The 72,089-nt window shown below is 40.0% G+C and overlaps 4 protein-coding genes and 2 pseudogenes across 4 annotated transcripts; all 6 read left to right on the forward strand.

Annotated features, from left to right (window-relative positions):
- Window positions 1–2,634: 2,634 nt before the first annotated feature.
- Window positions 2,635–3,570, forward strand: LOC122115462 (olfactory receptor 10-like). The gene has a single exon (XM_042688947.1). It carries the CDS (start codon window positions 2,635–2,637, stop codon window positions 3,568–3,570), a length of 936 nt encoding a protein of 311 aa, XP_042544881.1.
- Window positions 3,571–11,816: 8,246 nt separating this feature from the next.
- On the forward strand, window positions 11,817–12,749 carry LOC122115463 (olfactory receptor 2Y1-like). The gene has a single exon (XM_042688948.1). The coding sequence runs from the start codon at window positions 11,817–11,819 to the stop codon at window positions 12,747–12,749; it is 933 nt and encodes a 310-aa protein (XP_042544882.1).
- A 7,788-nt stretch (window positions 12,750–20,537) lies between these two features.
- On the forward strand, window positions 20,538–21,369 carry LOC122115488 (annotated as a pseudogene).
- Window positions 21,370–24,804: 3,435 nt separating this feature from the next.
- LOC122115467 (olfactory receptor 10-like) lies at window positions 24,805–25,740 on the forward strand. Its single transcript, XM_042688953.1, has one exon. The coding sequence runs from the start codon at window positions 24,805–24,807 to the stop codon at window positions 25,738–25,740; it is 936 nt and encodes a 311-aa protein (XP_042544887.1).
- Window positions 25,741–26,284: 544 nt separating this feature from the next.
- LOC122115388 lies at window positions 26,285–34,786 on the forward strand (annotated as a pseudogene).
- Window positions 34,787–43,852: 9,066 nt separating this feature from the next.
- LOC122115389 (olfactory receptor 10-like) lies at window positions 43,853–44,800 on the forward strand. Its single transcript, XM_042688830.1, has one exon. It carries the CDS (start codon window positions 43,853–43,855, stop codon window positions 44,798–44,800), a length of 948 nt encoding a protein of 315 aa, XP_042544764.1.
- Window positions 44,801–72,089: the final 27,289 nt, after the last annotated feature.

The raw sequence follows: 72,089 nt of genomic DNA on the forward strand, positions 1-72,089 counted from the left end.
GAGAGAGAGAATAAAAGCATATGAAAGGTCTATGGGGTAAAGCTTTGGGGCATGTAGTGGACAATGTTGGCTTCAAATGAGACACAGAATTTGGTCTGAATGGTGAAGGGCTGGTAGGACTGAAGTCAAAGTAGAGAAGTAGATGAAATCTCAAGTTGCAGAATTGTATGAGCATATAAGAAGGTATGTTCTGAAGACAATGAATAGATCAGTTTAGATTGGACAGAGTATGGGGAATAGAACTGAGGACTACAAGGCAGACCTTAGCCAGTTAGTTGATTATAATTGCCACATTGGGGCCCGGAGGTCTCCAAGGCTATAGTTGTTAAGCAATTCTTTGTTGGATGCTGTCAAGAAAGTATTGGCAATGTCCCCAGGGCAGAATCGATGCATTCAGTCTTAGTGTCAGAAGATGACTTGATAATACACCAGCTCACAGACTGAAGGTCTACAGGTAGTTTGGTAATACACCAACTCCCTTGTAGACTCAGTTGGTTCAAGTAAGCATGGGATAGTAATTGGGAAGATGATCCCATAGGCTATGAACCTCAATAAGCTCCTTGGTGAAGGAAGGAACAACATGGAACTAATATGTAACTAGGATTTTCCCAGGCCTGCACACTGATCCAAGAATTCTATTCCACACACAAAAATAGGTGCCATAGACACACCCATCTTGAACATCTCAGAAGCTGACAGTCCAAAATGAGTCTCCCATTACTTTTTGAAGCCGAAAGATTCCAGGATGATAAATGAAATTGTTTTCTTTCCTGGATATCTGGGTAAGTACTTATAAAGTGAGCTATTCGGCATTTACATTTGAAAATAAGAAATATCCCAATAGGCAATTAGCAATGAGTTTCCCTCTGTTGGTTGTTTTAGGATGTAGAAATGCTAAATTAATACAAAAGCGTATTTTATTATTGATAGGCTTCCTATTTAGCTCCCTCCATCCTATATTTGTCTAGCTCAGGTTTTAAAACTGAATTCAATTTTCCTTCTGAAATATTATCCTGTGGATTATAGTTTGTACTTATCAGTTTCCTGCTCATTGCTTTATCATACGGAAAGCCTTTCGGACTATGATGCTACCATTTTCCATATATCCATACTTCTATTTACCTGCCAATATATAAACATATCTATATGCTTTTATAAATAGTAGTGATAAACTATGAAACAGAAATTGCTAGAAAAAAATTCCTTGTGCCCCTAAGTGAGAAATGGTGTAGATATATTAATACTTTTCTGTAGTACAGAAAATAAATATTTCTTGGACATTTATGTCCATCAGGTAGAATGGAGTCCCCTTAATTCATCCCACCATGTCTGCTGTGAGCCTTTTATCCTCAGGTATGACCCTGGATATAATGATAAATAACAAAACAATTGGATGGCATGGGTACAGACAGACGAGGGTGAGAAGTTCATATAACATATGCATTGTCACTTCAATCTACCATTCAAAGTATTTAAACCCCATAAAAATTTATAAACTAAGTGTTTTTCATTTGTAATTAAGTAAAAAAAAGCAAAAGACTCAGAGAGGTAACTCTCTAGAACAGGTCAGCTGGTAAGTGGCAAGACCTGACAATGGACTTTATAAGCTCATGCATTCTACTAAGGTGGTCACCATGACTGGTGTGCTGGCTAGGTTACACGTTTTTGTCTTTAAATATTAATATTTTTCCACCTTTTCCACAGAGACATCGGTGTGGTGGAAAAATACCTTCCTGGAATTACAGATGCAGCACTGCAGCACTGAGGATAATCTTGAAGGACTGCAGAACTCATAAGAGGAGGGATAGGCTAATTTGGCAAAAATATTGAGCTTAAGCAAGCCTGTATTAATTGCTGATTTCTTGCTTTCTGCTGAACTTTCTCGTATCCTCTTCAGATTTGTACTATAAGAAAAGTCAGTGTTAAGGTAAATAACCTTTCGTGCATACCTGATGGGAGAGTCAAGTGTTTCACCCAACAGAATGTATTTAATATCTACTACATGTTGTGGATTAAAGTGATTTAGCACCTTTTATGTGCTTAACTTACTGTGCTCTGTAACTCAGAGGCTCGCAGCTTTCAGAGGAGCAACGACACATGAAGGACTTTTCAGTGTGACAAGAGCTGGAGATAAGGAAGTGCTCGTGGCAGGAAAGAGAACATTTCCTGCAAAATTTAGGAATGAATTTGTGAAACCTTTTCCCTCTATAGGAATAGATCTATACTCATCACTCCCTTGCAACCATGTTCACCAACCAAAAGGAAGCAGGTGAATATCCATGGATCAAGCGTGTGATTCTCAACAGGCTCAGTCATTCATCCTAATCTACTGAAATAGTCTGACTTGCAGAATAGGAAAAGGAGCAAAAGGGCACAACATAGCTGATGAGTGGTCCCTTGTACACACTAGATACTTCTCTTAATTTACTTTCACGCTTTTGAAGATCAAGCTAGGTCTCCATGCATTCTAGAGACTCATCATTGAATGGGACTCCAGCCCCACCATTTTTTTTTTAAAGTTCTATTTACAACATGAGATTCCTGTATCAGTAAAAAGAGCAAATAATGTTTTAATTCATATACAGCACAAGAGACACTGAGTTGACTCCTGCTAATTGTGAAGGTGGAAAGGCTATGGGAAGATTCAACACCAGCTGGGGAGAGGGCTTCGTTCTGGTGGGGTTCTCAGATTGGCCTCAGCTAGAGCTCCTCCTTTTTATCTTTATTTCAATTTCCTACTCCCTGACTCTCTTTGGCAACACCACCATCATTGCCCTCTCCCGGCTGGACCATCGGCTGCGCACGCCCATGTACTTCTTCCTCTCCCACCTCTCCTTCCTGGATCTCTGCTACACCACCAGCACTGTGCCCCAGCTTCTGGTGAATCTTTCCGGACTTGACCAGACCATCAGCTACGGAGGGTGTGTGGCCCAGCTCTTCGTATCTCTTGCCTTGGGCTCCACAGAGTGTGTGCTCCTGGTGGTGATGGCTTTTGACCGCTATGCTGCTGTGTGTCGTCCACTCCGCTACACAACCATTATGCACACTCTCCTTTGCCACATTTTGGCTATTGCTTCTTGGCTGGGAGGCCTGGTGAACTCTCTGATTCAGACAGGGCTGATGATGGCCATGCCTCTCTGTGGCCGTCATCTGAATCACTTCTTCTGTGAGATGCCTGTCCTCCTGAAGTTGGCTTGTGAGGACACGGGAGGAACAGAGGCCAAGATGTTTGTGGCCCGAGTTGTGATTTTGGTCTTTCCTGCAGTACTAATTCTAGGCTCCTACGTACATATTGGTAGGGCTGTGCTAAAGGTCAAGTCAATGGCTGGGCGTAGCAAGGCTTTTGGAACTTGTGGGTCTCACCTTGTGGTGGTTTCTTTGTTTTATGGCTCGGCCATCTACACATACCTCCAACCCAAGGACAGTTATTCTGAGAATGAAGGAAAGTTTGTGGCCCTTTTTTATACTATAATCACCCCCATGTTCAATCCTCTGATTTATACCCTGAGGAACCAGGATGTGAAGGGGGCTTTGTGGAAGTTACTACAGCGAGGAAGAAAATCAGTATAAGAGAGGAAGACAGTAAGTGTTTGATCATGGCTCTCACACCCTGAAACCCATCCCATTCTTTGAGAGCTAGAAAATAGCCCTCAGTTATCATTTGAGTTTTAATACGCTTTATTTTCTTGGAGGTGGGAGACTGAAAGAGGTCGCCTGAGATGCTTTATTTCCTCAATCTTCTATCTATGATCATTGTACAGGTAGTAGTTGGAGCTGATTTATATCACAGCTTTCCATGTTTTGGGCCCATGTGGAAATTAGTGATGGGTTCTAGGCATTTCAGAGAGTAAAGGGAAACGTAGTCAAATGTGACTATACTGTATACAAAGCTAATGAATCCACATGCTATGTCCCATAGAAGGCACTTCCCTTTAGTGCAGAGGGCTAGAGTTCACTGCTAGCTTACTAATAATTGTGATTCTCGCCATCTCATGCCATATCTCAGGGCCTGTTTCTGAGTTTTCTGAGAATTTATATCCTCTGTTCTTCAGGAGGTAATGTAAATACTGTAAATGCTGTAGATATGATGTATATTGATCTATTTGGAAAAAAAGACAAAGTAATCAGTGTACTACTAGGTAACAGAGGCATCAGTCTCCCTGGCTGCGGCATGGGTATCAGATCTGCTCAGTGTTACAGAGATGATATTTTCATATAAGAGAAAACAGAACAGAGATTGCATGTGCATAAAAACAAGATGCCATGAAGGGGTAATATTTGAAGAAAGAATAAAAAAGAATAAGATGTGAGAGACAGGAAAAGAGAGAGAGAGAGGGAGAGACCTTGCGGTGGAGAGTTGTGATAAATTCAAGTGGCATTAAATCAACTGTGGTGATAGTTGCTTCTTTACATTCAATCTATGTCTTTTTACATTATTTAAATAATCATGCCACATAAAACTAACCATCCTTGTACAATTTTATTTTTGCATGGTTTATGTTAAATGAATCATCTTGTAGTAATGAGTATTATTGATATAATTTTTAGAGACATTTTCTTAATCATTACAATATAGCTGAGAATTACTTTTGCTGCACTTATTATTTTTTTTGTAGGTTGTGGAGCTTGAATACTTGGCCTGGGTACTGTCCCTGAGCTCCTCAGCTCAAGGTTAGCGCTCTACCACTTGAGCCACAGTGCCACTTCCAGTTTTTCTGCTTATGTGGTGCTGAGGAATTGAACCCAGGGCCTCATGCATGCAAGGCAAGCACTCTACCACTGAGCCACCTACCCATCCCTTTTTACTTATTATTGATGGAACCAAGTTTCAGTGTGTTTAAGAAGCCTGTCCATATGTAGATAGTAAATGTATGAGAAAGCTGAGATATTTCCATAACCCTAAATGTAACACTACCAGAATATCTTCTCCCAGTAGTGAATTCTTAATAGAGGATGAGAGTTCAGAAAGAAAATCAGTTGTAAATCAAATCAATTGTGTGCTTAATATATTTTACAATTCTTCTTTGGTTTATTTTATTCAGGAGTGGATTCTTAATAGAGGAAGAGAGTTCAGAAAGAAAAGCAGTAAATCAAATCAACTGTGTGCCTAATATATTTTTACAATTTTTCTTTGGTTTATTTATCACTATTCTATACTCTTCTGAGGTATAGAAAAATATAGTGAACACTTTTTAATCACTGGGCATTTCCTTCTTTGGGCAAAGCTAATTCATGTCATAATAATAGTTTCTATTTCTTGAATATTTACTATAGCTTCAAAATCATGCATAAGAATAGGATACTATCAAACCTATATGGATACTGTCCATATGACCCCCATTAGATAATTTTGTGTATATGGCTTATTTCAATTTGCATAAAATGGAAGTGCAGGATTTGGCTCTGGCCTGTCACATTCCAATCCCTAGTACTCTAAATAGCACCTGAAAGTATGTATTTTTATATTTCTTTTAACTTTAGGAAATACCCAGAGTCTGCCCTGAACAAATGCTTTTTCCCTTGTATTATTTATTTATTTATGTCATTGTAGGGCTTGAACTCAGGGCCTAGCCTCTCTGTGCTCAAAGCTAGCCCTTTACCACTTGAGCAACAGCGCCACTTCTGATTTTTGAGTGGTTAACTAGAGGTAAGAGTCTCACCAGGATTTTTCTGCCTGGGCTGGCTTCAAACTGCGATCCTCAGATCTCAGCCTCCTGAGTTGCTAGGATTACAGGTTTGAGCGACCAGTGCCAGGCTTCTCTTGTATCTTTTTTATCATATCCTTTAATCAGACAAATAGGTCATTGGTACAATTGGAAACACAGCAATTGCTTTTGAAATTTACGTTTTGTGGGAAGAAGATGCTGTGTGTGTGTGTATGTATGTGTGTGTGTATGTGTTGTGTATGTGTGTGTGTGTGTTTGTGTGAATACACACCCCTGGAGTCTCCTTGGGCATTCCCATTCACACCAGTAGCTAATTAATCAGCATTGATCATTGATCTCCTCAGCCATTCCAGAGCCAACCAAACCTTCCAGTTTCCTTTAGTTGCCATCTGAGAGGGAAGGCCTGAGGTGACTTTCTTTTGTGGAGAAGATCAAGAGTTATGTGGCACATATCCCTTTTATCTTCTAGATCCAAATAAATGAAGTAAAGGAACACTTTCTGCTATTGTTGGATAAAATGCATAGGCCATCTGATCTGATGTGCAGTGTAAATATTTCCTTATGGACACTGTGCGGGTAATCTATCCTTTGCTGCAATCAGGAGGTGAGGGAGGGATATTGAAGTCACCTACTATTGCTTTATTATAATCTCTTTCCTTTCAGATCCATTAATATTTGGTGCTGAAATAAGAGATATACTGCAAGGAAAAATAGGAATCTGTTCATCCCTCCCCAAAGAATCTTCATGGCTTGCCGTATGTATAAAAAGGCAGGCTAAAGGACCCATTTGAAATAACATTTCCTCAAATAATTTCAACTTTAAATAATCTATATTCCAATTAGAATTTTTTTTCTGGTCCTGCAGCTTGAACTCTGTACCTCAATACTGTCCCTGAGCTTCTTTTGATCAAGGCAAGCACTCTACCACTTGAGCCACAGTCTGGCTTTTTGGGGTAGTTTATTGGAGATAAGAGTCTCACAGACTTTCCTGCTTGGATTGGCTTTGAACCACAATCCTCAAATCTCAGCCTCCTCAGTAGCTAGGATTACAGGCATGAGCCACAGGTGCCTGGCTACCAATTAGGAACATTTTGAGATAGCATATCCTCAACCCAATGTTACATTATATTCGATGTTTATTTGGTGAGATATTTCAATAAATGGTACATAACATGCAATGATCTAATCTAGACAACTGATCCATCCATCACCTCAAAAATCTATCATTTCTTTAGGTTGTGAACACTCAAAATTCTCTTTACTAGCGATTTGGAAGTATTCAATTGAACGTTTTCAACCATCTAAACTAATTGTGCTATAAAAAAATCAAAACTCATTCCTCTTCTCTTTTTGATCCCCTGTATCATTAACCATCTACTATATTCCCTCCCATATATTTTCCTTGTTAAAATTCAAATGGTAATGGAATAGATTGGTATTAACTTCCCACATACAATAATACATAATATATTTTATAATTAAGTAAAAAATGACTTTAATGATTTTAGAGATGAAGTATCTGCAGTGTACACAACCAAATTCCTACAAATCTTTTAGAAAAATACCAATAAAATGAAAACAAATACACAAGTAGATAATTCAGGAAGAAAATGAATGTGTTTAGTGACTAAACCGTTTGCTGTGCAGAAACTTTTTAGCTTGATACAATCCAATTTGTCAATTCTTTCCCCTATTTTCTGGGTCTTTGGAGTTCTGTTCAGAATGCTCCTGCCTATTCCAGTAGGTTCTAATGTTTTCCCTATTCTTCCCCATAGTAGTTTTAAGGTTTCAGGTCTTATATCCATTTTGAATTGATATTAGAACAAGATGAGAGACAGGTTCAGTCTTTTGAATATGGATTAAAAAAATGAAGATGGTAAGTTTTTTGCTCTGTGGGATCTTTCTTCATAGCATAACTATACAAACTCAGAGAATCACACACTACATGTTTACATTGTATCTATATATGTTACATTGCCATAAGGTTGATTTTTAAAATGCAGACTGTGGCCTCAATATGATATGTGGAAGATGAAATTTAAAGTTTCTTGTGATTCCAAAGATAAGAAAAAATACAGATACATGAAAGCTTACACAAATCTTAATTGGTATGGTTAGAAGGATGAGTTCATGAAGGTGTGGACAAGTTTAAAATTGTAAGTAACTGTGGGGGGTAGTGAGGGCACTTTACAAAGACTTCAAAGAAGCAGCACGGCCATGATTAGAAGCTGGTACAGAGAAGGCCTATGAACCCAGGTAAGGCCTTCAAAAAGTTGCTTCCTCGGTTTCTAGGCTTTCCCTCCAATGTGCCTCTTAGTGTTGCACATTCCAATGCCCAGTATATAGGGAGATAAAGTGCAAAAGGAGGAGAGGGATGGTTGGGTGAAACTGTAAACTCCGTTAAATGTGATTCAGCACTGAAGGAAGATATTTAGGGTGTAATGAATATGTAGGCTTCAAGTAAGACATGTAATTTTGTCTGACTGATGAAGGGCTCAGATGATGGTGTGAAATAGGGAAGTAGGAGAAACCCCAAGCTGTAGAGGTGTATTGCCAAGTAAGGAGGTCTGTTCTGAGGACACTGAAGAGATCACTACTGTTTGGGAAGAGCATGGGGAATAGAGAGAGGAGAGGATTTCAAGTAGATGTTGGAGAGCCCAGAAGTTTATTATAATTGCCATATTAGTACTGGGAAGTCTCCAAGGTCATACTTGGTAAACAATTCTCCTTCTACTGCTTAAGGGAAGCCTTTCCAAAGCTCCCAGGGTAGAATTGGTGTACGTAATATTAGGGTCAGGAAATAGTTTGATAATTGCAACTCAGCCTGATACATCAGCTTCTTTCTGATCTCAGATGGTTAGGGATACAGGGGTTCTATGAGGATGCTCCTCTCATGGAGGGTTGAGGTGCAGCCTTCTCTGCTGTTAAAGCAGTGGAACAATATGCCCTCCTGACCTCTCAAGGACAGAGACCCCTGATCTTAGCCTTGACAAATCACAACTGAAGAGAATCCCTAAATGCCACCAGTCTGCAATAGGCTTCATGTCGACCTTGAAGCCAGTAGAATCAAGAAGTAAAACCATCAGTTTTTCTTTCTTTGAACTCCAGGTGAGTGCCACCTGGGTGAGCCACAGTTAAATTCCAGGACACAAGAAATATTCTGCTTGGTGATTAGTCCTAGACTCCGTTGTAGGGGCCCCCAGTTTGAGGACAGAGAAATACATGTCAAGTTCACCCAAAATCTTGTTTTGTCATCCAATAAGAATTTTTTTATTCTCTATTTTCTATTCACTCTCTACCTGCTTGAACACACCATGCCAAAAATCATTCATGCCTGCACACCTTCCTCCCCAATTGCAAACACTTAAGAAAATACATGTTTTTTTTGTTTTTTGTTTTTTGGGTCCGGTCATGGGGCCTGAACTCTGGGCCTGGGCGCTGTCCCTCAGCTCTTCAGCTCAAGGCTAGCGCTCTACCACTTGAGCCACAGCACCATTTCCGGCTTTTTTCGTTTTGCTTATGTGGTGCTGAGGAATCGAACCCAGGGCCTCAGGCATGCAAGGCAAGCGCTCTACCACTGAGCCACCTTTCCAGCCCCAAGAAAATACGTTTGTTTTTTTTTTTAAATGAAAACCATGATGGTTGACTTAAAATCATTAAGCCCATTTTAAATCTCAAATTCTATGATGCTCTGCTCTAAAATGACAATAAACAATAGATATCACAGCCAAGAGGCACAGAATGAAAGCATGGGCATTGCTGTAGAAATGAAAGGTAGGTTCATTTTCAACATAGTGTCTTCTACATCTCATTGTTACAATGGTAAGCCTGTATCCTTATTTCAGCATTTTGTTATTTTCCTTCAATGAGATGTACAAGACACTATGTTGAAAACAAACTTCACAACTTGGGGGTGGGGAGGGATTGGGGAGCTGGAAGGGAAGGGATGGTAGGGGATAAACAAAAGAGATAACAATGCTCAGTAGGAAATGTATTAATTACCTTACTCATGTAACTGTAACCCCTTTGCACACTATTTTTACAATTTTTACAAAAAGAAATAAAAGGTAGGGATTTTCTTTTCCTCTTGTTTTATTTTTGAGTAGTAGATATCAGATGAGAAGTTATATCACACAGAGACAACATTCTGTATGCAGTTACATGTGAAACAGTTCATTAATGCAGCCTTTGAATGTCAACTAAGCTAATTGCAAGCAATATTGGAATTTTGGTCTTCTGCTAGTAAGTTTAGGTGGGTTTTTACTGGGTATTTTATAGTCTTGTAGATCACTCTAAAGACTTATGGGATATTGTGTGGTTTCTCCTGTGAAAGGAATCAGGCTCACATTGGAGTGTGACTGAGCCTGCAAAAGAGCACATGGTGGTGATTAGTAGAAGACACTTTGGTGTCTACTTAGTTCCAATAGGGAGACTGGTCTCCCAAGTTCTAATAAGAGGGACACACATTTAGGCATGATGGGAAGAAGTAAAAACATTCAAACAAGATTATGTGGTAGAACAATGAAGGTGACTCCAGAAAGAATTTGTGTATACTCCTTCCTTTGCTTAAATACCTTTGCATGGATTAAATTCTGTGGCTTGAATGTGGTTGTATGGTAGCCTGATGATACAGTAAATTAGCCGATTGAGCTGATGTCATACTACATGCTGTTGTTCAAATTTGAAGATGATTTATTATCAAGAAATGTAATCCAGGCACCCAGTGGCTCATGCCTGTTATCCCAGCTACTTAGAAGGCTAAGATTTTGAAGATTCTGAGAAGCCCTTTCTCAATGAAGAGCTAGACATGGTGGCACATGCCCGTTATTCTACCTGCCAGGAAGCTTAATATAAGTGGACTGCACATAGGTACACTCTTTGATTCCAACTGAAAAATAACTAGCAAAAGTCAATACTGGAGGTGTGGCTCAGTACTACCAAAAAAGATGTTATAATAAACTATAATATGATATACTATTGTTACATTATATTACTATATAGTAACTCCTTATATAACTATGATATAAACTATTATTTTAAAGAGTATCATAAAGATTACACATATATGCAAAACAGATTAGAACAACACACACTGATCTTTGTAATGCAGAAAATCAAGGCAAAAGTCAAAATAATTAGGAGTGGGGATTACCTTTTAAAATGTAGTTAAGATTATTAAAGCAAAGGTGATCGGGACTGAGTGGAATAATTTAATAATCTAATAAAAATCTTTCATTTAATACAGAAACATCTTTGCAATATGTCAAAAGGCCATCTTAGAACTTTTCCTGTCCTTTTTCTTATACGTATATGTTTATTGTTAGGCTTTTAAGGTAGATGTTAATTTTAGAATAATAATCATAGTAACCATTTATTCTTTGCTCTACACATGCATAGCCTCTTGATTATTAAAATCCTTCACCACAATGATGCATTTGTTGTAGCTGATGAACCTACATGGAGATATCATTTTCATGTGCTTTTGGGGTCATATGTAGAAAAATACATCTTTGCCAAGATCAATGTAAAAATCAATTGAATAATACCCACTAGTCACTTTATAGTTCCAGGTGTTACAAGCAAAACATTAACTTTTGAGTTGACATTTGTGTATAGCGTGAGATAAGGGTACTTTTGATCCTTCTGTATGTGGATATCTAGGTCCTCAAGATGAATAATGAATGTCAAATTCAGAAAGGAAGAAGTAGAATTATTTCTATTTATAAATTAAATGATTACGCACTCATACATACACATACAGAGAGAGATGATTCTAAAGATTGGAAGGCAAAAATTGAAAAACATGAATTTATATGAAAAGCTATGCATTTATAAATTATAATTGTTTATTCATTATAAATCTGTAAACGATAAATTAATTCAGTGCAGTTGCAAGATATAAAAATCACATAAAACACTTGAAACAATAATCAAATACCAGGGGAAGACCGTTATCACTCCTAATTCAGAGTTCAGAATACTAGAGAAGAACAAAATTAAATATAAAAGACTCAACAGAATAGAATGACAAAATACGAACTAGAGCCCATCCTCATGGAGTACTTAGGAAACAATACAAATAAGGTTCTAATTCTCATTCTTCATAGGAGGCATTGAATTGCTTTCTGTTATTTGTGCAGGTAAAAGGCTATGGGAAGAAATAACACTACTTTGGATGATGGCTTTATTTTGGTGGGCTTCTCAGACTGGCCTCAACTGCAACTTCTCTTGTTTATCTTCATTTCCACTTTCTATTCCTTAACTCTCTTTGGTAACACCAGCATCATCATCCTCTCCCGAGTAGACCTTCGGCTGCGCACACCCATGTACTTCTTCCTGTCCCACCTCTCCTTCCTGGATCTCTGCTACACCACCAGCACTGTGCCCCAGCTTCTCATCAACCTTCATGGACTGGACAGGACCATCAGCTATGGAGGGTGTGTGGCCCAGCTCTTCATTGTTCTCACGCTGGGTGGAACTGAGTGTGTGCTCCTGGTGGTGATGGCCTTCGACCGCTATGCCGCTGTGTGTCGTCCACTTCACTACATGACCATTATGAGCCCCCGGCTCTGCCAGGTGTTGGCTATTGCTTCCTGGGTAGGAGGGCTTGTAAACTCTCTGATTCAGACAGGCCTCATGGCCATGCCTCTTTGTGGGCATCGACTGAATCACTTCTTCTGTGAAATGCCTGTGCTCTTGAAATTAGCTTGTGGGGACACAGGAGAAATAGAAGCCAAGATGTTTGTGGCTCGAGCCTTAATCTTGGTGTTTCCTGCAGCTCTGATTCTAGGCTCCTATGCAAACATTGCTAGGGCAGTGCTGAAGGTCCAGTCAATGGCTGGGCGTAGAAAGGCTTTTGGAACCTGTGGGTCCCACCTCCTGGTAGTTTCTCTCTTTTTTGGCTCAGCCATCTACACCTACCTCCAGCCCATCCACAAGTATTCTGAGAATGAGGGAAAGTTTGTTGCCCTTTTTTATACTATAATCACCCCTATGCTCAATCCTCTGATTTATACCTTGAGGAACAAGGATGTGAAGGAGGCTCTGTGGAAGGTGCTGGGGATTGGTAGAGACTCAGAGTAGGAGGCCAAAGAAGGGCCAGTACAATGTTGTTGTTGTTGTTGTTATTCTGCTCATACCCTGAAATACATCCTGCTCCTTGATGGTCCTAGAAAACAACCCTCAATAGACCTCTGGGCTGTGATGCCTTTACTTTTTGCAAAAATAAAGTTAGGAATCTCTTGAGATGCTTTGTATTTTACTGTCCAAGATCTTTGTACAGTTAATTTCCATCACAATGTTACAGAAGAAAGCACTTAGGAAGAGGGGAAGGCCGCGTATCTGGTCACATTTGGAATGTAGTGATGGGACCTAAGTGTTTCTGGGTCTGAAATTAATTTATCTCCCATCAATGAACTCCCGTATGGAGATAAAGTACAGGAAGTGACCTCACTGTGAGCTTTCTAATTAATTGTGATGCTGGCCACATCCCTTCACCTCTCAGGGTCTGTTTCTAAGTTCTCTGACTAGTGTTACACTTTATCCTTCCAGTTGGTGCCTTCACTGAGTGCAAAAATAAGATCACAGTCAGCGGCACTTCATGGCACAGGTGGTTTTACATATTTTGTTGTTTGCCTACTTTACAAAAGGTAAATCATTAGGGTAGCACTGGGTAAAGGAGGCAGCAAACTCTCACCAGCTACAACAAAGGTCTTGAACATGCTGCTTGGCGTCATGGAGAATACAAGAAAAAAAATGGAAAAGACATGGGGCTGGGCCTGTAGCTCAGGGGTAGGATTCTTGCCTAGCATACACTAAGGCTCTTGGTTCAATCCCCAGCACTGAAAAAAAACTAAGAATGGAAATAGAATGAAGGAGTAAGGTATGAAAGAAGAAAAAAACCACAAATGAGACAGTTAAGAGAGAAAAGTTCCTGCAGTGAAAAGTCATGGAAAATTCCAAGTGAGGAGATGGTGGACTATTCAAATTCTGCCACTATCATTTCTCTTCATTCATTATAGTCTCCTAACAAAGTGCACATGTCCCTGAAAATAAGCTTTTGCAGTTTTAGTAAGTTTCATTTTGAGCAACTCATCTTTAATAGTGATTAGATGAGTAATCATTATATAATCTTGCATTTTTTTTTTTTTTTTTGCCAGTCATGGTGCCTGAACTCTGGGCCTGGGCACTGTCCCTTAGCTCTTCAACTCAAGGCTAGTGCTCTACCATTTGAGCCACAGCACCACTTCCAGCTTTTTCTGCTTATGTGGTGCTGAGGAATCGAACCCAGGGCCTCATGCTTGCAAGGCAAGCACTCTACCACTGAGACACCTTCCCAGCCCCTAATCTTGCATTATTTTATGTAAACAATTTCCATGAGCCTTACAATATAACTGGAAGAGTTTTGTTATAGTCCCTGCTTGTTCGCTATTGAAGTATGTTTTAGTGCATTTGAGTTCACATAGCAAATACAGAATGAAGCTGAGATGCTTCGTGCAACCCTAAAGCCAACCCTTACTTCTGTTTCACATTTGCCAGGTCCCTTTGTCTGAGAATGCATTCTGTGGGAATACATATCCCTTGGATCCCTTTCAACTTCTCATTCATGGTAGTGGCTAATTGGCCAGCTGAGATCATGAGTTCTCTTAGCCACTCCGTTGCCAGTGAGCGATCCCAGCTTTCCTTAGCTGTATCTGACTTATTCAGACAACTATAGAAGGTTGGTCCAATACACATTAATCAATAAAGCTAATTCAGAATAAAGGTAAACAGAATTAAGGATGGAATCACATAATAATCTCAAAAAAAGCATTTGACAGAATTCAACATCCTTTTGTAACAAAAGCTCTGAAGAAATTATAAATAGAACATATCTCAACATAATGAAGGCTACCTATGACAAACGAATAGCCAAAATGCTATTAAACAGGGAAAAACTGAAACCATTGCCTTTGCAGGGAAGAATGAGGCAAGATTGGTCCACTCTCATCACTCATCCAATACAACACTTGAATTCCTAGCCAGAGAAATAGAGTGAGAGAAAGAAATAAAAGGGAATAAAATAGGATGATACGATCTGATACCGAAAACACCCTAAATACTCTACCAACCTCTTAGATCTAATAAATACATTCACAAAATTGCACTATAAAAATCAACAAAAAGAAATATAGAAAATACTTTTTTGTAATCCAACAGACTAAGAAAGATCATCAGGAAATAATCCCATTCACAATTCAAAAGTTTAAAAGTACCTAAAAATAACCTTACTTACACAAGTGAAAGACCTCTACAATGAAACCGATAAAACACCGAAGAAACATTTTGAAGAAGGCACCAGAAGATGGGAAGACCTTCCATGTTTTTAAATCGACCAACCATTGTGAACATAGCTACGCGACAGATAGCAATCTAGAGTCAGTGTGATTCCTATTAAAAACCTAATGTCATTCTTTACAAAAAAGAAAATTAATCATAAAATTCATGTGAAAGCATAAAAATCCAAATAACCAGAGCAATCCTGTGCAAAAATAACAATACAGAAGTACTACAATACCTGACTTTAAATTATACTCCAGAGCTATACTAACGAATAGAACCCAGAAATAAACCCACACAAGCATAGTCATCTGATTTTAGACAAAAGTGACAAAAAACATGCTTTTGAGAAAAGACAGTTTCTTTAATAAAGATTCTTGGAATACTGGATAGTCACATATCCAGGTCTGAAAGACCCCGTACAAAAAACTATTCAAAATGAAGCAAAGATTTTAACGTTAAGACCTAAAACTTTGAAACAACTAAGGAAAACATAGGGTAGACCCTAGAGGGTTTACAAAATTGTGAACAGGACTCTAGTAGTTCATAGAATAAGAACAAAACTTGATAAATAGGGTGGCATCAAATAGAAACAACTGCACAGCAAAGGAAGCAATGAGGAGACAGCCTACAGAATGATTTAAAAAAGTCTTTGCAAGCTATTCCTCTGACTAATCTCTAAAAATACACAAAGACTTCAAAAAGAAGTCTGATGTGTTGGTTTATACCTATGATTCTAATTACTCAGAGGCTGAGATTCGGGGGAGATTACTATTTTAGGCCAGCCTGGGGGAACATAAAAGTTTACAAGACTCTACTTCAACGGAAAAGGCTAAGCATGCTGGCGCATGCCTGTAATTCAAGCCACAACAGAGGCTCGGGTAGGAGGATCACAGGCTAAGGCCAGCTACGGACAGAGAAGGAGTGTTCTGAGGACACTGAAAAGATCTTTGGTTGGGAAGAGAATGGAGAGTAGTGAGACGTGAGGACTGCCAGGCAGATCTTGCAGGGCATGTCAGGTGATTAAAATTTCCACACTGGGGCCCAGAGGTCTCCAAGGCCACCCTTGGTAAACAACTCTCTTTCCATGGCTTTAGGGAGGCCTTATCGATGCCCACTGGGCAGAGCTGGTGTATTTAGCCACAGTGTTAGGACAGGTTTAGCTGATGCAGTAGCTCAGCCTCAGGGTCAGGAGGTGGCCTGATGATCTCCTATCTTCTTCCTCATCTCAGGTGGTTAGGGACAGAGAGGTTCTGTGAGGAGGACGTTCCTCTCATGGAGGTTTTGTGGCTCGGCCATCTCTGGTGCTGAGGGGGACAGTGCACTGTGATGGCGTCTCGAGCACCTTGTGAGCTCTTCCCACTGCAGGGGAAATCACAACTAAGAAGTCTTTCATCTAGACCTCACTAATGGCACCGGTCTCCAGTGGGCCTCCTTTCCCTCAAAGCCAATAGGTTTGAGGGAGGTGAGAGTGGCGATTTTCTGTCCTTGAATTCCAGGTAAGTGGTGACTAGGTGGGACACTCTGACTTGACGGTTGCAATCAAGAGAACAAGAAACAGTCCCCTGTGGAAATAGTACTGCGTTCTGCTGTGTGTGAGGGTCTAGTTTGAGGGCAGAGCAAATATACTTTGGTACTGATAATGACTTTGTTCTCTATCAACTATCCATCTACCCTCTGCCTACTCTACACACAGCAGATCAAAAATTACTCTCTTTAAGACATGTAAACCCCCATAAGCGTTGACTTAAACCATGTTGATGATTTTCAAAATCATTCCAAAACTCAAATCCTATGATGCCAAGGCTGTGAAATGCAAAATTTAATTGCAGACAACAGAGGCAGAAAACAGAATACACGCATGCTCAAGGTTATTGAGATGAATCAAGAAAATTTGCTTAGAAGAGTCACAAACACTAGGGTCACAGACAAAACAAGCAACTTAATTCTATAAACTGTAAATGAAGCCGACTACTAATTTGGATTTTGTTTTGTCTTCTGCTAGAAAACTGGGGTGGGTTTATGTTGGGTGTTTGAAAGAAGAGGCTTGTAGATCATAAAGACTTTACAATCTAGCTGATATTGTGGAATGAATGGGGTCTAAATCACAGAGTGGTAAAAGAGTAGGTATTGATAGTGTGAATAGAAGAATACTTTGCTATCTAGTTAGGTCATTAATGAGATTAATCTCCCATACTGCCGGAGTGCTATACCTGCAGGCATAATGGCAAGACGTGAAGCTAGATTCAACTTGAGAATTCATGTTTGAACAATAAGCACAATTAGAAGAGACTTTGTGATATCTCTTCCTTTGCCAAACAGAAGATAAGGTTGTCTGGATTAAATGTGGTTCTACTGCAATCTGATAATATCATTAAATTAGAATGAAAGATGTTAGTGTTATAGGTCATTTAAGAGACTTCTAATCAAGAAATGTATTATTTATAAAGATTATTTATAGACACAAACACAGAGTTGAACATAGAGAATCACTAATCTTTGCATTGAAGAAACCAATGCACAATTATTACAGCCTTAGGAGATACCAGGGGCATAAAGGAGTAATCATTAAGTGTCTAAAACATCATCTTAGAGAAGTAAGGAGGATCAGGGCAGGGTGGGATGAGTAGAAACATTTAACACAATCTTTCACCTACTACAGGAACATTTTTACAGTATCCTGAAAGGTCAGTGTGTGAATTAATAGGAATCATTGGTGTTATGCAAAAAGTGTCTTCTATTTCAGACTGTCTATTTTTAGATCCTCCTATTCTTATTTTCAAGCTTTCTTCTTATGGAGCTACAATTCTCCCCCTTGTAAATGTCACTAGTTGGTCTGTGTATGTATGGCTTTCAGAGACCAACAAAGACAATTCATCCCTGCTTCCATAGGAGATATTTTTAAACATGGACATAAACTATCACAGCTGTCTTTAATTATGTTCTAGCTGAATTAGAAACACTGGTTTCTCACTCAGGATGCTTATAGATGCTGCATTGATTTTATAGTCATTTGGTTCTATATATTTAGTCAATTTTCTAACCAGAAGCTACAGCCAGGAACATGTATAGAATACTAAAAGTATAATCCTGTGCAAGCAGGTCAATTTACTGATCAGATTTTAGCCATGAGACATTAAACTTCTCTGAACTATATAAAGGCTGGATCAAAGACTCCAACATAGTTATCTACATATAGTGAAAATATGGAGCTGAGGGATGGAGTGGGAAAAGACTAGATGGAAAAGAAATGAAGCAGGGGATTCATAAACCAAGTTTGCATTTTGGCATCCTATATAGGGAATGGCTGTATCAGGGAGACACTGGGAGAAAATGATTTTTAGGTTCCATTAATAGATTCCAAAGGTCAAGGTTCTTTTATCATTTTTGCCTAACCTGGTGTATTTTGTTAAATTCAGTGCTCAACTAGACACTGTTGACTTGTGTTTAGATTTTATTCAGTATGCCTTTAGGACATCTATGCCTTCTAGTTTCTTGGTAACTGGCTCTGAAGTCTACAAGTTTGGTCTATTTCCTTCTATATGATTTCGAATGAGGTTTGGAAACTGCGTCCCATTTTCCCCACTCAGAGTCATCTTTTCTTAGGCACTTTGGTCATGGTTGCTTCTTGTTTCATTAAATTCAAATTCTTCTTTTTTTTTTTTTGTCAGTCATGGGCCTTGAACTCTGGGCCTGGGTGCTGTCCCTCAGTTCTTCAGCTCAAGGCTGGCGCTCTACCACTTGAGCCACAGCACCGGTTTTCTGAGTGGTTTATTGGAGATAAAAGTCTCACAGACTTTTCCTGCCCAGGTTGGCTTTGCACTGTGATTCTCAGAGTAGCTAGGATTACAGGTGTGAGCCACCGGTGCCTGGCTATCGAATTCAAATTCTTATGGATTGTTTTAACATATATCACCTAATCATGAGTTGAAGTTTTTGCTCAATTACATGATAGTGCTTCTTCTGGTGCTATGATACAAGTTAGTGATGAAATACAGAGCAGGGATACTAAATAGACATTGTGCCACCAACTGAGAAACACCACGGATTTGTCTGTTCTCTCCTCTTGCTCAGGAAACATGCATCTCTGGGATATTTATGCACACCAGGAATGGCACCAATGTGGGGGAGCATATACAACAAATGTTGTATATACTCACAATGGAATATTACTCGCTGATTAGAAAGAATGATAGTGTACCATTTGTAAGGAAATGGAAAGAGCTGGAAAGAATTATATTAAGTGAGGCAAGCCAGTCCCAGAGAAACAAAGGTTGCATGGTTTCTTTCATTAGTGATAGCCAGAATATGCCTCTAAGTCAATAAGTAAACATGCTGGGTGGCATGTAAGCAGTCCTAATTGAATTATAATTGGTGCTATGGAGAGCTCAAATAGTACATTTATTTAGGAAGATTAAGTCAAAGCCCAACAAAATGAGCACCAGGAACTTGCAGGGAGGGAAGGACAAAGGGAGAGCAGTAGACCATGAAGGTGGTGGGGGAGGAGAATACAGTCAAGAATTCATTGTTTATATCACAAAATGAGAAATGTAAAGGAAATGGTGGGTGGAAGGGGAACGAGATCACTGAAGGGGTGACAGAAATCAAGATATACAGTATTCATATACTATTTCATTAAATGACACCTCCCCTGTACAACTACTTAAAAGGTTTTTTAAAAAGAGCTTAGGAAAAGAATGTCCAAAGTAGAAAAAGAAACAACTCTTCCTGGGAGGGAAAATAAGGGATGGATTTACCAATTGGAGAACTAGAAGAAAATATAGAGCATTATAATTTGTTAAAATAAATATATTTATCACATTTTTTTCTGAAGATGGATCTTCACTACTATGAGTTTGGTGACATCTGACAGCTGATCATGAGCAAGACTTTCAGGACTGGGGCACCATCTATATGCACTCAAGGAAGTAAATGAGTACCCAGAGGTCAAAGTTGAGATCACATTTCATTTAGTCCTGGGTCCTAATTTACTAATTGGACCATCAAAAAGAACAAAAGAAAGCAATACAGAATACCAAATGCTGTACTTTATACTTTAATTTTTGTTGTTAATGGTTGTGGTTGTGGGGCCTGAACTCTGGGCCTGGGTGCTGTCTTTCAGCTCTTCAGCTCAAGGAGAGCGCTCTACCACTTGAGCCCCAGCGCCACTTCCAGTTTTCTGGTGGTTTACTAGAGATAAGAGTTTCACGGCCTTTCCTGCCCGGGCTGGCTTTGAACTGTGATCCTCAGATCTCAGCCTCCTGAGTAGCTAGGATGACAGGCGTGAGCCACCGGCGGCCGGCTGATTTTTTTTTAAGTTTCCACATCTGTTCGAGTGCTCATATAAATACTGGAAGGAAGGCATCACTTTGGCTCTACCTTCAGTGAAGAGAACATCAGAACCACACGAGTGAGTCATCTAGCTAAAATAAAGAGAAAGGCAGCAGGTCTAGGTGTTAAGGAAAGGTTCCATCACTGCTAATCCAATGAGCAAAATAAAGAACAAAAGGGGGTAATTGAATTGTCCTCTGCTTTTCGTACAGGTGAAAGACGATGGGAAGATGCAACATCACTTTGGGACAGAGCTTAATTTTGGTGGGCTTCTCGGACTGGCCTCGTTCTTTCCCGACTAGACCCTCGACTGCGCACGCCCATGTACTTCTTCCTCTCCCAACTCGCCTTCCTGGATCTCTGCTTCACCACCAGCATTGTGCCCCAGCTTCTGGTGAATCTTTCTGGACTTGACCGGACCATCAGCTATGGATGGTGTGTGGCCCAGCTCTCCATTGGCCTCACGCTGGGTGGAACTGAGTGTGTGCTCCTGGTGGTGATGGCCTTCGACCGCTATGCCGCTGTGTGCCATCCACTCCACTACATGACCATTATGCATCCCCGTCTCCTGGGTGGGAGGCCTGGTGAACTCTCTGGTTCAGACAGGTCTTCTGATGGTCATGCCTCTCTGTAGCCATTGTCCAAATCACTTCTTCTGTGAGATGCCTGTTTTCATGAGTTGGCTTGTGAGGATACAAGAGGAACAGAGTCATATATGTTCATTGCTGGTGCTGTAATCTTGGTCTTTTCTGTATCACTGATTCTAGGTTCCTATGCACACATTGCCAGGGCTGTGCTGAAGGTCAAGTCAATGGCTGGACGCAGGAAGGCTTTTGGTACTTGTGGATCTCACCTCCTAGTGGTTTGTCTGTTTTATGGCTCAGCCATCTACACATACCTCCAACCCAAGGGCAGTTATTCCGAGACTGAGGGGAAGTTTGTGGCTCTTCTTTATACCATAATCACCCCCATGCTCAACCCTTTGATTTATACTCTGAGGAACAAGGATGTGAAAGGGGCTCTGTGGATGGTATTAGGAAGAAAGTTGAGTTAGGTGCTGAAATACGAGAACATCTCTGAAAGAAAAATAGGATTCTGTAAACTGATTAAGTATAATGATAAAAAGAGAAGATTGCAAAATGTTAAGAAAAGCAAGTCGAAATTCTGGCTTTTCCTTTGAGATACTTATATCATATTTTGTAATTTGTAGTGAACACATATAATTGTATTTATTGTAAAGGAGAGTGAGGTTCTGTGAATTCTTAGGTGTGCTTTTTTTTTTTTATAAATCTAAAGACCAAATAATACCAGAAAAAAAACAATCAAAGATTTATTACATTTGAATATACATTGAGATCTTTACAAAAGAGTGAATTCCATATGAAAATAGCATGGCAATGTGTTTTTCTACTTTTTATGGAAAGAACAATACATTTGCAAGGAAATGGTAGGACAAATAGATCTATGGCCTAGGATAGTAAATTAAAGGGATATCAAAACAGACATAAAAGCTAGCGTGGTAGTCTTCCTAAAGACAGAATTTGTTCTGTGTGGATATCTGACAGGATGAGGATCAACGTAGGGAAAGGTAAGGAATTACACACAGTAAACTCGCTAGAGCAAGTAAGAAGGTATGTTCATGGAATACCAAGTACATCACTTTGGTTAACACAGCCTAAAGGGAATAGCAAATAGAGGAATGGAAAGCTGATTTTGGAGAGCCAATCAGTAATTTATAATTGCCACATGATGGCTCTCTGGGGTCTCTAAGGACATACTTGGTAAACAACTATCCTTACATTGCTTTAGGGAAGAATTATCAATGCCCATATGCAAAACTGGTGTGCTCAGTCTTAGGGTCAGGAGGTGTTTTAATGATGCAGCAGCTCAGACTTAGGGACAGGTAGAGAGAGGTCTGATAATAAACTAGCTGATGATAAGTTGATCAGGGCAAGCTACAGAAGAAGATCCATGAGGAGGATGTTCCCACCTCCAACAGTATGAGCTTCAGACATCTCTGCAGGTAATGCCACATGCTATCATAACTTCTCACGGACAGAGCAAGACCTCAATCGAATATAAAGGTGTCTTCTGCAGACATCTATAAATATCACCGGTCTCCTATTGGCCTCCTATTTCCTTTAAAGCAACTAGAATTGGCAGAGTTAAAAGAGGCAGTTTTCTTTCTTTGAATTCCAGGTGAGTACTGACTGAGTCACTCTGGCTCCGCAGTTAAGGTCTAGACAAGAAATATTCTGGCATGAAATTTCCATTGGGGTCCCTTGTATTGAGGCCCCAGTGAGTAACGGTGAGTTCATACAAAACACGTTTATCACAGACTCCAACTCTATATCATTTCTCCACCCGCTCTCTACTCCACACACCACACCTCAAAAAACATCTCTCTCCAAGTTCATAAACGTAGGAAAACAAGTCATTCGGATGTAAACCAGGAAAGCTGACTTAAAATCATTTTGAAGCTCCTTCCAAACTCAAATCCTATGATGCCAAGACCACAATAAACAAAGTAAACTGTAGGCATCAGAGCTAGGAGACACAGAAGAGGGGCATGGCCAGAGCTGTGGAAATATATCAATAAACTTTTTTTTTTTGAGGAATACACGATAGAAGGGAACCCAGAAGGAGATGTTATGTGTGACCAGTCAGTGAAAACAAGCTATTTGTATTCATAAACTCATTTACTCATAAAAAAAAACCAAGCTGTTAATTTGAATGTCAGCCAAGCTGACTAAAATCAGTCTCTGATCATTTGCTCTTGTACTGGAGAATGTGCTCAGTCATTAAATAGAAGAGGTTGCAGATCACCCCCAAATATTTGTGGGATCTGACTGAAGTGAAGGTGGTGAGTCTGAGTGAGTCTGTAGAAGAGCAAGTGGTGATGGAGACAGGTAGAAGGATGCTTTGGTACCTAATTAAGTTCAACAGGTAGATTAATCTCCTTAGCAGTAATAAAGGAGCTATACCTGTATGTATAACTGGAGGAAATGAAACTCGATTCAACTTGAGAATATACAAAGGAACAATGGTATATGGAAGGAAGCTGTGTATCCTCTTCTTATGCCCAGCTAGACTATTAAATTCTATTATTAGAATATGGCTACACTGTAGACTGACAATACCATTAAATCAGGGGATATAGCACAGGATATAGCACTACATGCTGTTGGAAAAATAGTAAAACATGATTTCTGATCAACAAGTATATATTTATGAAGATGATGCATCCACACCTAGACAGAAGAATGGTTTTAAAAAACTATAATCAATAATCTTTATAATGTAGAAAACTAAATAAACCAAATATGTAAATGTCAAAATACTGTCTGTACCAAGCAACAAGGTGGCGGCTGTTTATTGTGTGTGCTCCTTAGTCAGCCTTCCTTGCTTGCCACCATGCACTAGACCAATGCCTAAGCCAGTGTGACCACGGTCAAAGCCTACCTGAGTTATAAGAACTAGGAATGTATGGGATCTACCTATACGTGCTTCCTGTGGACAGTACGCCATAATTGCTCCTTAAGAATGGAAGTGTTTCCCTTGGAGGTTTGCTATGATTTAGACCCTTGCTGGGAAGAATGAAGAAAAGCTGTGTGAGCTATTGTAAAGGTGTCATAAGCACAGCAGCGTGTTGCTGACGAAGGGTGCAGAGCAAGGGACACAAGGGAGCTGTACGGAAGTGTCTGCACTGAACTCTGCTGTACTGAGCTGTAGTGAAGTGGTCGCTCACATCCCTTCCGGGTCAGGTTTAAAGCCAATGTTCAGCTGGGCCTGGGTGGTTCTGGGGATCAAACGATTAGCACTCGTACCCTGGGGACATTAGAAGGCCGGACACTTCGCAACACTAGGCACTCACCATTTGTCACACAGATGTTTAATTCCTGCATAGTGTCATAATGACACTTTTTCTTGCAGGGCTAGAAAAAAAATAAAAACTTCAACCAAGAGGCTACCGGGTCTTAAGACTCTGTCTTTGTAGAACATTCATCAAGTGCAAAATCTATTGGATTGTTTTCTACCATAAATCTCATAATGTATTTTGGTTGTGATAATTAGGGGCTGCAATCAGATGGGTGAAAGCTTCCTTTGTGTAGAACCAAGTTGATCCACTACAATATTTTGCTTCCCTACCCAAAAACTGTATTTTGGGAAATCAGTTTCCACATTATAACCCTGGTGTTTTAGTCTCATTAGTGTGAGGAGGGCAGTACATTATCTCTACTTTCAAACAAGGGAGCATATACATCCAAAGAACTGAGTGGCCTGTATAATATCATGAAACAAATAGACAGAAGGTCTTCAAGCAGGGTTCAGTCATAAGCTATACTACTCTCAATCTAGTAAGCTCATCATCAGAGAAGTAAAACATACCGCTAAGGGGTAATTAGGAGATAAAACAATGTAAGATTTGTAAATCTCATCCTCCATAGGAGGTATTGAATTGTCTTGTTACTCCTGCAGGTGAAAGGTCATGGGAAGACTCAACACCAGTTTAGATAATGGCTTCATTTTGGTGGCCTTCTCAGATTGGCCTCAACTGGAATTTCTCTTTTTTGTCTTCATTTCCATTTTTTACTCCCTAACTCTCTTTGGCAACACCACCATCATCATTCTCTCTCGAGCAGACCTTCGGCTGCGCACGCCCATGTACTTCTTCCTCTCCCACCTCTCCTTTCTGGATCTCTGCTACACCACCAGCACTGTGCCCCAGCTGCTGGTGAATCTTTCTGGACTTGACAAGACCATCAGCTATGGACGGTGTATAGCCCAGCTTATCATATTTCTCTCCTTGGGTGGAACTGAGTGCATGCTGCTGGTGGTGATGGCCTTTGACCGCTACGCTGCTGTGTGCCGTCCGCTCCACTACGCGACCATCATGCACCCTGTCCTCTGCCAGACACTGGCTGCTGTTTCCTGGGTGGGAGGCATCGTGAACTCTCTGATTCAGACCAGCCTCATGATGGCCATGCCTCTCTGTGGCCATCGCCTGAATCACTTTATCTGCGAGCTGCCTGTTCTCCTGAAGCTGGCTTGTGAGGACACAGGAGGAACAGAGGCCAAGATGTTTGTGGCTCGAGTCATAATGATTGCCATGCCTGCAGCCTTAATTCTAGGCTCCTATGCACACATTGCCCGGGCAATGGTGAAGGTCAAGTCAACAGCTGGACGGAAAAAGGCTTTTGGGACTTGTGGGTCCCATCTTGTGGTGGTGTCTCTTTTTTATGGTTCAGCCATGTACATATACTTACAACCCAAGGAGAGTTACTCTGAGAGTGAGGGGAAGTTTGTTGCCCTTTTTTATACTATAATTACTCCCATGCTCAATCCTCTGATTTACACTCTGAGAAACAAGGATGTGAAGGGGACTCTGTGGAAGGTGCTAAGGAGAGGCAAAGCTGTGGGGTAGGAGGAGGAAGGAAGATCAGTAAATTTTCTGTCCTGGCTCTTATCCTGGAGTCCATCCTATTCTGCAGCTCTGTGAGTCACTTGAAGACAACCCTTGATAGACCTCAGGATTTTGATGCCTTCCTCTTTTGACAACTGGATGTGAAGATCTCTAAAAATGCTTTCTAGTTCAGTGTTTATTGTTCAGGACAAAGTCAGATCTGACTTAGACTACAACTCGTGAAGAAGTGATGTATTTAAGGAGAAAGAATAAATGAGAGTAACACAAGTGAAAAATGAGACAGAGAAATCCCTGCAGGGAAAAGGCTTGGGAAACCCAAGTAACACCAAGCCAAACTGGGGAGATGGTTGAGTCTCCACACTCCACCATCATCATTTGTTTTTGGAGGGTCTGTGTTCACAGACTCATGCTTGCTAGGCAAGCGCTCTACCATTTGAGCCAAGCCTACAGCCCTTTTCGCTTTAGGTTATTTCTTAAGTACGATCTTGCTTTTATCCAGAGCTAACCAAAATGTTCCTGATTTCATCTTCCCATAACTTGGATAATGGATAATGCACCAACACATGGAGGACAGTTTCAGACACAGGATCTCACTAACGTTTTTGCCCAGGCTGATGTCAAACCATCTTTCCCATCTCTCATCCTATATAGCTGGGATTACAGGTAAGTACCACCAAATCTGGTCCACTGTCACTTCTTTCCATGTACATGAATGATGGCTTCAAATAGAAGCAGAATCAATATGACCCAGCAATCCTTATAATACTATAATCCTATTACACTCAAAGGAAATATAATCAGTGCGTAAAGAGACAGTAGCATTTGAGTGTTTCTAACAGCCTTTCCACCTATATAAGATCAAAAAACTAACCTAAATGTCCATCAGTAAGTGAATAAAGATGTTTATAGTGTGTCACTATTAGATACAATCTTTTGTACATGACTGGTTAGATCTAGTTGGCCTAAATAATTATTTAAACATAATATACCCTCATGTCTACTCCGTGTGGATGACCTGTCACTTGCTGAAAATGGCATACTGAATTGCCCACAGTTACTGTAGCATAATGTATCTCATTAATATTTTATGTATTTATTTAGGTGCTTATTAATATTTTGTGAATCTACTGAGGTGCTGATATAAGAGATTATACGCACAGAAAACACAGGCCTCTGTCTTATACTAACAGGTCAAACTTATACAAGGCATAAAAGGAACATTATAAAACTTTCAAAAGCACAGACCAGAGTTTTACAGTGTTATCTTGAAGACACATTGTCACATTTTATAATTTGTAATTGTACATATCACAAAAGATAGAGAAATTCTCGACACCAAGCCTTAGAGCTCTGTGTGAACCCTTTGGTGGAGTCTATTAACCTAATTAACATATGGTAGAGGTAAGAGAAAAGCATCCAAGTTTTATTATATACTTGGGGACTTTATAAGACTTCCAGAGAAAATCTACAAGGAAAGATTTTTTTTTCTAATTTTTAGATAAAGGAAAATAAACTTCTAAAAACTGACAGGGCAAAGGGCCTTCTGCATTAGCAAATTAAATTCTGGAATACCAAAAAGGAAAATACAAGGAAGGTTTAAATCTAGTGCAAGGTAAGAGTTTCACAGGTTTCTCATGCTGCTGTTAACTGGGAATGTGAGGGAAAACTGCGCCAGGTGGCACAGTACAGACCAGGGAGCACCAGGGGCTAGAGCTGGCAACACTGACTGGAAAGAAATTTCCCAGTGACTTAGAGGGAGAGGGAGAGTCCTACAGGACATGCTCTTGCTTGTATCTTAATAAAAACCCTTGTTCAAACTTCGTCCTGCATGATGACTTCCATGGGACTTTTTAAATGATTACAATTCATGTGCACCATTTGATCACGCTAGTGTTCTAAAAAGCTATGTGTGTGATCTTTATGTATAAATTGCACTATAATACAATAGATTTTTAAAGGAAAGGATTATGAGTTCAAGACAATATTTTCTTACCTTCTGAGTCCCAAGGTAAGAAAAATGATGGATAATACACTGAATCTCATAGGAGAATAAATAGGGCCAGTTAGAGGAATTAACAGAGGTGGGCAAGAGTCAGAAATTGTAAGTGATTCTTTTTTTTTGGGGGGGGGGCCTGAACTCTGGGCCTGGGCACTGTCCCTCAGCTCTTCAGCTCAAGGCTAGCGCTCTACCACTTGAACCACAGAGCCACATCTGGCTTTTTTTCTTTTTGCTTATGTGGTGCTGGGGAATTGAACCCAGGGCCTCATGCGTGCAAAGTAAGAGCTCTACCACTGAGCCACCTTCCCAGCCCCATAAGTGATTCTTTTGGAGATAGTGATTTCTCCTTTTCAAAGGCTTTAAAAGGGTATGGTTTACCTATAAACCAGGTAAGGGCCTCTGTTGCTTTCACTGTGGATCATAGTGAGTTGGAGGGCAAAGAAAGAGAAAACAATAGAGAGGGTTATTTGGATCAAAGCAAAGTATATGCATGTCTGAAACAGTGGGACAAGACATCTTGATACAATTAATACACACCAAAAATGGATGGCAGGAAAATAAAACAGTCTCTGAAGGGTGGTGGTACCAGAGGGAAAAGAGAAGGCTAACAGAGGGTGAATGTGGATGAATATGGTTGAAGTTGCTTATCTGCATGTTTGAAAAATAGCATTAGAAGGGGCTGGGAAGGTGGCTCAGTGGTAGAGCGCTTGCTTTGCATGCCTGAGGCCCTGGGTTCGATTCCTCAGCACCACATAGGCAAAAAGAAAAAAAGCCAGAAGTGGCGCTGTGGCTCAAGTGGTAGAGCGCTAGCCTTGAGCTGAAGAGCTGAGGGACAGCACCCAGGCCCAGGGTTCAGGTCCCATGACCGGACCCCAAAAAAAAAATTTTAAAAAAAGAAAAATAGCATTAGAAAATGGCATGTGAGAAGAGTCTGGCATTTGTCAATAAAGGAGTTAAGTGTTACTAACCTCCAAAGCCTCAGATAATTAAAGAAAAAAGTAAACTTTCAGAAAGGTGCTTACAACAAAGCACTATTCGTAGCAGGACTATTAACAGTATTTTACAGTGACCTAAAAATGTTTAACTATTGTCCCAGGGCCCCAGGACAGGTGGGTCCCTGCCACTGTTTCATATTTACCTTCTCTGCTTTTATTATAGATATTCTGTTTATTTTTCCTTAAAGTTATAAGAATCCACATATACACAGATAGAAATCCATCACAAATCTCTCATAGCAAATTATTCCAAATAGCCAGAGGATAAAACAATCCAAAGGTCCATCAATAAAGAGATGGATAGAGAAAACATGACATAGCCACAAAATACGAGTTACCTGATATGAAAAAGAAAGATGTGCTGAAACATGTTATTACATGGATGAACCCTGAAAAGAAGTATGCTAAGGAAAGCAGCATACACACAAAAGATCACAGGTGAAAGAGCCTCTTAATCCCAGCGAGAATGCATCAGTTCTTATCTGAAGCAAGTGAGCAGACATCACAAAAGGGCATCAGATATGTTTTAGAAAATAACAATATTCTAAAATGATTGAAATGCACTTCCGCAAATACCAAAAAAAATTACATTGTGTATTTTAATATATTGTTCGATGTGGGACTTCTATCTCAATTAAAGCAGTAGACAATGATAACTCCAACTGAAGTTATTCTAGGTTTAATTGGGTTAATGGATGCCAGACTTCCAACAAGTGTATCTGGGTATCATGAGTGCTACATGCAGTGTGACTATCAGTTTTTCCCTCCGTGGAACAATTCATCTAAGAGGACTTTCCTCGTCCTCTTGTAAAGTGACAGTCCTTCATGATCACACGTAAGATCATCTTCCCTAATAATTATATCATTAATGTAACTAATAGTATCAATTATATGTAAGTCAATCTGAATAAAGTAACAGGGTTTTAAATACTTGTAATGTTTCCCATAATCATTTTAAGATGAAAGGATATAATCTAGTACTTACAATTTTAAATGTAATAATTTCAGGCAACATCTGTCTATCCCTTAGAATGGAGAGTCCTTTGGGGTCATAGGTTACATTTTCCAGAGTTTTACAAAGAGGAAACATTGGATAAATGATTATATTTAAATAAAGCTACTGACTGTCTACTAACACTAAATGCCTCACATGCATTATATTATTAATCCACAAACATTGTAATGGATACAGCATGGTAATATCACCTATTAATGGGGAAACTGAGGTTCAAGCACGTCATGAATGCCTTCAAAATTCCATCTGTTCTATGGCATAGCGACTTTTTAACATAACCCTATAATTCCCAAACTGGACACATATTGAAGAGCCTGAGGCCTGAGTGACTCCATCTTGAGCTAGCAGTCATCTTCTGAAGTATGAGTTATACAGCTGACCATGAGCCCGGCCTGGGAATGAACAGAAGAAGCAATTCTCTGGTGACTAGAAACATAAACAATCCTTGAGGAAACAGCAGGCAGGCAGGTGCTGGAGGCCATGGTGACCCCCCCCCACCCCTGCAGTCAGGCCACAGGTGGTGTTTAAGAAAGGAACCCTACAGTTTAGCGAGTATCTCCTTGAGACTCCCTATGGTACAAGCCAACCAGTTTAAAGTACATCAGCCTCTGATCTAACCAACAACCTGTTTCTGCTTTGTAGTGCGCCAATCATACTATAGAATTGTATTGTGATTTTCCCGCGATGTGTAATAATTTGTTGTAAGATGCTATGATGTATACAAAGTCCCTGCCTTCCCTAAAAAGTGTATAAAAAGTACTATAACCCTGGGCTCGGGGCCTCTTAGCATCACAGGTTACCGAGTGCACGGAGGACCAAGCTCGAGCTTGCAATAAAGGCTGCTTTGCTTTTACATTGGTGACGATCTCTGGTGGTTTTTTGGGTAAGGATTTCAGAATTCAGCTTTACAATATGATTTTAAATTTTGACATATTTTTAACTTGTTTTGGACAGGGTCTTGGCTTGTAGTCCAGTATAACCTCAGCTCCATAATCCTCAAGCTTAAGCCTCACAAGTGCTATGATTACTGGGGTGTGTCACCAAGCCAAGATAAAATCCTTTAATCCAATCAAAATCTCGTCTCATCAATTGCTTCTTACTTCAGTGATTTTTTTTTCAGTGTAAGTGCAGTTTCAGCATAAGCTGCTCAGTGGTTGATTTGTGAGGGTCTTGTCAATGGACTTGAGAGAATGTGCTTTTCTATCATGGCCATTCAAAAAAAAAATCTTTTTCACCCAGTTAAACTGGATGTGTAAACTTTGCCTTTATAGTTCTTGCCCAAAGTTATTCATACTAATCATAGGAAAGGATTCTGTTGATCCTTTTTTGTTTGTTTTTTGCCTACTTTTAAATCATGTTTATATTTTATCTCAACAACTATCAACCTTTAGATGGATGGGGTGGCCTATAATCAAGCATAATCTTAGCATTCAGAAGAATGAGACAGAAGAACCTTGAATTTAAGGCCAGCGCACAGGAAGACCTTGTCTAAAAAAGGAAAATAAAACAAAAAAGTAAATAAATAACTTTAACAGTTATATAAAAGAATATTTTATGTCTGTCCTAATTCCAGTTTATCAAATATCGTTTTCTCTCCTTTTTCAAAATATCAATTTATCAGTTTTGTTCCTTGTGTGGGGGGGGGAGGGGGGTGGTCATGGGGCTTGTACTCTGGGCCTGGGCGCTGTCCCTCAGCATTTCAGCTCAAGGCTAGTGCTCTACCACTTGAGTCACAGCACCACTTCTGGTTTTCTGAGTGGTTTACTGGAGATAAGAGCCTCCTGAACTTTCCTGCCTTGGCTGGTTTTGAATCTCAATCCTTAGATCTCAGACTCCTGAGTAGCTATGATTACAGGTGTGAGCCACTGGGCACACGGCAATTTTGTTCCTTTTTATAAAAACTTTTAAGTAGCTGATAAACATTTCCAATATAACTTGAAAATTAATCCTCCACTTATGATTAAGGAAATAAAAAATTCCCTTAGTGTCATTTTTACACTCATCAAACTATAAGTGTAGAATCCATTTCAGCTGTAATTATTATGGATGGTAACCTGTTAGACTGGTTAAGACTAAGAATACAAAACTTTTATTTATCATCTATCCTTAATTCTTCTGGTGGTCTTTCTTTACCAGAATCCAAGTTGAATAACATTTTCCTTCTTTCCAAAGAACTTCTGTTAACATCTCTTGAAACATTTCTACAAATTATATCAACTTTAACATATCTTATAAAATCTTGGCTTGTCCTTCATTTCTTCCTTGTCTTGATTTTCATTCTTAGAGACTTTAATATAAATGTTAGTTGAATGTTATTCAGGGGCTTCCCGTTGAGTCTACACCCACAAACATGCATAGACGCTTACATTATCCATGTTTCCCACTTTCCATTTCTTATAACTGATGGTCAAACACTGAGAAATCATTTTTACTGAGTCTATAGTTTAAATCAGGGTTTGTTCTTATTGGTGCACATACTTTTGGGAACATTTAGAAAAAGTCTCTGCAAAGACCAAGTTTAGCTCTAGTTGTTTTGTTACCACGTACTATGAATAATCAATTTTGAATTGATATTTGTACATTTCCATCCAAAACAAGTGGATTTCTGGTATTTGAAAAACAAAGGATTTAGAGGCAACTATTTTAGGAAGAAAGAAGTAGAACTACCCCTGTTTGCAGATGACCTGACCATTCAACAGAATCCCCCAAAGAAACAAACTAACAACAACTAAAAACTGATAGAAAGGAAGGATCAGAAAAGTTGTGTGGTACAAATTTCATATAAAAATGAATTTCCCTTCAACATATAATCAATGTCAAAACAAAAACTGAAAAAAATCCCTTCCAAATATTAACCAAAATACACCTGAGTATATTTTTCTGAGGAGGTAGAGGATACATGTATATGGACACACAAACACACACACATATTGAAACCCATAAAAATCTTATAATTCTATTAACTGTTCTACAACAGCAAAATCAGCCATCAAAGAAAAGCAATTCTTATTCCCATGCATATTGCTTAGTTTATTAAACAGTGTTCTGGATAATCTGCATGATTTCTAAACACAAATCATTTTTTACAGATTTTTATGCAAAGTTAAATGTTTCACTGAACAAAATTTATTTAATATCCATGAGTCATGAAAGTACTGTTCCCTTTGCAATTTCTGTATACCAAGGAGCTAATATTTCTTGGTATAAACAATAATAAACAAGTGTATAAGCAATAATATAAGCAATACTAATAAAGCTAGACACTATAAGCAATAAGCAATAATAATAAAGCAAGAAACTAATATTCCTTTTTAATTCCTTCCATAGATTATTTCTATGTAATAATGATTTCTGCATAATTGTTTTTATAATCTCTGTGTTTCAACCACTGAGGAGCCTGAAGCTCTGAGAGGGACAGAGACATATTTAAAAGTTTTGCAGTGAGTGTTAAAAGAGATTAGAAGCTGGATAGAGAGGGTTGAGCCAGAGAAAAGAGAATGACTCTTCCTGAGGAGATGATAAAGAATGGTTTCACCAGCTAGACAAAAACTTGGAGAGTATTTGTCAGAGTAGGATTCATCATAAGGAACATATTTGTGGAGTTTTTTCTCAGTATAGATCCGCCCACTTATCAGTACTACTTGACACATAGCAGACCAGAGCTTCCTGAATTGGTACAGTCACTATATCTGCAAAAGGAAGTAGGTGAGCAATAGGGGTAAAATTTGTGGCATGGACATGGTTAATCCTGGACTCTAATCTCCTGAAACACTCTGCCTCATAGACTAAGAATAGGACCAAGACAGAACAACATTGAATGGTGAAGCGTCACTGTACTTTACGGATTTTATTTGTGAATGTGATCTCTCATTCATCATTACTTTTGTACCATGAGGAAGAACGTACCATATCTCTCCCCTTTCAGACAAGGAATCATCACACTCAGATGAGTGGTCAATGTCCAAACATGTGGCAGGACAAGGGCTCAAAGTTCAAATAGCTCCTGATCCATTGACCACTAGAGAGACAAGCAGGATTAATAACAGAAGATTCAAGAAAACTGAGCAGCAGAAGAAATCAGGAATAAGACCAGTGACTACAGAGCATTTAGGAAGGAATATGAAATAACATTGAAATTCACATTCTTTATAGGAGACATTGAATCATCTTCTGCTATTTGTGCAGGTGGAAGGCTGTGGGAAGATTCAACCCTAGTTTGGTTGATAACTCCATTTTGGGGGGATTTTCAGGTTGGCCTTAACTGGAACTTGCCTTTTTTACCTTCATTTCAATATTCCACTCTCGAACTCTATTGGGCAACACTGCCACCATCATTCTCTACGGGCTGGACCACTGACTGCACACACCTATGCACTACTACTTCCTTTCTCAACTCCTTCCTGGACCTCTGCTTCAACATGAGCACTGTGCCCGAGTTTCAGGTCAATCTTCATGGAATTGACAGGCCCATCCACATTGGAAGGTATGTGGCGCGATTTATTATCTCTCACTTCCTGGGCTCAACTGAGCGTGTGCTCTTGGCAGTGATGGCCTTTGACCTCTATGCTGCTGTGTGTCATCCGCTCAATCACATGACCATTATGCACCTACGTCTCTGCCAGGCATTGGCTACTGCTTCCTGGGTGGGAGGGTTTGTGAATCCTCTGCTCTGACTTGCCTCACAATGGTCATGTCAAGTCATCATTGCTGCATTTCCTTCAGCTCTAACTCTGTGGTCCTACACACACACATTGCCAGAGCAGTGTCAATGGCCAGAAAATGGAAGGCTTTCAGAACTTGTGGGTCACATCTCATGGTGGCTTCTCTTTTTTACAGTGCAGCTTTATACTTCCAACCAAGGGGCAGGTATTCTGAGAATAAAGAATGTTCATTACCCTTCTTTATACTATCACCTCCATGCTCAGTCCTCTGATTTATACCCAGAGGAACAAGGATATGAAGAGTAACAGAGAATCAAGGAAAAAAGGGAAAATCCTCAGGAAGTTGAAAGTGGGGTTCTCTAGAGATGCTTTTTAGTTCAATGTCTGTGATCACTCTACAGGAGGCACTACACGCTGACTTATAGTAGAACTTGTGAGAAGAATTTCCTTGAGAACAGAGTTGCTCTGGTTAATACGTGTCAAGTGTTCCCATAGGGAACTCTTCATTAATTTTAACAACACTAAATAGAGATCTATGATTCAGAATGGAGTACCGCAGAGATTACTTTGAATGCAGAGGATGTGTTCACCGATGATCTTCTACTTAATTGTTTCAAGTATTCTGGCAATTGTTACCTTTCATTTCTTCTAGTGAGATACTGTTACTTGGAGCAAATTAGATCATGGCCAGAGGTACCATGACATGATCTCATATCATTTACCTACTTATAAAACAGCAAGCAAGACCATTTAGCAGAGTCCCATGGGAACACTCTTCTTTATGCAAAACTAATGTATGCGGCAACAATACTTCCTGTTTCTTGAATATGCTCTATAAATCAAAAACAATATTGAACTCCATTGTCACAATATAGATATATTCCCTCTGCCTCTGATCAAAACTGAATGTCAAGTAATTTTCCCTATGATGTGATCCTACTTACCTAGGCATTGAGTAGATGGTCAGGATTTGAATCTGCCTATAATAATCCAAAATACTATGTAACTACTATGTGAAATTCTGTATTTTTCTATTTTGGGGGCAGCAACCAATAATCGGCCTGAAACAAGTAATTTTTCACTTTTACCTTTCCATGTCAGGTGATATATATATATATATATATATATATATATATATATATATATATATATATATATATATATACACACACACACACACACACACAATTATCTACCACAGGCCTTCGGTCTCCTTAGGCCTTCATAACTATGGAAGTGACTAAGTGATCAGCAGAGAGGATTGGAACCCTTAGCCATTAAGTGCCAGTGATTCCAGTGTCCCTTAGTTGCCATCTGAAAAAGTAAGAAATGACTTCCCTGTAGGCGCAGAACATGAACACTCGGCATCTATCTCCTTGTTTGTTTGTTTTTTTCCACAAAAGACTTGTGGATATTTTATTGTATTCTTAATACCTACATTTTTCTTGCTATTAGACAATGTATCTCCTTGTTTTTTATAGCTCAATTAACTGTCATCTGAGGCCATTAAATTTATCCTTAGTATTCTAACTCTTCAAAAGGCAATTTCAAGCTTAAAAAAAACTACGTAAGACTAAAAAACACTGAGCTTGATCTGTTGATTTAAAAGGAGACTTAGGGGAAAAAAAGAGACTAAAAAAATAGGATCCCTAAAACAAAAAAAAAGGGTATTTTAATAAGGACATATTTCCTAAGTGAGGAAAAGTTTTGACTATTTGTGTTAAAAATTTTCCTCATCTTTGCAATTTGTTTTAATAATAAAGCCCTTAATATTTTTCCAGTTGTTGATTTGATAAACCTATCTTTAGAATCTTAAATTTTTAATAATTTTCAATATTGCAATATGAGTTAAATTTAACAACTGAAACAGCTAATGTAGCAGAATAGCTACACTGTAACAGTTAAACTACTTCACAACTATGAAAATATGCTTGATTTTTAAAATACAACCACAACTACAGCCATCTGATTTTTGGCAAAGGTGCTTTACCACCTTCTCTAACCGACATTAGAGACATAACAGGCTATCCACATTGGAAGACTGAAACTAGACTACTATCCCTCACACTGTACAAAAATTACTTTGAGAATGGATTAAAGATCTTGATGTTAGTCCTGAAACTTTGAAACCACTAGAGGAAAATGCAGGCAAATCCCTTGAAAAACATAGGCACAGGGAATTCTTTTCTAAATAAAACCCAAATTGCTCAGAAAATAAGAAGAAAAATTTAAATGAGATTGTAAAAAATCTAAAAGCTTCTAGACAGCAAAATAACTACTGGAATCAAAACAAAACCCACAACATGGGTTTTTTTCCAATCTTTTCCAGTTACTCATTATATCAAGAATTAATAGACAAAATATATAAAGAGCTCTAAATACTAAACATAAAAAGAACAAACCAATAAATTAATGGGCAAATGATGGAACAAACATCAAAAGATAAAGTATAAATAACTAACAAATATATGAAGAAAAGTTCACCATTTTTACCATCTTTTTTTTTTTTTTGGGGGGGGGTCCAGTCATAGGGCCTGGGTGCTGTCCTTCAGCTCAAGGCTAGCGCTCTACCACTTGAGCCACAGCACCACTTCCGGCTTTTTTCTTTTTGCTTATGTGGTGCTGAGGAATTGAGCCCAGGGCCTCAGGCATGCAAGGCAGGCGCTCTACCACTGAGCCACCTTCCCAGCCCCAAGTTCACCATTTTTAGCCAGAAAGGAAATGCAAATCAACACACATCTTGTCCTAGTTAGGATGGCTGACAAAAAACAAAACAAAACAAAAACAAGCTGGATGCTGGTGGCTCACGCCTATCATCTCAGGAGGCTGAGATCTGAGGATCACAATTCAAAGCCAGTCAGAGCAGAAAAGTCTCCAAGAGATTCTTATCTCCAACTAACTCAAAAACTGTGAGTGATTCTGTGGCTCAAAGTGGAAGAGCACTAGCCCTAAGCAAAAGAGTTCAGGGACAGCTCCTAGGCTCTGAGTTCACACTCCACAACCAGAGAAAGGGGAGGGGAGGGGAGGGGAAGGGAGGGAAAGGGGAAGGGAAGGGAAGGGAAGGGAAGGGAAAGGGAAAGGGGAAAGGGAAGGGAAGGGGAAAGGGAAGGGGAAAGGAAAGAAAGGAGGGAGGAAGGGAGGGAGGGAGAGAAGAAAGAGAGACAAAAAAAAAAGTCAGGCACCAGTAGCTCACACCTGTAATCCTACCTACTCAGGTGTCTGAGTTCTGAGGATTGAGGTTCAAAGCCAGCCTGAGCAGTAAAGTCTAAGACTCTTATCTCCAATTAACCACCAGAAAACTGGAAGTGGTGCTGTGGCTCAAGTGGTAGAGCACTAGCCTTGAGCTGAAGAGCTCAGGGACGGCACCCAGGCCCAGAGTTGAAGCCCTATGACAAAGGAAGGGAAAGGAAGGGAAGGGAAGGGAAGGGAAGAAGGGAAGGGAAGGGAAGGGAGAAGGGAAGGGAAGGGGAAAGGGAAGGGAAGGGAAGGGAAGGGAGAAGGGAAGGGAAGGGGAAAGGGAAGGGAAGGGAAGGGAAGGGAGAAGGGAAGGGAAGGGAAGGGAAGGGAGAAGGGAAGGGAAGGGGAAAGGGAAGGGAAGGGAAGGGAGAAGGGAAGGGAAGAAGGGAAGGGGAAGGGAAGGGGAAAGGGAGGGGAAAGGGAGGGGGAAGGGAAGGGGGAAGGGAAGGGAAGAAAGGAAGGGGAAGGGAAGGGAGGGGGAAGGGAGGGGGAAAGGAAGGGAAGGGAAGGGAAAGGAAGAAGGGAAGGGAAGGGAAGAAGGGAAGGGAAGGGAAGGGAAGGGAAGAGAGGCAACAAAAAAAGAAACCCAGCAATCCTGACAGGAATTTGGGGATAGGTGTTCCTTGTGTGGTAGGAATGTAACTAGGTGATACCAACACTGAAGCAAGATATCAGTATGGAGGTTCCTTAAAATCTAAAACAAAACTACCATCTGATCCTGCCATATCATTCCTGGGTATAAATCCAGAGTCAACATACAATAAGTCAACATACAATTGAGATATCTATTCAGCCATGTTTATAACAGCACCATTCAAAATAACCAAAATATGTTATCAGCTTATGTGCACATCAATGGATAAAGAAAATGTGATATATATGTACAATGGAGTATTATTCAGTTGAAAAGAAAATGAAGTTATGCTTTCATAAAAAAGAAACTGAAAATTACAATATTAAGTGAAATAAGACAGACAAATATTGCATGTAATCTCTCATATTCAAAACTCTAGTCCCTGGAAATGAATGACATTGCTGGGCACCAGTGACTCATGCCTGTAATCCTAGCTACTCAGGAGGCTAAAACCTGAGGATCGCAGTTCAGATCTGGCTCTGTTGTCTGGCTTTTTGTGTCAGTTATTTTGTCACAGCAACACAGAAGTAATGGACACAACCACACTGCGATTTCTCCATGAAAACCTTCCTTGAAGCTAGAAAACATGTGAGTTTCTGTGGGCTTTTTTCATATTTTGGATTACTGGTCCATACTATGCTAATCACCATCCTACAGATATGTCTACTTCCAATAGTGGCCGGAACATAATAAACACTAGTGAATACATTTGCTGGAACATTGTTCAATACTTGCTCTGGAAAACTAATTATGGAGATGACTGGTTACTTGGAGCTGAAATTGAAACCTGGTAGCACCTCACATTGGCAGACATGTAGCAGGTTGGGAAGATCTGTGCTGGCCATGTGGGTACATCACTGGATAGGCAGCACCAAGAACACGTCATGGCAGGTCCCTCACAGGTTGACCAAACACAAGCTGTGGAAAGTCTCAGCAGGTGCCTCCCACAGGACACTCTTGTGTCATGAAAACAGTGGTTCAAATTTCATCTGGGATAAGGGAAAAGTCACTGACATTGAGTTCAGAGGGACAGTGGGAGAAATCGGTTTGCTTTAATGATTGTAATTTGCATCATTTGATCATTGTCCTCTTGATCATTTTCATTCAAGTGCTGAAAATAAAAGTACAGACATTACTTAATGACTAGGATGCCTTCTGAGAAATGTGTCATTACATAACTCTGTCATTGCCCAAAGACGGTAGAGTGTAGACACACAAATCTAGATTGGTGTAGAGCCAATAAGATGAAGGTCAAAGTAGGGAGGTTTGAGGAATCCCAGGCTTCAGAGTGTCATGGTCAGCCAGAAGTTATATAAAGAGATCACATCAGTGTGGACAGTGCGTGGGGAAGATGGTAGAAAGATATCTATTGATTATAATTGCCATATTGAGGCCCAGAGGACCCCAGAGCTAGGATGCAGTAAACAACAATCTACTGCTTTTAAAAGGCATCACTAAAGCACTTAGGGTATAATTGGTGTGCTCAGTTTTAAGGACAGGAGATGGTCTGATGATACATCATTTCCTTCTTGGTCTCGGTTACCAGGAGCATCATGGGATCCTTCAGAAGGTTGTTTCTACCTCTGAGAATATGAGCCTCAGCCACATCTGTTGTGAAGGGGGAGGTACAGAGGAGCTCTAAACTGAGCTCTTCCTACTACAGGTAAAATTGCAACCAGAGAGGATATGAACATCTTCAGACATCACTAGATACTGTCAGTCTCTAGTGAGCGATGGATCTCTCTTGAAGCCAATAGAACTGAGGGAGGTAAAAGCAGCAATGTTTTAACCTTAAACTCCAGGTAATTGCTTACTAAGTGGGCTATTCTTATCCTTACCATTAAAAATCTAAAGAACAAGAATTTTTCTACTAGGAAATGAGCATTGGGCTTCATTGGGGAGAGCAGTTTGAAGATAGAAAAAGTGTTAAATTCATGGGGGAAAAATATCTTTATCATGAAAGATGGTCAGAGTCTTTTGTTCTTCCCCATCTAGCTATCGTCTACCTACTCTATACCCAGCATGACCAAAAAATTCTCACTTGTGTATCTTTCTCTCCAAGTCCAAACACTTAAAAATATTGGCTTTATTTTAAATGTTAAACATTAGGACCGACTTACAATTATTCTGAAGCCCCTCCTAAAACTCAAATCCTGTAATTTCAGTGCTCTAATATGCAAAGTCAATTGCAGACATCAAAGGTAGGAGACACAGATCAGATGCAGGGCCAAATTTGTTGAAATAAACCAAGAAGCATACATTAGGGAAGTAGACAACAAGTGTAAACCCATCCTAGATGGAGACAGTGTTCTGTGTGCTGAATCGCAGGAGAAACAAGCTATTTGTTCATATTGTTGTGGGTGTAACTAAACTGACCATGACCAATCACTGTGTTTGAATGGTTACAGTAGAAAAAAAATGGAATTGTTTGCTACTAAAATTTGGTTGGAAGAAGCTTCCAGATCACCAGAGATAAGATGGAACCCCATGCATTTTGTAGTGTGAAAAGGATGGGGTCCAGACAGAGATTAACTGAGTCTGTAGAACAGTGGGTAGTGAGGGAGATGGGTAAATGGATGCTTTGGGTGCTTAGTTAGCCTCAATCTTAAGATCAACCTCCCAAACACTACCAGGAAAACTCCATACAAAGGCATAATAGGAGGATATGAAGCTAGCTTCAAACTTAACAATGGATGGTCAGACAATGAAGGTAATTAGGAAAGAATTTATGGCAGCTCTTCCTTTGCTCAAATCGAAGATGAAATTCTGTGGATTAAGGGTAGTCATATTTTAACTTAACAATATTAAACTATGGGAGTAGGCTGGAGTATATACACCATGGCGCATTACTGGGAAGAAATAAACATGATTTCTCAAGAAGTTTATTATGTATAAACATTACACATAGACCCAGAGAGTGTTGAACACGTAGGAAGCAAATATGCAAAGTCAAAATATAGGTAATATTAGAAAACTGAAGAAAATCAGGGTTTGGTGAGATGGTTCAAACTAAACAATCTTTCATCTAATACAGGAATAGTTTTGCAATGTTCTGAAAGGTCATTATTCAGCCTATGAGTAAGCAAGTAATATTGGATGTCACAGGAGCATTGCTTCCATTCTAAATGTCTATTTTTAGACTTCATTATTTTTTCAAGGTTTTTTTTTTTAAAATATTGAGTCACAATCTATGTTTCTGTAAATGTCACTATTTACAGTTGAGTTTGGGTTTCATAAGTTCAATAAAGCATTTTCCTAGGACAGATGACTAAACAGGTGTATAAACAATCATGCATTCTCTTTTCCAACCTAAAACCTAATTAGAAATATTGGTTTCTCAGGTAAAATGCTGCAAATGCTTCATTAATTTCATTGTTCTTTTATTCTATATATTTAGTCATGGTTCTGATTCAACATTTTAGCCAAAATTTGCAAAATTCTCTCTATCTTACCAATTCAAGCTACCAGGTCCCATATTTAAATGTAAGAATGAAACCGTAGAAAGTTAATCTGTGAATACTTAGCAATGGTTGAGATGAAAATGAGAGACCCTAGGAACCATTTCTATCAACCCTACATCATTTTGTTCCTTTACTGGAATAAAAGAATAGAACAATATGAAAAGAATGGATATCTTCAAGCTATCTCCTTCACTAGAGGAATATCAAACACAGTAAGTAAAGCTTGCGTGCCAGGCTTACTTTCCTCAATGTGGAAGCACTTTTAGTTGAAAGAGGTTGTTCATTCTGAATGTTCCCTATGCTCTCTATGCCTCCTTACCCACTCATCGACATGCACGAAGGCTCTCCAATATTGCCAAGTTCCTGAGCCTGGGCGAACAGGGGCCAAAGGGACCTGAGTTATGAGAGGTAAGACTGGGAATACTGTGTAAGATCTATCAGAGCCTATATTTGGGTTCAAGTGAAAAGTTAGCTGCTCTTGGCAAAAAAAAAAAAAAAAAGGAAATGTTTTCCAGGGAAAATTTTTTTAAATAGTTACCAAATACAAACATAAGTCAGATGCTAGCTACTAACCAGAAGGAAGAAAAAAGCTGAGGGATTGTGAAGTTGCTACAACTTCAGCAGTTGGTTCCTGTATGACAGATATAAAACATGGTAGTTCAGGGAGAAGGAGGTGGACTCTGCTGAACGCGAAGAGTCACTGCTATTAGTTCCAGGTCAGGGTTAATGGAACCATTCTGATGGGCACTGAAGCTATGTTTCTCCCAGTCAGCCTATTCTCAGAACAGACCCTTGTAGATTTAAAAGCATGACACGTCTCCAAAAGAAGGGACTCACAAGCAGACACACAAGTGTCAAAGTCCTGGGTAGGCAGAAAAATTGTCAAGATGATAGAGCATAGATAGAGAAACTTTGCCTTTGAAGCTATACCGCATTAAGAATCTCACTGGATGTGTTGGTCAAGTTGTAGATCACCAGCCCTGAGCAAAAAAAAAAAAATACAAAAGCTTAGGGAGAGCACAAGACCCTGATTCAAGCTCCCAGCAAGGAAGCAAAGAAGAAGGGAAGAGAAGAGGGAAGAAAAGAGAAGGGAAGAAGAAAGGGAAGGGAAGAAGGAAGAAAACAGAAGGGAAGGGAAGGAAAGGGAAGGAAAGGGGAGACAGGCAAGAAAGCAAGAAAATGGAGGGAGGAGGCTTTGCTCCTTCCTAAGGCTCTGTTAAAGATTTGTTTGAAGTATCAAATAACTTACAGATAAAAACGTTTTTCTGTGCCAGTCCTTGTACTAGGACCTGAAACTATTTATCTGATCTAAGTCATAGTGACTAGAAAAATCGCAATTTTTCATAAGTAGATGCATGATCCATAATGGATCAAAGAATCAGAGAAATCTCTTAAAGATAGAAATAAGGGAGCTGAGAGATTTGCAAAAGAGTGAACAGGGCAGTGGGAAATGAGCCAGGGAATTAATTAACCATGGTCTTGCTTGAATATTCTACATAGTGGAGTTCTTCATCAGAAAGACCGTGATGATATAAATTAGACAGGTCAAAATCCTCTGATGATTTTTAACTACTTTGATCTTGTATTTTGGTTAAATCCAGCACTCAAGTAAGCACTGTTGTTGTGTGTTAAGTGGGTCTCATTATGATGCCTTTAGGACATCAATGCCTTTCAGTTGTAAGTCTAATAAAATGACTGTCACTTTTGCAAGTTGGATCCTTCCTGTTCTATATTTGTCTAATTCAGGTTCAGCATTTTCTTTTCACCTACTTTGACAGCCACTACTACAAGGAAGGCAGAACATCATCTCTACTTCCAGACAAAGACTTTACAGCCAGACGACTGAGTGGCCTGGCTAACGTCATGGACTAAACAGGCAGCAGAATTAGGGTCCAAGCCAAGGACACATACTCCTAGCCCAATGACCTTTAGACCTCCTGGGAAAGAGCAGAAATAAAAACAGAATACTAAAAAAACTAAACTGAATAGCAAAGCAGAAAATAAAACCCAACATTCTGTAGAACTTGGGGAAATGGTGAAATAAGATATTAATTCACATTCTTCACAAAAGACTTGAATGGTCTTGTGCTATTTGTGCAGGTGAAAGGCTATGGGAAGACTCAACACTACTTTGAGCAATGGCTTCATTTTGGTGGGCTTCTCAGATTGGCCTCAACTGGAACTTCTCTTCCTTGTCTTCATTTCCATTTTCTACTCCCTAACTCTCTTTGGTAACAGCACTATCATTATTCTCTCCCAACTAGACCTTCGACTGCACACACCCATGTACTTCTTTCTCTGCCATCTCTCCTTCCTGGATCTCTGCTACACCACTGGCACCGTGCCCCAACTTCTAATCAACCTTCAGGGTCATGACCGGACCATCAGCTATGGAAGATGTATGACGCAGCTCTTCATTGTCCTCACGCTGGGTGGAACTGAGTGTGTGCTGCTGGTGGTGATGGCCTTCGACCGCTACGCTGCCGTGTGCCGTCCGCTACACTACACGACCATCATGCACCCCCGTCTCTGCCAGGCGCTAGCTATTTCTTCCTGGTTGGGAGGCCTGGTGAACTCCGTGATTCAGACTGGCCTCATGATGGCCATGCCCATCTGTGGCCATCTACTGAACCACTTCTTCTGTGAGATGCCCGTCTTCCTAAAGCTGGCTTGTGAGGACACGGGAGGAACAGAGGCCAAGATGTTTGTGGCCCGGGTTGTGATCTTGGTCTTTCCTGCAGCACTAATTCTGGGCTCCTATGCACACATCGGCAGGGCCGTGCTCAAGGTCAACTCAGTGGCTGGACGTAGAAAGGCTTTGGGGACTTGTGGGTCCCACCTTGTGGTCGTGTCTCTCTTTTATGGCTCAGCCATCTACACTTATTTACAACCCATGGGCAGTTATTCTGAGAGTGAGGGGAAGTTCGTTGCCCTTTTCTATACTATAATTATCCCCATGCTCAACCCTCTGATTTATACCCTTAGGAACAAGGATATGAAAGGGGCTCTCTGGAAGGTACTAGGGAGAGACAGAGGTTCAGGGGTAGGAGGGGAATGAACACGGCACAGCCATAAAAGTGGAACATTATTAGTCACGGAAAAGAATTATGACAGAGGAACTAAGGAAACATGAGTGGATGGGCAGGGATAGGAAATGGTAGGGTAGAGGGAAAATGATGGAAGGGGTGAGGAGTCACTCTGATCAAGACACACTGTACACATGAATTGACCTGTTCAAATTAAAGCCATCTTAACAACTATCTGGAGAAAATTTTAAAATGTATTGCTGAAATATACTACATAGATGAACGTCAAAAGAAGTATGTTAAGGGAGAGAAGATAGATATAAAGGGCCCCATATTATAGTCTTTTCATATAAAATGTCCAGAGACGGCACATTTGTAGATGAAGAAAACAAGTTAGTTCTTGTCTGGACACAACAGTAAATGGAGATTACAAATGAGTATCGGATGTCATTTGGAATAGTGAAAATATTCTAAAATGTTTCAACTAAAATACTCAGCTCTGTGAATATACTGAAAACTACTGGATTGTAGACTTTAAATATGTGTGATATGGTGCATATTTCAAATAATCGTTAACGTATTTACATAATTCAATTTAAATTGCATAATGTGGGAATCATATCTCCATGAAGATGTTAAAAAATAGTTTATAATGGCCACCCAAGGTTATTGTGAGGAATAACTGGGTTAATAGATGTTGAGTTCTTAGGAGAGTGCCTGGCACATTGATTACCGCATAAGGTTTTCTCTCAGTAACAGCTCATCTAAGAATCCTTCTCTATCCTATTGAACTATAGAAATCTACTTTATTTTATTTTTTGTCGGTCATGGGGCTTGCACTCTGGGCCTGGGCACTGTCCCTGAGTTCTTCAGCTCAAGGCAAGTGCTCTACCACTTGAGCCATAGTGCCACTTCCGGTTTCCTGGTGTTTAATTGGAGATAAGAGTCTCACAAACTTTCCTGCCCAAGCTGGTTTTGAACCTCAACCCTCAGATCTCAGCCTCCTGAGTAGCTAACAGGCATGAGCCACTGGCACTGGGCTAGAAATCTACTTTCTAATCCATCATTTCACATTAATTGTATGTGAATTAAGACCAATAAGTCAATAGTGTTTCAAATATATTCAATGTTCCCCACTACCAATTTAAGTTATCTGAATGAAATGATAAGATTGTTGCATCTACCATTTTAATTGCAATAATTCAAAATGATACCTGTCTCTCCTTACATGGTGGACCTCCTTGGATGAAAGACAGAGGAGGTAGAAATAAAACAATTGTTTTTAGAGTAACATTAACTACCACTGAATGTCAACACATACCACACAGCTCACTTGCTGTATGCCATTAATCCACAGATGGCAGATTTGTAATAGGTGTTGTTAACATCTACTTACTGATGGGGAAAGCGAGGCTCAAGTATGTCATGAAAGTTTTCACGGTTGCAAACCTAGCAATGGCAGAGCTACATCCTAGTGTTACATTAGGATATCAAAAATAAATGCATATAATTGAAGAATGGCTCTTGTATTTATTTATTTGTATATGGTTATTATTTTATATGCTCTCTATATAATTTTTGAACAAATGAACAGATTTTAAGCAAACTCAATTAAAAACAAAATAAGAAACATTGATACATTAAATATTGTAACAGAATAGGGAAAGCATTGAATGAAAACAAATATTTAACTGGATTAATGGTACATCTGAGAATACATGAGCACTATCTGAAGAGTTCTGAGAAGGGACACACAAGGGGCAGTGACCACTGTGCACTTCAAGACAGACACGGATTTTGATGTGATTGGATCAGTGCCAAAGCAGGGAAGTGTGAGGATTCCCAGGCTCTAGCAAGTCATAGATGTGTTCTAAGGACACTGAATAGATCTGGTTTAGTGTGGGCAGTTATGAGGGGAATCGAGAAAACAAAGCAGACCTTGGGATCCAGGTATCCGTTCATTATAATTGCTGCACTGGGACACAGAAGTCTCCAAGGCTACACTTATTAAACAATTTTCCTTCTCCTGACTTAGAATGGCCTTTCCAGTGCCCCTGTGGACAGAAACAATATACATAGGTGGCCTTAGTGTGAGAAGATGATCTGCTATCCCCACAGCACGGCCTTAGGCTCCTGAGGTGATCTAATAGTGTAGAAACACTGCCTGAGGATCAGAAGATAAGTTTGATAACATTGCCACTTAGATTCAGGGTCAGAAGGAGATTATCCACCAGTTCCTTCCTAATCTCAGTTGGTTGGCGTGCAGCTAGGGTTCTGTGAGAAGGGTGTTCCCGGTACCACGCTTTGAGCCTCAGCCATCTATCTGTACAGTAGATGATGAGTCACAATGCTTCTCAAGGCCAGGAGCCCTAATCTGATTCCTTCACACTAGGGGAAAAGTGTCTTCTCAGATGCTACCAGTCTCCAATGGACCTCCTCTCTTTTGAAGTCAATAAATTTGTGGGAGGCAAAAGCAGCACTTTCTTTCCTTGACTTTCAGGCGAGAGTTGACTGACCAGAACACTTTGGCTTCACAATTAAAATCTAGAACACAAGAAATATTCCACAAGGATATTATCACTGTGTTCCATTCTGGTGAGCTCCCAGTTCAAGGACACAGGAACACTGAATTCATGTAAAAACATAGTTATCACTGATAAATTGTCTTATCATTTAGCCACTCACTACCAACTGTATACACAAACATTCTAACCTGAATGTCTTTCAGCTCATATATTTAGGAAAACAAGTAAGTAAGCCATAAGAGCTGACTTAAAATCATTTTCAGTCCCTGATAAAACTCAAAATCTATAATGCCCAGTTTCTAATACATTGTACCAATGGAGTAGAGAACTGGGGCACAGTCGGACTTGTTGAAATAAATCAAGAAGGGATTCTTGGAGGAATACACAAGAGGGAACCCATAAACATGACACGGAGACAATCCGCTGTGTGTGGAGTCACAGAGAAAATTTGTTCATGCACATTTGAATGTCAACTAAGTGAACCATAATCTACCTCTGGATTTTTGGGTTCATAACTGGAAAATTTGGGTGAGTTCCTAGTGGGTATTTGTTAGAAAAGTCATATCACAATAAAGTCTTGTGAAATGAGATGAGATAAATATTGTACTGGAATGATTAATTCAGAACTAGAACATTTAGGGTGATCTTTTAGTTCAGTTCATCTGCCAAAAATTACTCATAATAAGCATAATCTACAAGTCTGTCCATCACTTTTACTTTTTGGCATGCTTTCTTTTTTTTTTTTTTTTTTTGGCGGTCGTGGGGCTTGAATTCTGGGCCTGGGCGCTGTCCCTCAGTTCTTCAGCTCAAGGCGAGCGCTCTACCACTTGAGCTACAGCGCCACTTCCGGTTTTCTGGTGGTTTATTGGAGATAGGAGTCTCACGGTCTCTCCTGCCTGGGCTGGCTTTGAACCGCGATCCTCAGATCTCAGCCTCCTGAGTAGCTAGGATTACAGGCATGAGCCACCAGCGCCCGGCTTTTGGCATGCTTTCAAATAATCATAATAGTAAATTTTAGTTCCGTGAATACTGAGAAGTAGCTGGGCATTGTAGCACAGCGCTCTATTTCCAGCACTAGGGAGAAAGGGTCTGGAGTTTTAGTCCAAGCTAGGTACTGAGCAAAACCAGATCTAATAAAGCCAAAGAAGTTAAGAAGAAGAAGAAGAAAACAACAGCAAAGAAGTATCAATGGAGAGCAACTTTCTCTGTCCTATTGCATAGTTTATTACAGGTTATGCCATGGTTTTAGTTCTTCTCCTTTCTTGGGATATCAATTTGTCCATTTTGTTTCTTTAAAAAAAATTAAATTTAGAGACTGCAATATGTATTTCCACTAATCCTCCACTTCGCAAGGGTATTATAAGTATCTTACAGAAAACTAGTATTCCATCTGTATTATGTTTTTATTTCATTCATGAGCTATAATCATAGGATACATTTTGGTTGTGATGTATTACTAACTGCAATCTGTTAGAATAATTAAGATTAAGAACAAATAAAGCTTTTATTGTACCAACACTTCCCTCCCCCTCCCTCTCTCGCTAACTCCCTCACTCCCACACTCTATTTTTGGCAGCACTGGGGTTTAAATTGAGAGTCTTCTGCGCTCACTAGGCAGGCATTCTATCAGTTGGGTCATGTGTCAGATCATTTTGCTTTTGTTATTTTTTCAGAAAATGTCATATTTTTATGGGGGGAGGGGTCCCTGGGGCTAGCCTAGATCAATTTTCCTATTTATGTCACCCTCATATCCGGGATGATAGGTACAAGCTACCACACCAAGATTTTTTGTTGAGTGAAGCTCTTACTTTTTTGTACCTAGGCCAACTGGAATCACAAACCCCCAGATCATGCTTATTAGCAGATCCAAGTTGATTGTCTATACCATTTTGCTTTTCTCCACAGGTTTTTTAAAAAACATTTCTGGTAAGATAAGTTTTCTACAAATGATCTCAATTTTTATTAATCTTAGAAAGTACTTATTTGCCCTTATATTTCTTTCTTTCTTTCTTTTTGTCGGTCATGGGGCTTGAACTCTGGGCTTGGGCGCTATCCCTGCACTCTTCAGATCAAGATGAGCACTCTACCACTTGAGCCACAGCACCACTTTTGGTTTTCTGGTGATTAATTGGAGATACACAGTCTCACGGACTTTTCTGCCGGGGCTGGCTTTGAACCGTGATCCTCAGATCTCAGCCTCCTCAGTAGCTAGGATTACAGGCGTGAGCCACCTACACCTAGCTATTTCTTATGTTTTAAATGTTTATTCCTCTTCGGATTTTTTTTTATCTTTTATTATCTTTAGGCAGCTGGACAAAGGAGTTGTCATTTAACAAATTAAGAATACAATATATCCAGGTTATTTTTAATTAACAATGGTGATACATTTTGTTGTGGGGGGGGGGGGGCGGTTTGTTCCCAAGATGGAGCTGCACTCTTTCACACCTTTGTGACAGATAGCATGTAGTCACATGCAGGGCCCTGGGGCTTGTGCACTGACTTAATACAGCAAGTGAGCAAACACCCTGTGGTCACCCTGTGGCCCTGGCCTGACTATCCTGGATCCTACTCTGAAACACACTATCACAGAAGGAAGGGAGCCAAGGGGAACAACCTAGACTCTTGATGCTGTTCTTTAGATGTTGGATTGTTTTGTTGTTGTTTTTGCTAAAGTTTTCTCATTGTGGCCATTGGATCCCAAGCTCAATATCATGGTGAAGGCGAGCCCTCATCTCTAATTTCTGACAAGGGAACATCATAACCAAAGGATGGAAACCTCCTAGGTAAAGATGTGGAACAAACAAACTGCAGGATTGGGGCTTAGGCACAGGTCACACAATTCCTGATCTAGTGATCTCCATATTAGAATTGGGCTGGGAAGGTGGCTCAGTGGTAGAGCGCTTGCCTTGCATGCATGAGGCCCAGGGTTCAATTCCTTAGCACCACATAAGCAGGAAAAAAAAAGCTGGAAGTGGCGCTGTGGTTCAAGTGGTAGAGTGCTAGCCTTGAGCTGAAGAGCTGAGGGACAGCGCCCAGGCCCAGAGTTCAGGCCCATGACCGGACCCCCTCCCCCCAAAAAGAAAGACTTTGGGGACTTGTAGGTCACACCTCTTAGTAGTTTGGCTTTTTTACGGCTCAGCCATGTACACAGACCTCCAACCCATCCACCCATTCTGAGGGGGAGGGAAAGTTTTTTGTCCTTTTTTATAACATAATTAATCCCATGCTCAAGCCTCTGATTTACCCTGAGAAGTAAGGATGTGAAGGGGGGTCTGGGGAAGGTACTTGTGGGAGACAGGGACATGGGTAGAAAGGGAAAAGAGGGCCTATAAAATGTTGTGCAATGGTTTTCATATCCCGAAATCCATTCTGTCACTGGGGGAGGGGAAAGTGGTCATTATAAACTAGATATACCCTTCAACACACATCCTTGTGACTTCCTTCCTTGTCTAGAATTTGGAAGGCAGCTATGCTCACCACTATACCACCAACGCTGACCCTTGTCTAGAATTTGGAAATGATGATCTCTTTAGATGTTTTACAGTTTAGTCACTATAGAGTAGGGTATCATTGTCGATTCAAAACTTTCGCAAGGAATGAGACTGGAAAGGGTGCATATTGTATTATATTCTGGAGAATGAGGACAGGCTTTGGGAAAATCTTTTGAGTCATGGGGAAAACTTCATTCAGAAGTCAATGATCCCTGTTATGGTTTGAAAATGAAATATCCCTGGCACAGGCTTATATGTCCAATCCTTGGTGCCCAGCTTTTTACACTGTGTTGAGAAGTTATGCAAACTTTGGAAGGTGGGACCTAGCGGGAAGAAATTAACCGACTGACGCATGTCCTTGTGAGCTGTATCTCATCATGGCTCCTTGTGTTCTCTTTCTCCTCTTCCTGTCTGCCATGAGGTCATCAGTTCCCTCCTGCACCACATATGCCTGCCACCATGATGTTCTGCCCCACCATGAGTGCTGGAATCCACAGATCCAGTGACTATTGCCTAGAACCTCTGAAACCATGTGCCAAATTCAATTTTTCTCTCAGGTCACAGTGACATACAATTTACTCATACAGTTTCCATTGTGATGCCCTGTAGATGGCACTGTGCCCAAAGGCAGGGGACACGTGTTCACCCCTGCTTTGCCAATTAGTTTTCACCCTGGCCATGTTCCTTCACATCCTAAGCCCATTTCTAAGGTCTCTCTTCACCGTGGTATCTTCTATGACATGTGGGACAATGACAGAAAACATGAAGTACTTAGCGGAGCATGTTGAGTTTCAGATATTATGTCATTGTACCTGCCTGAACAAAAAGCAAGGCTGTTAGGGTGGCACTGAGGAAAAGGGTGATGTCAGCTCCTCATCAGCTCCACCAAGAGGTATAGTCAGACTCTGTGGTATGATACAAAGGTTTGTGCATGATAGTTTATTGCAGGATAGTTATCGGTATAGCCAGGATGTCCATCAGTGGGTAAGTAGATAAGTGGATAAATGGATATATGTGTGTGTATAGGGATGTTTCTCTCTCTCCTTCTCTCTCTCTCTCTCTATATATATGTGTGTGTGTGTGTGTGTGTGTGTGTGTGTCACACACATGATAGAATGTCATTCAGCCATAAATAAGAATGAAATCTTATTTTCTGCAACATAGATGGAATGAAGGCAATGAATGACATTATGTGAAATAGGCCAGGGAAAGAAAGACAAATGCTAGGGCTGGGAAGGTGGCTCAATGGTAGAGTGCTTGCCTTGCATGCATGAGGCCCTAGGTTCGATTCCTCAGCACCACATAAGCAGAAAAAGCTGGAAGTGGCACTGTGGCTCAAGTGGTAGAGTGCTAGCCTTGAGCTGAAGAGCTGAGGGACAGTACCCAGGTCCAGAGTTCAAGCCCCATGACCAACAAAAAAAGAAAGAAAAGAAAGAATGTCATAGTTTCTCACTCATCTGTGGAGCTAAGAAAGTTGGTGTTAGCACCAGGCAGAAGCTAAAGGACCATAGCAGAACCTAGAAATGGAACCCCTTTACCTGTCCGGGTATCAGGCAGAGACCAGCACCCCAGTAGGGCAGAATTGTTTTGTCCTGAGTCACTTTAAGCCCTGCAGTGAGCCCTGAGACACATCCTCACCCTGGACTATACTTATCTCTGTGATTACAACACACAGGTTCTGCTCAACTTAGTGTCGGTCACGACAGTCACGGACTCTCTCTACCCACTTCCTCCCAAATTCAGGAACACAGCCAACTCCAGGGCAGTGCTTATAGGTAGATCCCAGACCTGCCCTGGCCCTGGGCAGAAACTTCTGTCACTGTGGAACAAATCTGTGCATTGTCCTGTATCCCCAGCAGCTGAGACACGGACGTGGGTGCAAGTCCTTCCACTGTGAGACACAGATGTAACCCTGCTTAGCATCAGCCTATGTGGCCAAGAGACTCCCTACACTGCTCCAACCTGGGCATAGTGCGGTACAAGACTCTATTAACTGCAGGTGAGAGGTAATAGCATAAGACTTCACCTTGGGCTCAGTCCTGGGCTGATGTAACCTAACAGTATGCAGGTTCTAATCTCCCCCACATCTAAGCTAGTGACTATGAGAAATATCCAGTTGGTGTGGCTCCAGTATATCAGACTTCTATTCTGGCTGGTTGCAGTAATCTTAGACCATGAGTTAACCTCAGCAGCTCATAGCAGTGTGGGCATTCGTCTTAGAGCTATGCTGGTATCAGTGGGTAGCAGAATCAGTGTGAAACAGCACAGTGGATTTGGGCCACAGATATAGCAACAGCCACCTGGGGCTGTTATGATTCTGCCCAGACAGATGGAAGTCCACAGTTCCTGACCAGAGGTCAGAGTATGGGCCAGGTGTTTGGGCCACCTTGGCTCCAGGGAGCATTCTAGTCATGACAGAATGCTCTTTTCATATAACCTTCCCCTACTGCATTCTCCCTGGGCCAATTCTAGATTAGGGACAAAGCTGGGATTGGATCTTCTTGACCTAGAACAGTAATGTAATGCATGTGGCAGACTGGGTTTAGACTGCCCTCTAGTGTTCAAACACAAAAATGTCTACAGGCTCAGAAATGAATACAAATCCTGGAAAAATGGACACACAAAGCCAGATAACAAAATCTGGAATAAATACCTCGTCCTTCAAAAGCATAGATGGTGTTGGACACTCGAAGAACTACAATGTAACCATGACTTCACCTGACAGTCAAAAATATATCAGAAACCAATCAGATAACTCTTGGATAGAGAATTTAAAACAACTGTTTTAGGGAAACCAAATGAACATCAGGAGAACACAAACAATTCAATAATCTAAAAGATAATACAGAGATGGAGACAAATAAAAAATATGAAGATGAAGTCCTTGAAGAGAAAAATATACTAAATTAGACTTAAAATCCCGTAAAAGACAATCAATAGTAGAAAAGAGAATAGAAGTATTAAGATTAAAGACAGACTATTTGAACTATACCATTGGAAAAGAGTACGAAAAGAAGTGAAGAAAGCTCATGGGAATTTTGAACAGCATTAGTACAGAAAATAGTTTAATAGATTGCTGTGGAAGAGGTGCTTGAGAATGTCAAAGTAGGCATTTAGAGAATTTACAGAAAGATACTAATAGCCCACAAACACCTAAAACAGAGAATACAAAAATCAAAATTCAAAGATTAAAGATCACCCGTCATATTTGACTCATCATTTCTTCCCCAAAGAGAGATTATAATCAAGTTCCAAAAGGGGTGGGAGAGAGGGGGGGGGGAAGGAAAAAGAAATTGATGCTGAATATTACTAGAAAAAAGAAAGAAGTAATAGAAAGGTGTCCTGACTTGCCTGACAATAGATTTCTTAACAGAATTCCTACAGGTCAGAAGAGAGGGACATGAAATATTCATAGTACTTAAGGGAAAAACACTGCCAAGCAAAAATATTATGCCTACGAGATCTATTCCTTTGAAACTAGGAAGACAAACACATTCTCAGACAAATAAAAGCTGAGAGAATATCTCCATCACACCTGTCCTATAAGAAATACTTAGGGAAGCTGGGCTCCAATGGCTTATACTTGTATTCCTAGCTACTCAGGAGGCTGAGAGCTGAGAATCATGGTTTGAAGCCAACCTGAGGCAGAAAAGTACCCTTGAGACTCTTAAACTCCACTTGACCACTTAAAAAATGGAAGTAGAGCTGTAGGTCAAAATGGTAGAGTGCTAGCCTTGAGCAAAAGAGCTCAGGGACAGCGACCAAGCCCCGAGTCAAACCTTAGGACCAGCAAAAAAAGAAGAAAAAACCTTCAAGAAATCTTCATATTGGAAAGAAAGAATATTAATAAAAGAAGGCATTGGAGGGTATAAAGCTCATTGATAAGAGTAACTACACAAATTCAGCATAATACTGTATGTGTGGTAAATAAATCAATCTTTAGTCTGAAGACTAAAATCAATTAAAATAACAACTATATTAAATATGCTAAGAGATAGGCAATATAGAAAGATGTAAATGAACTAGCACAATTTTCAAATGTGGCAGGAAATGGGAGTTCCAGAGTAGAATTTTTACATTCATAAATTTTCTTTCTTTTGTCTTATCTTTATATTCATGTTACATTGCTACCACATCAAAATATCTTGTCATAATCAAAAGATGTTTTTGTAAGGCTCCTGCTAATAACAAATCAGCAATCTATAATAGACAAACAAAATAACCCAAATAATGAAAACATACTACTAGGTAAGTCAATTAACCACAAAGGAAGATTGTAAGAGAAGATTATAAGAAAGGAACTACAACAAAACTAGATAGAAAATTACAAAATGTATAAGATTTTGCAAAAAAAGAAAGAAAGAAAGAAAGATTTTGCTTATTTGTAATTACTGGACTGTAAAAAAAATTAAATTCTCCAATTAAAATGGGAGTTTTTAAAGATGGCAATTATAAGTTCCTTACTTTCACTAAGGATAGTCATGGACTGAAAGAAGATCTTTCACACAGATGGAATCTAAAAGAAACCGCCAGTCACCACACTCATTTCAGATAAATTACACGTTACATCAAAATGAGTAAAAAGACAAGGAGATGGATGTGGTGGCTGTTTCCCCCTGTATTTTGGAGACAATTCTGAGTTCAAGGCCAGCCTAAGCTACTTGGGGAGTTTGAAGCCAGCCTGAACTACAAAGAAAGACCCTGCTGAGAGACACAGGAAGAAAAACTTTTTTTAATCTTCCAAGGGCTGCTTAGACATTAATCAAACCATTTGCACTGCACACAAAATTCTCATTACAGGGAGATGGCCCAGGGCAGCTGGTGAGACGCCGGCCCCACCATGTGCACGATTCCACAAGTCTCGTATGGCCTTCAGGCTAACTTTCCTCATCTAGAGGAGAGGAGAGAGGAAGGGAGGAGAGGGAAGGGAAGGGGGAAAGGGGAGGAGGCACCTAATAGACATCTACAGAACATTTCATCTAACTGAAAAATACATATTCTTCTCAATAGTACTTGGGACATTCCCTGGGGTAGCTCATATGATAAGCCACAAAACACGTTTCAATGGAAGTTTTTTTAAAAAGGCAGTTGTATCAAGTCTCTTTCCTAATCAAAACGCAATAAAACTAGAAATCAATTTTTAAAGGTTTAGAAACTATAAATACATGAAAATTAAACAACTTATATTTGAACAATCAATAGATCAAGAGAAAAAATTTAAATATATCCTGGAACAAACGAAAGTAGAGACCCAATCTACCAAAATCTATGAGATACAACAAAAGCAGTAGAAGACAAAAGTTCATAGCAACCAATACTCATGTCAGGATCTACATATCTCTCTGCCATCTCAAGAAACTACTCAAACAAGAACAAATCAAATCCAAAATTTGCAGAGGGAAATAAATAATAAAGATTAGAAAACAAACACAACAAAAACAGCCAGGCGCCAATGGCTCATGCCTGTAATCCAGCTACTCAGGAGGCTGAGATCTGAGGATCATGGTTCAAAGCCAGTCCAGGCAGGAAAGTCTTATCTCCAATTAATCACAGAAAAAGCCAGAAGTGGCGCTGTGGCTCAAGTGGTAGAGGGCTAGCTAGCCTTTAACACAAAAACTCAGGGGCAGCACCCAGGCCTTGAGTTCAAGCCCCAGGAGTGGCAAAAGAAAAAAAGGGGGGGGGGGGAGGCGAGCAAAAACCATAAGATCAATGCAATTAAAAGCCAGTTCTTTGAAAAGAAAAGATACACAAGCTTGACAAATCTTCATACTAAGGGGAAAAGGTGCAAATAAAATCAGAGATGAAAAAAGAGAGATTACAACTGATACCACAGAAACAAAAAGAGCCATTACAGAGTTTTATGAACAGTTTTATGCAAACAATTTCAATAATTTAGAATGCACAAATTCCTGGACATACACACCTACCCAGGATTAAAACATGAAGAAATAAAACCTGAGCAGGCCAATAACAAGTAAAAAATTAAGTTAGTAATAATAAAAAGTGTCCCAACAAAGAAAATGCCAGACCAGATGGTGTGGCTGCCAACAAAAATTATATATGAAATGGAAAAAGATGGGGGTTTTTTTTGGATGAAGTCCCTAAAAGGAAACAAGACCAAACATAGACAATGAGATTATACACACAAAAAAGCTGTACAACAAAAGAAACAATGAACAGTGAAGAGATAAGGGGGTGGAAAGAGGGGAAGCACTACACACTGCAGATGGAAATGTGGGTTAATAGAGTCATTGTGTCAAACAGATGGAAATGTAGGTTAATAGAGTCATTGTGTCAAACAAACAGGATGGAAGAACCTCAAAAAAAATTAAAAAAACAGAACTACTAATTACTGAATGTCCATCAGAGGAAATGAATTCAGGAAGCTGCTCTGTGGCTTAAGTGGTAGAGTGCTAGCCTTTGAGCACAAAAAGGCTCAGGGATAGTGCCCAGGCCCTGGGTTCAAGCCCCAGGACCAGCAAGGAAAATTCAGAATGTTAAAGAGACATCCGCACTCCAAGGTTTAGCACAGTGTTATTTACAAGTAAAGAACCGTCCAGAACCAATTATTATTATAGTGTTATTTATTCACAGGCCAAAAAAAATTGTTCAATCCTGTTTTTATATATAATTTCACTATCTGTGTCATTTGATAGGAGAATTAATTCCATTTACAATTAGGGTTGTAATTGAATGGTATTTACTGTTTCCTGTGGTTCTTTTGGAGTTTTTTTCCAGTTAATTCCTATCACTTCTTTTTCTTTCACCATTATTTTTACTCTACTGAGTTATGTTTGATACATTCTCAGTTCTCATGTGTTCTTCCATTCTCTTTTGAATTTTATTCTTTCCTGGACTACTAGTTTGTGATCATCTTTCTTCCCCTTTTTTTATATACTATTCCCTTCTGAGATTCAGACTGTATGGGAAAATCCTGGAGGATTTTTATTTCTACAAAGAAATTGAGTGATAACATTGCTAGACATATTATTCTTAATTGGCAGTTTTTTGTTTGTTTGTTTTTATCAGTCGTGGGGCTTGAACTCTGAGCCTGGGTGCTGTACCTCAGCTTTTCAGCTCAAGGCTAGTGCTCTGCCACTTGAGCCACAGCACCACTTCCGGTTTTCTGGTGGTTAACTGGAGATAAGAGTCTCACAGTCTTTCCTGCCCTGGCTAGCTTTGAACCATGATCCTTAGATCTCAGCCTCCTGAGTAGCTAGGATTACAGGTACCCAGCTGGCAGTTACTTTTATTTTCAGGAGTTAAAATACATTGCTCCATTATTTCCTAGCTTATAGGGTTTCCTAGCTGAGAGGTGTAATGTGATTCTTACTTTTGAAAGTAGGTTGGCTTTTTGGTTGCAGCTTTCATTGTTCTTTCTGTGCTATCTAATCTTGATTTCAATTATGACTTGTACAGAGTTATTTATTCTTATCTATTGTTCTTATCTATTTGAGGTTCCAAATACTTCCTGTACATGGGTCTCCATATCAGTAAAAAGATTTGGGAGATTTTCTACTATTATTTCATAATTAGGTTTCCTATAAGTTAGTTTGTATTTCAGCTCCTTTTTTTCTTTCTTTTTTTTGGGGGGAGGGGGGTCCAGTCGTGGGGCTTGAACTCTGGGCCTGGGCACTGTCCCTCAGCTCTTCAGCTCAAGGCTAGCGCTCTACCACTTGAGTCACAGCACCACTTCCGGTTTTTTTCTTTTTGCTTATGTGGTGCTGAGGAATTGAACCCAGGGCTTCATGCATGCAAGGCAAGCGCTCTACCACTGAGCCACCTTCCCAGCCCTCAGCTGCTTTTTTTCTATCCCATGAGTTCTTAGGTTTGGTCTTCAAATCTTGTCTAGACGTTCCTATAGGTTATAATCATATTTATTCATTTTTATTTATTGTCTGAGTACAATATTTCCTCAATCTTATCCTCCATCTACGTTATCCCTTCTTCTGCTTGATCTTGTCTGCTGATAATGCTGTCCTCTCTGTGAGTCACTGAGCTTTTCATTTTTAATACTTCTATTTTGTTCTCCCATTCCCTTGCTGCTAGATTGCTGACTTTCTTTGTCTAGGTCTTGAATTGATTTCCTAACTTCACTAATCTGTTGCTTATCATGCTCTCTGAAGTCCTTAATCATTTTTAAAAGTAGAGTTCTGAATTCTTCGTCTGATATTTCAGCCACTTTATTATTCTTAGTTTCAGTTACTGAGTCTTTGTGAAGTTTTGAGAGTGAGCTATCTCCTTACTTCTTTTTTTATTCAAACATCATGTTTATTACTGTTTATCACATGTTTATTACTGTGCTCATTATTAAAATAACCAAAGAAAAATCCATTTTAAAATGCCCAACTATCAGTGCAGGCACTATTGACATTTCAGCTTGACTGGTTCATGGTAGAGCATAAATATATGGACATCTGATACAATTCCTTACAGACCCAGCTTGGTTCTCCTCCAGGGTCTTCTCTTGGAGTTGCACCTGATTTTGTTACCACTTTTCATCCAAATCCACTGGGGAAGGGTGCGATTTTGCTTGCTTTCTGAAAGTCTTGTGAGAAGACATGATGAGAAGCTCAGGCAGGCACAGTAACCACAAGGGTGAACAAAAGCTGAAGAGCATTTCCTTACTTCTTAATAGTGGTGACTTCCATTTCCATGGGTATGGGTTTCTTTTACTTCCTCTCAGATAAGAGAAAGCTGACTGTCACAGCAAAATCTACAGGTGAACAAAACAATAAATATTGAAATGAAGTAAGATGTGATGGGAAGCCTCAGCTTCCTCCCCAACAAGGTTGTAGAGAAGTAGAAGTTCCTTATATATGTTTTTTTTTTCCACAGTACTGGAGTTTGAACTTAGAGTCTCACATTCAGCTGGTGTTCTACCACTTGAGCCACACCTCCAGCCTAACTTTGGAGATAGGTCTCTTTTTATTTCCTTTTATCCCTGTCTAGGCTAGCTGCAAACCTAGACCTCAGGCTTTTTGAGTAGCTAGGATTAGAGATATGAGCCATAGGTGTCTGGTAAAACTCCCCCTTATTCTTAAAGTATTGGCTGGGAGCTTAATGATGTTTGAAATTATAGGAATTGAAAATTAGTTAATGTTGGGTAGAAAAAGGAAAGGTGTAGGAATATGGGAGAAAGAAAGGTACAGCAAATAATAGTGTAGGAAAACACTGTAATTGTACAGAGAAATACAGAATGTTTGGGGAAATTTTTTTTAAAAGACAAAAGAAAAAACTAACATAAAAACATACAGCAGACTCAGACTTTTTTTCTTAATAGCCTTTTTTGCTTAGGGAAGGTGTGGGTTCAGGCCCTGTCCACGTGTCAGGCATTCTCCTCTAATCTTTGGCCAACAGAGATCCATTGGTTTGGTATTTCCTTAAATTTCTCTTTGGGGGCAAACCTCTCCTGGAAGTAGAGACTTGCAGCATCCTCTGGGCCCTGGTTTTTCTGGGTGTCGTCTTGCAATGGGCCAACGTCAGCTGGTGGTGTGAGGTTCAGGCAGGTTCTGTGTTAAGTAGCAGCAATTTCCAGGGGTTGAGCAGCTCTTTCTGGATTCTAATATTCCTTGAGGGTAGGTGGTGGTATGTTTGAGCACACACTCTGCCACCCTTGAAGTATATACCTTGTCTGAAATTGGAGGCTTTTGAAAGCAGAAATGTGTGGTAGTATAGAGGGTGAGGCAGAAAGATCATGAGATCAAGGCTAGCCTAGCAAGAGACTCTGACTCAAATAAAGTTAAAAACCTCTAGTATCTCATTTAAAAACTAGTTAGTGGCACCACAGTACATGTTATCCAAGACACTAATTTACTGGAAGCGAATTTAAGGATAGTGTGTCACTATACACTATATACATGTATCAAATGTTCACCCTGTACCCTGAAAATTTATACAATTGAAATAAAAATTAATTTCCAAAAGTAGAATAGACATGAAGGCCTAGCACTAGATTCTCCTCTGATGCACTCGCCTCCCACATCCTTACCTACTGACTGTCTACCAGCATTACAGACTGAACCCCAGCTATCTGTGAAATGGACTGAGGTCTTGGTCACCTGGCTCTGGCCAGGCCCATGAAGACCCTACAAAGGTCAGTGTCTTCCTTTGCTGCTTCTTTGTATTGCTCTTCCTGCTTCAACCCACAGACTTTACTCTCAGAAATGCTCCTGGGCATCCAAATCATCTCTCAGAAATGCTCCTGGGCATCCAAATCATCTCTCAGAAATGCTCCTGGGCATCCAAATCATCTCTGTTTCTCATGATCTGTTTCTCAACTCTTCTCCCTCAGCAGTGGGGAAAAGATATTACCTCCGAGTGTTTTTACAAAGGCTCTGTAATGACTCAACAGGGGTGATATGTATGGAATGCACTCAGGGTTTCTGTTAGCTAAGTCAGTGTCTGACTCCTCTCAGCTGAGATCCCCTCCAAAGGCTCCTGAAGTCCCAGAAGACATGGATTAGAGCATCTGGGAATTCTTTCTATCTGTCCCAAAGACTTAGTTTATCACCTACAGGTAGTTTCAATACTAAATAAATGCCCAGGGAAATGTAAGAAATCCCTAAGTAACCTTACTTATTAACTCCGAAATAACAAGTAACTTCTAGTCACTCTAAAGTTTACTCTGAAGAATGTTCCCCCAAAGTGACCAATTAGTGCTGAGAAGTAGGGACACTCCAGGGAAAAGAGATAAGTAGCAGAAGAGATTGAATAACTCAGGCATTAATGACTGAACTTTGTGTTTCCCTTGAACTTTCAGAATTCCTAGGTGAATAAATGTTCCACTAAATGTTTAATCATGTCTCAAAAAAATGGTCACTAGCATCTTATTAGTTTAAATAGAAACTGGGGATTAGCCCAAAGTAAATGAAGGTAGGCTTCCTAGTTGTAAAGCCTATCAGAGTTGTTTCTTGTGAGTTTCTTGTAAGTTTGTTGTATTTGATAGTAAAACATGTGAGATTTCTAGCAATGACTCTTGGATGAATTTACACAAATAACATAATTTGGAAAAACACAAACAGAAAGCTAGGATGTAAACTTATATGCCATTTCTTGTATACTCTTTAATTTACCCATTAAAAATGAGCATGTTTTCACTATCATACAACCAGTTCCACTGAATTAAGTCTAGGAAGATGATAGTACTTTATTAACCATGTACTTTTTTTCTTTAATGAGTTAAATTCAGTCAATTCATATTTCCACCTTAAAAACAGAAGCTAAACATACTACCCAGTAATCAATAGTATGTATATATGTATATCCACAAAAGGGCTTGAAATGTTTATACCAGCTTAATTCATAAATACCGCAAACTGAAAGCAAACAAGATATCCTTCAACAGGTGAACCGGTTAAACAAACTACTACATTTATATGATTAAATATAATTCAGAACTTTCTTTCAATGTGAGTAAATATGTGGAATAACTTTAAATGTGTCTTGCCAAGGTAGGGAAAAAAAGTCTCCATTAAATTCTCCCACGCAGGCTCTTGCTTTGGAATCTAACTTCTCATGGACGCCTGAGAAACAATACAAAGGCTTGAAGCTAATCCTAGGGAATTTGGAAATCCTGCTGCCGCCGTCGCAGAGAGATGGCTGACAGGTAGAGAAAAATATACTGATTCTCCTCTCCGTACAGTAAGATCTTTCGCATGTAAATGGAAACATATAATGAAGAATTGCCTGAACACATTTTCTACTTTTTTTCTACTAAGACAGGATGTTCGCTCATTTGACTCTCTAGCTCCTGTGCAGATCTTCTGGTGAGTGACTATTCAATTTGGTATGCCTGGAGGGAGGGGATGCTCATTGGAGGATCTTCTGGTGCTACCATTTGTGTCTGCCTCTTGCTTCCATTTTTTTTTCAAGGAAAATAGGAGCTCCCAGTGAGGATGGATTGTAGATTTGGCTAGATTTGTAGGCAAGGCACGGTCCTGCTAGTTCCCTTCAACCACACTAACATGATAGCCTGACATTATCTACCTGTGAAAAGAGAGATGTCCTAAAATAATAGACTAGGTTACAGAAAAAGGGAAAAGAGGCCAGCTTAAACTTCACAGCCTCAAGCTAAATCAATAAGGAAAAAGTAGGGTTCTTCACATTCCTTTTCTGTATGCTACAGGTCACCCATCAAAGCTACCTTCACCCAACTGACCAAAAGCCAGCAGAACACTCTGTTGATGGACTAACCTCACATCTTATGACTTTTGTTTCACAATGTGAGAGATAGCACAGTGCCACGCCTCCCTCCTCTACAGCCAATTATATTTTTGGCCCAAAATTTCACTATAAAATACCCAACCTCTTTGGTCCAGTATATACTTTTTTCAGGTACTATCTTGCCGTGTTGCTGGTAGCTTAAGAATTTGTCCCGGGACCAATGGGTTTTTCACCATCAGGCTAGCATTTTTACAACTCAGTTTCTTTTCAGAGAGAGACCTTAGTCTCAGAAGTTTGATTTTACATCATTGGTGGCAATACCAGGACCCAGTCTTCAGAAACACTAAGGGACATCTTTCCCATAGGATCAAAGGCAGCATTCGGTGAGTTTCTCTGAAATTCTGAATCAAGGTAAGAACATTTCTTAGGGACTTTGGAAGTCTTAGAACCAAAGTTCCATGTTTGACTTTATTACGCTGTCTGTGGGGTTTTGTTGTTTTATCTGTAAGTGGTGCCCTTGCTTTGTGGCAGAGCTGTGCTAATCTGGAGCTGGGTTATTGTGTCTGGTGTTTGTTAATATTTGTTGAATCTGCCTTCTCTGAGTGGCTTTCCATGCTCTTTTGGATGCTCTAAGTACTTTGATGTTACAGTGACATCTTGTGGCCATTGATATAGCTAATGGCTGGGTTTAGTTGGCTCTCAAACTATACTAATAATGGGCTAGATATTGTCAAATGAAGAGGAATTAAAAGTCTCATCCCAAAGAAAAGAGACATTGTTCTTTCCAGAACCAGCTGAGAAGTGTCCAGTTATCTAGAAAACTTTCAGAAGTGTCATGGCTCATTTTCCCTGAGGACACTAAGGTTCACAGTCTCTGAGGACAAGGCTCGTTGTCTCTAAGTGAAGCCAACTGAAAAATATCCCATTCCTGGTTTGGAAGGAACATACCAGCTTGTCCCAAAGGTGCAGAAGCAGAGCTTGGCTTTTCTGGCTCCTGGAGTGCTCTGACATACACGGTGCACAGAAGAGAGTATCCAAGCCAACTAGTAGTCTCCAACGGAGACATACTGGAGGTATATGGTACACACCTGTAATTCCAGCTACTTGGGAAGTGTAGTATATTGAAGAATCAGAATCCCAAGGCTGCAGGGCAAAAAACACAAGGTCCTATCTAGAAAATAAGCCAAAAGGGCTGTGGGCATGGATCAAGTGGTAGAGTGCCTGTCTAGCAAGGGCAAGTCCCTGAGTGTAAACCTTCTCAAAAATAAATAAATAAATAAATAAATAGATGAGCCAGGCATCAGTGGCTCATGCCTGTAATCCTAGCCACTCCGGAGGCTGAGATCTGAGGATCATGGATCAAAACCAGCCCGGGCAGGAAAGTCCATGAGACTCTTATCTCCAATGAACCACCAAAAATACCTGGAAGACGTGCTGTGGCTCAAGTGATAGAGCACTTGCCTTGAGCTGAAGAGCTCAGAGACAGTGGGCAGGCCCAGAGTTCAAACCCCACAACTGACCCCTTTCCCCCAAAAAAATAGGGGAAGTAATTCTAAAACTTCTCCTCAAGAACTTCTCAGGAATTCCAACTAGAATTCAAGAAGCACATTTTTATTGAAATAGGTTAACTTTATTAAGAAAGTCCTACGTTTGTAATTCCCCAAATGGGATGCGCGCATGTGCGTGTGCATGTGTGTGCGTTCATGTGTGTGTGTGTGTGTGTGTGTGTGTGTGTGTGTGTGTGTGTGTGTGTGTGTGTGTGTGTGTGATGTTACTAGGGCTTGAACTTTGGGCATAGGTGTTATCCCTGACCGTTTCTGCTCAAGCCTGGTGCTCTACCACTTGAGCCATAGCTCCACTTCTCCCTTTTTGCTACTTAACAGAGATAAGAGTCTCATGAACTTTTCCTGCCCAGGCTGCCTTCAAACTTTGAGCCTTAGATATCAACCTCCTGAGTGGCTAGGATTACAGGCATGACCCATCAGTACCTAGGTCTAACAAATGGAGGCACTTTTAATGCAGGGGGATAAATGATCTTTTTGTAAACTAAATTAGAAAAGATGTTAACAAATCTATTAGCACAGAAAGTTTATTTTAGCTGGCACACAGATGCCAATAGACTAGTCTTCAGAATCTAAAGTTGGTTTTCTAATGACAATTTCTAAAATGAATGATATCTGTAATAAACTGAAACATGGAAAAATAATTTTGAAAACTTGAAAGAAACCTATTTGTCTGTCTTCAGTATTGGGGATCAAAGCCACGGCCTTGGGTGGCTAGGCACATACTCTATCACTGAGCTACAAACATCCCCGGCACAACTACCCCTGACCCAGACTACTTTAATGAATCCGTGCAATATATATTATATATCAGTGGTGACTTCTCAAGAATTCTTCCTCATGGGAGAAAAGGCAGGTGTGGGGTCAATGATAAAGATGCAATATAAGTTGGTATACTGATACGTCATATTTATAATGTGAAAATGGGAAGTATGTTGCTGGTTATACAATAACTAATCTATTTTTAGTTGTGGAAGTGGGTCACTTACCATATGTGCAATGTTGGCTCAATAAGCTGGCCCACTTTATGCTGGAACACAAGGCTTGTATGCAAGCTAAGGAACTGGCAGCCAAGACTGACACCAATTCTCACTGTGTCTATGGCACAGCCCATCATTTTTGGAATGTTATAGAAACTATGAGGCATTATCACTGCTAGTGGGCCTGAGATCAATATTACTTTCATATTGGAATCATTGGGCTATTTTGCTTCCCAATCAGTTGACGATCATCAGTACTGAAGGACATTCTAAATTGGAAGAAGAATAAGCTAAAGGAGATCAGTTAGCAGGTGCTGCTACATTACTGACTCATTGGTCCACAAGGATAATGTTAGAATTTGCCAAATAATTAATTATTTGGGAACATCAACAATTCTCTGCAGTTGTTACCTTGGCTGCTCCAGGTACCCTACTTATCCAAACTACAGTCCAAACCTACCAAAGCCTCACTGGAAAATTTCAGTTACCAACAAACCCAACCAAGAAGTGTGACAAATGGGTTTCATACTGCCTCCCTGTAATAGATAACAGCATTTTTTTTTGCCAGTCCTGGGGCTTGAACTCAGGGCCTGGGCACTGTCCCTGAGCTTCTTTTGCTCAAGGTTAGCACTCTATCATTTGAGCTACAGCACCACTTACGGCTTTTTCGGTTTATGTGGTACTGGGGGATTGAACCCAGGGCCTCATGCATGCTAGGCAAGCACTCTACCACTAAGCCACATGCCCAGCCAACCAGCACAGCTTGATAGCAGCACATATGCATTCATTCTCATGGGTGCTATTGCCACTTCTGAGGCTCTGATAGCCAACAGGTTATATTGATCTGCGGGATTCTTTATGCATTACACAGTGCCAGAAGAAGCCATTTTATAAGAGAAAAATAGTCGAACATATGGGGCTATCTGTCCAGTATTATACATCCCTTGTGCATTCCACCAGTATCCCTAGTCCTCCAGGCTGGTGGAAGAAAACACAGAACAAATGAAATCGTTAAAACTCAGTTTGCTAAATCTATGTAAACCTTAAAAGTTTTTTGGTCAATATACTGGCCTGTAGTTGTCATGAATGTAAGAGCTAACCCCACAACTATTAATTGGGGGAATTGTTACACATTTTCATGAGCTTCTTAGGCTATTAACTTTAAAATTACTCTTGAATAAAACTATCTTTGTATTGTTATGATAAAGGTGATATGCAGAGGAACTACAGTTACGTAAGTCAGGTAGTGAGTGTATTTCTTTTTGGACAACGTCACCCCTTCGCTTACTCTCTCCCAGCTTTTCCCTCTCATCCCCACCCACACGTTGTGCAGTTCATTTTCCACACAGCGTCTGCTGCATGTGTTCAACCTTTGTCCCTCCATTTCTGTGCCTCCCCCTTACCCTCCTAAGGAGTGATAAACAAACAAGACAAGCCTGGCGCCAATGGCTCACGCCTGTAATCCTAGCTACTCAGGAGGCTGAGATCTGGGGATCACGGTTCAAAGCCAGCCCCGGCAGGAAAAGTCTGTGAGACTCTTGTCTCCAATAAACCACTCAGAAAACAGGAAGTGGCGCTGTGGCTCAAGTGGTAGAGCACGATCCTTGAGCTGAAGAGCTAAGGGCTAGTTCCCAGGCCAAGAGTTCAAGCCCCATGACCAACAACAACAACAAAAAAGACGAAAAGAAAAGAAAAACAACAATGGGGGGGGGGGGAGGAAACACTTGCTTCCATTTCCTGGAGGTCATTTCAATAAATATTATTTCATATAGTCAGAGGCACACAGGCCTCGCGCCTTTGTGTTCTCCCCTAAGAGTATCCTCCTTTGGTCTCACTGTGTGTGAATGCCTAAGACTCCTGTATAATTTATAGCGTGCCAGTGTATGTTAGATCTAGCCTCTGCATATGAGAGGAACACGTACTGTTTGTCTCTATGAGCTTGGCTTACCTCACTTAACATGAAACCATCTTTTTTTTTTTGACAGTGGCAAGAAGAGTGACCTTCTACCTCAGAGAACCCAGCCTTGAGGTTCTGTGAACTGGATATCTCCATAAAAATTGCCTACAACCCAGTGGAAAAGGTCCTTTCCAGGTGCCTCTCAAAGATTCCTCGCAGTTCAACTGAAGGGAAATAACTCCTATACAGAAATCTTTCACCTAAACAAGATATAACTCCTTGAATAGTCTGGCTCCCTATCACCAACCTCAAGAGAAAAAAACGTGACTGACAGCTTGAGGTGGACTACGCCTACGGGGACAGGCCTGTAGGAGCATTGGACTTCTGGAATCTTCCTCTACATCCTTATGCTTATTTTATAGTTGGCATAGTGGTTTTGTTTTGGGGAATACTTTTAATTTTGATTGTTATAAGAGCCACACTGTAGATTATCAGTTTCAAGCCTTTGGTGTCTAGTCATGACAAAAATAATAATGAAAACATTTTTATATATAGTTATTATACTTGTTACCTCTACTCAGGCATCAACAAATAACACTGAAGTCAGACTTTCACAATCTCCTGCTACTTCTAGAAATGTAACCAAAGGTTGGCTATGTTCCTATAATCAAATGCTTGGTCAAAATTCCCTATTGATATATCCTGTTCGAGACTTCACCACCGTTCCTAAATGTGTTGTCGATCGCATCCGGCGGAGCTGGGTTGGATACAACCCCAACCTCAGCTATCCTGTCTGTCTGTCTTATTCCAACCAACCTATCCCATGCTTTTATATTTACACGGAGATTCTTCCTCCAAATGTGGACCATGAAACAATGGAAAACATACAAGATGTGATCAGGGAACGTTTAGAAAAGTTTCACAATGGATCCCTCAAAGGTGAAGGTCCACATTTATATGCTTGTTCTGGCTCTGACCCATGGCTTATCGACCTCCAACAACAAATCTCAGAAAACTTGGAGAAGCTTGTTTGTGCACCCCGAGGCTATGTTTTTGTCTGTGCAGGAGAAAAACACCAACTCGGCCGACTGTGGGCCCGCAGATGTGTTAAAGGGTGGATCATGAGAGGGCAATGCTTCCTAGGATCTCTCTCTATACCTATGTCCATATTTGATTCAGACTAGACTAGCTCCTCTAGGGAATCCATATTGATTGGGTAACCAGGAAAATAGCTCCTTTTATTCTTTGGGAAGACCCTAGTTGCCAAGGAGGGATGATGCTAATCATGAACATATGTATTTTTTTGAGTCACCTCTCTCCAATGAATCTCTAAGAATACATCCTGATGTAATCTGTTTAGAGACCTTTTTTGTTAATTACCAGCAGATATAGTTAACTGCTTTAAAATGTCATAGTTGGTTTGATAATTACATTTTTAAGACCCAACGCCCAGAAATGTAGCCCAGCAGAAGAATGCTTACCTAGCTTACAGGAGTAAGGACCTGTCTTCTAAACTCAGCAGCCCCACCCCAGCTCCAAAAAGCAGCTCTCAATCAAGGTGATACTTCGGCCAGGTTTGTGAAAAGTGTTCTTTCCTGATTGTCCCTTGCAGCCAGAGACAAGGAAATCAGGAGTTCCTTGAAATTTAGACTTATAGTATAAAAGATGATTAAAAACTACTTTTGCTGAAGAGCACTGGTCACTTACTTGGGCCCACTAATTAAAAGCAGGCCAAAAGCTCAGATGTGTCTTTGCTCTAAGCCAATCTCTCTGCAGCCATTTTGTGATCACGTTGGAACCCAGGGATGGAAACTACACCTAAGAAACATAGGAATCTCCTCAGGTCGGATCACCACCACCAGGCAACAGTGACCTGTTTCTCTCCCCTCAAGTGATGAAGCAACAACTACTTCCAGAACACCTCCAGGAAACAAGGATAAAATAATGATCAACCAGGGCATAATTTGTCCCAAAACTGTATAATAATCCGGCATGCCTATCTCTCCCTAAACATTAAAACATACAGTTCATGGCTTTACCCAAAGACCGCACCCAACATGTATTTGAGTGCTATCTTCCCATGACATGCATGTGCTATATAATAAATCTTTCTTCTCTACCTTTCACTAAGTCTCTTTATTTGTTACATAAGACATGTGGAACTCCTGGGGTTTGGCTGGGGTCTAAAACTCCAGTTTCAACATCATTGCAATAGGTGACAGTAGTACTTATCACATCAGCATGTGTGCAGTTTGGATGGGGCACCGAGGAAGAGGCAAAGAGAGAGCGACAGAGAGACTGTCCCCATGCTCCAATATCTGAAGACAAAAACTAAAAAGAGTGAAGGATTTATATTTATTTTAGGTCACAATATCAGAGGTGTCAGTCTATCATGGGTGAGGAGAGTAAGACAGAATAGATCAGCTTGCACCAAGAAGCAAATGCAGAATGCCAGTGTCAGCAGGCTTCCTTCCTTCTCCATTTTTACCCTCTCTGGGCTGCCAACCTATGGGATTGCCACCCACATTCAGGGTAGATCTTCTCCCTTTGTTAATCCTAACCCAGACACACAAAGATATGCTTTACTCATTTCCTAGGTGCTTCTCAAGCCAATCAAGCTGACAATCAAAATTAATCATCACAGTTATGCTTCTTTTTTGAAGTTAACTTTCACATATTTATGTAAATAATTTTTATTTATGTCTCATGGGCATTTAAGAATATATTCACCGATGAATGAATATGAGAATATATTCGCTTATTTCTACATGCACATTTGTATTTTTACTATATATTTTTTCATACTTATGTTCCTTTATGGAGTTTTTTTTTCATCGGTGTCTTGGGAAACAACCCCGATACAGTCATGTCTTTATTTAAACTATTTATAATCTTCCAAACTATGTCCATATTAGTCCAAATTCTTTATAAACTTCCAAATTATTATTTGTAAACTTCCAAGTTATACGTGTACATTTACATTTTAACCTATTCCTGTGTCTAGTAACTTTTATCTAGTCCTATCAATTTATCTGAATATATTTTTATGAAGATATGTATATATTCAAAACAAAATACCGCTTGTTGAGTTGGCCATTTATTCCTCAGCCTATACTGGATTTCCCAGCAAATGCCATGAAATCTCCCAGAGTTCCAGGGCCAGGCTTCTCACCTCAGTCCACTGCCTCTTGGTATTCTGAAACTCCCAATTTGGGCATAAATTTCCTCTCTTCAGATAGGGGGAGGCTTGCCTACAAGATGAGCCCTGTTTCACTACATTCGACATACTGCAACCACAAGAAGTGTTTAAACAAGTCTTCTCTTTGGGTTTCTACTCCAAGTAAAGGTTTCTTAGGGTATCTATGTCTTCTGTTTCCCAGCCACGCATTATTTGGGACTGACCAGTCGACCTGTGGATCTACTTAGAGCTGATCAAAACTGGCTTGTTAACTTATCTATAGTCTTCAAATTCATAGGCCATTTTCTTTGACCTTCAGAGTTCCCCCAGTAGCTCTAGACCTAGTCCATTCCTACTCCACCAATTCCTTGTGCCACCTTACTGACATTCCTACTGGTGTCACAGCGACACCAGGCTGGGATCTCCTTGAATTTTTTTTTTTTTTTTTTTTTTTTTGTCGGTCGTGGGGCTTGAACTCTGGGCCTGGGTGTTGTCCCTCAGCTCTTCAACTCAAGGCGAGCGCTCTACCACTTGAGCTACAGCGCCACTTCCCTCCTTGAATTTTTTTTTATCCCAACTCCAAACACAATCACATGGACTTTCCTGTATGTGCTTCAACGAAGATCAAAAATCTAAGCTATCACCTTCTTTAGAAGTTATAAGAAATGAATGAGATCCCACTAAGTGCTTTAGCTAGGTTTGTTGTTTTGTTTTTTTTTTAAAAAAGGGGGGGCACTGTCTGGCTGCTTTCTTTATACAAAGGCTAGGAACAACCGGCAAACAAGGTGTTCTTAGCTTTTGGATTCTAGCATTGCCATCATACTGAGCACAAATGAGAAAGTTAAGAGGCAGAGTTGTTTTATTGTATGAATTTCATTTTTACATACTATGCAAATGAGGGTTATATTTTATTTATGCATCTGTATATTATATGTTGTCAACATTTACTTATTTATGCATAAATAGCTCTTAAGTTTGGTGTTATTCTATTTGCATAATTGTGTCTTTCCTTCATCATTGTCTGGGCAAACATCCCACCCTGACCCAGACATCTACATATCTGTGTGAATAAATATGCAAATGGTCATGTACCTAATAACAGAGCTTCAAAACACATGAAGCCAATGCAGACAGAACTAATAAAACACAAATTAATAATTACTCAGGAAGTGGCTCTGTGGCTCATGTGATAGAGTACTAGCCTTTTGCTGAAGAGTTCAGGGACAGTACCTAGGCCCAGAGTTCAAGCCCCATGACCAACCAAAAAACAGAATGACAATCAGAGATTTTGATACTCTTTTCTCAATGATAAAAACAAGTAGAAACATATGGGGGATAGAGGGAAAAACATCATTCAAATTAATCTAGCATACACCTTTGGAATATTCTCCCTAATAAATGCAGAATGTATATTCAAGTGCATGGGGAACATTCACCAAAATAGACCATACACTCGATCATAAAACCATTCAATACTTCTAAAAGAATCCAAACCATACAAAATAGACTGACTACGATGTAAT

Source organism: Dipodomys spectabilis, unplaced genomic scaffold (genome assembly GCF_019054845.1).
Source record: "Dipodomys spectabilis isolate Male_0828 unplaced genomic scaffold, ASM1905484v1 ptg000119l, whole genome shotgun sequence".
Taxonomy (NCBI): domain Eukaryota; kingdom Metazoa; phylum Chordata; class Mammalia; order Rodentia; family Heteromyidae; genus Dipodomys; species Dipodomys spectabilis.

Bases quoted from the DNA above. Each gene is read 5' to 3' on its own strand.
- LOC122115389 (XM_042688830.1), top strand. From the start codon at position 43,853: ATGGGAAGACTCAACACTACTTTGAGCAATGGCTTCATTTTGGTGGGC.
- LOC122115463 (XM_042688948.1), top strand. From the start codon at position 11,817: ATGGGAAGAAATAACACTACTTTGGATGATGGCTTTATTTTGGTGGGC.
- LOC122115467 (XM_042688953.1), top strand. From the start codon at position 24,805: ATGGGAAGACTCAACACCAGTTTAGATAATGGCTTCATTTTGGTGGCC.
- LOC122115462 (XM_042688947.1), top strand. From the start codon at position 2,635: ATGGGAAGATTCAACACCAGCTGGGGAGAGGGCTTCGTTCTGGTGGGG.